Consider the following 59,567-nt stretch of genomic DNA (forward strand, 5'->3'; position numbering starts at 1 on the left):
ATTGCTTCAAAGAGAAGGAATGCTTAGGAATATATTTATTTATTTATTTATTTTAAAGATTTTATTTATTTATTTGACAGAGAGAAATCGCAAGTAGACGGAGAGGCAGGCAGAGAGAGAGGAAGGGAAGCAGGCTCCCTGCTGAGCAGAGAGCCCGATGTGGGACTCGATCCCATGACCCTGAGATCATGACCTGAGCCGAAGGCAGCGGCTTAACCCACTGAGCCACCCAGGTGCCCCAGGAATATATTTATTAAACTTGTATAGGATCAAATGCAGAAAACTACAAATTTTGGTGAAAGGAATCAAAGATCTACATAAATAAATAAAGAGACACACTGTGTTCATGGATTGGAAGACTTCAAACAGAAATAATGTCAATTCTCCCTGTAAGTGGTCTTTAAGTTTAACACTATTTATAGCATAGGTTAGGTTTTCTAAACACATAAACACACATGAATCAATTGGACCTCATCAAAATTTAAAAATCTAGCTCTGTGAATCAAGAATGAAAAGACAACCTACAGACTGGAAGGAAAATATTTGCAAACTACGTGTTTGACAAAGGACTCATATGTAGAATATATAATGAACTCACAAAACTTAATAATAAAAAACAAATGGCTCCATTAGAAAATGACCAAAGACATCTCACTAAAGAGGAAATACAGATAGAAAATAAACACATAAAGAGATTTTTGCCATCATTAGCCATCAGGGAAATACAAATAAAAACCACAATGAAAGATCACTCCGTCAGAATGGCAAAAATGAAAACAAAAACAACAAACAAACAGTGATAATACCCAGTGCTGACGAAGTTGCAGAGAAACTGGATATATTCATAAATTGCTGATGGCAAAATAAAATGTTACAGCCACTCTGGAAAAATAGTTCGGCAGAGTTGGAAAACCAAACATGTCCTTACTATACAACCCAACAATTGAATTTTGGAGGATTTATCCAGATAAAAATTTTTGTTTCCATGAAAACCTATAAACAAATACTCATGGTAATTTTATCCATAATGGCAAAAACTGGAAACAACCCTGATGGCCTTCATGAGTGAATGACACACAAACTATGAAGCAACTATACCAAAGAACACTACTTGGCAATAAAAAGAAATGAACTATAGGGGCGCCTGCATGGTTCAGTCAGTTGGGCACCAGACTCTTGGTTTTGGCTCAGATCATGTTCTCAAGGGTCATGAGATGGAGCCCCCAGACGGGCTCTGCATTCAGCCGAGAGTCTGCCTGAGATTCTCTCCGCCTGCCCTCCCTCTGTGCATGTGCACACTCTCTCTCTCCCTCTCAAATAAATAAATAAATCCTTAAGCTATAGCTTTTTGTTAAAAAAATAAGAAATGAACTATATGCTATATCTATACCCATGGTAGAATTGCATAGAGCAATTCTACACACACACACACACACAAACACACACACATTCAAACAAGTAAACCAGGGGAAACAAGACAGACAGAAACAAAACAGATAGATGTATTAAATCCTGATTTTGATACTGTACCACTTTTGAGAGATGTTATGACTATGTGAAAGTAGGAAAAAGTATGTGGGATCTCTCTGTACTTTTTCTCACAACCGCATGTAAATCTATGATTATCTCAAAATAAAACTAAAAATTCAATTGCAGTTCTATATACTAACAATGAACATGTGGAAACTGAAATTAAACACATAGTACTACAGTCACTCCAAAGTGAAATAGATACCACTCTAGCAGAATATGTACACATGGCTTAGTGAGTACTGATTGTAGTGGTGATTACAGAAATCCCGACATGGGATGAAATGGATGGAGATACACACACACACACACACACACACACACACACACACATTGATGAGGTTTCTGAAAATGGTGAAGGCTGAATGAGGCCTATAGTCTACCTAACAGTAATGTATCAATGCCAGTTTCCTGGTTTTGATATTATACTGCATCTATAGAAAATGTAACCATTGAGGAAGCTGGGCGCAAGGTTCTTTTGTACTATTTTTGCAACTTCCTGTGAGTCCATAATTATTTCAAAATAAAATGTTAAAAATAAATGAGATGAGGCCAAGGAAGGGTTTCAGAAATGATTAGAAGGCACAAGCGATGCATATGAATGAGGCTGGATTCAGTCTGGAACAAAGGGTTTCTATTTGGCTTAAACCTGTTTTACTGTGGCCCCTTCTTTTTCAAATGATTAATTTTTTTTCGTGGCACTACACAAATATAGATATACAAATGGATATACATACATATATACAGAGAGTAAAAAGTGCATCTTCCTTTCTATTGACTTAATCAGAGGTAAACAATGTTGAGTAATTTGATACATCTGCCCTGGCATTTTATATGCATTCACACCCACGCATGGTTATGTTGTGGATAAAGTCATGATGCCACACAAAAACATAATGTTTATGACATTCTCTTTTGGGGTGCCTGGGTGGTTCAGTCCGTTAAGCATAGGACTCTTGATATTGGCTCAGATCATGATGTCAGGGTTCAGGGACCCAGGCCCGCATGGGTCTCTCTGCTGAGCGGGGAGTCTGCTTCTCCCTCTCCCTCTGCTTCTCCCCTGCTCAGTGCTCTCTAAAATAAATAAATGGGGGCGCCTGGGTGGCTCAGGTCATGATCCCAGAGTCCTGCGATCGAGTCCTGGGATGGAGCCCTGCATTGGGCTCTCTGCTCAGCAGGGAGCCTGCTTCTCCTCCTCTCTCTCTGCCTACTTGTGATCTCTGTCTGTCAAATAAATAAACAAAATCTTAAAATAAAATAAAATAAATAAATGAACCTTAAAAAAAAGAAATTATCTTTTTTCTCCATGACCATGTAGGCATGACCACTGTTCAGCCAGTGTATATAACTCGTTGTGTTCCTGTTACAGAGATGCCACACATGTTCAAGTGTGATGATGATAGGCATTTTGAGAGAGCCTGAATACTCAGGCCAGCCCTCCTTGTTGAAAACAGGGATGAGGTCATGATGAATCTACTTTTTGCAGACAGCTTTTAAAAAGTCATGACTATAATGAAGCTTGATCATTTCAATAGTCTTGAAAAGTGGTCGATTTGTGGTTGGATTTGGTTTAGCATAAAGATAAGATGAAACCATGAAAGGGCTTTTAAACCCACCAGCAAGGAAAACAGCCCCGAACAAGGGCAAATGAAAACAGGAAGAGACCTTGTGCCGTGTCCAGGGCAAACATACACTTAAGAGGAGTATTTAGAAATCACTGTGGGGTGAAAGGTAAAGACAATGAGGGTAACGAGTCAATTCACCAAAAAAGAAATACACATGACTAGCAAATACAGGAAAAAGAAAAAAACGCGCCCAGGCTTTGGTGAAACTTCAGTGCCGCTGAATTAGCAGAGAAACGCGGATTAAAGAAAGGTACAATGGGTTGCCTGGCCGGGTTTTGTGCGGAGACAGCGGGGAAGGGGGATACAGTAAACATGCGGGGCCTTCCCAGTAAGCCATCTGCACCTTAAGAGCATGGTGGTCCAAACACTCCGTCCCCCCCAGCCCCGGGTCCGCTCAAGGACACGCCCCAAAAGCGATCCCCGGGGATACCACCTTCCAACCCCTTCCTGCCCTCGAGCTCTGCCCTTGGGCGCCCAGGAGGAGGCGGGGCTCGCTGGCGGGGAGGTCCTGTGGGCGGTCCCGGGCCGGCGGCGGCCGCTCCGCGGGGCCCGGGAGGGGGCGTGGCCACACGAGGGGCGGGGTTACGCTGGCGGCGGCCGCCCCGGCAGCCGGCGAGGGGCGGGGCTCGCCCTAGGCTGCTCCGGAGGGGCGGCGGCGGAGGCGTGGAGGCGGCCGCGGAGGCTGCATCCCGGACCCAGCCAGGGAAGGAGTGACGGGGGCGGGGCGGGAGGGCACCGGCGGCCGGCGGGGCGCCTCAGGCCTCGCGTCCACCTGTCCGGCCGCACGCTCTCCCCTGGGTCGGCGGGGCCTGCGCCGGCCCGGACCCATGGCGGCGTCGGCGGCTCTGTCGGCGGCGGCGGCGGCGGCGGCCCTGTCGGGCCTGGCGGTGCGGCTGTCGCGCTCGGCGGCGGCCCGCGGCTCGTACGGCGCCTTCTGCAAGGGGCTGACGCGCACGCTGATCACCTTCTTCGACCTGGCCTGGCGGCTGCGCATGAACTTCCCCTACTTCTACGTGGTGGCCTCGGTGATGCTCAACGTCCGCCTGCAGGTGCGGATCGAGTGAGCGGGCGCCGCCGCAGCCCCCGCCGGAGGGTCCCGCGCACCGGGCCGCGCCGGGCAGGGGCGCCGGCATGGAGGACGGCCGGCGGGACGCGGCGGGGGCAGGAGGCGGGGCGGCCCGGGCCCCCGGGCCCTAGACTTCCGCGGGGGGGCGCCGGCCACCCGGCCGCCCAGCCACCCGGCCGGACCCCGGCCACGACCGGCCGCCCGCCCGCGGCGTGGCCGGTGACCTATTGCACAGAAACTCTGCAAACGGGCCCTTACTGTCGGGCTCGAGGGGAAAAAACCAAACAAACCAAAAAACGATTCGAGGGCTGCCGACCTGTTGCCTCACGTTGGCCAGAGCCCGGGAAGCCGCAAGGAAAAATTCTGCAGCAGGGACTTGACTGGCCCCGATCCACAAGGTAGGAGGCCAGAGGCTGGACCCGCGGGCTGGCGGCGGCGCTTGCCATGACGTCTCGGTGGCAGGGGGCAATGTGGACGGGACCCCAGGAAGCCAGCCCCTGAGCTGCCCAGGCGGGAGGCCACAGGCGCCCCATACTCTCTGGTCCTCATTCCCGGAGGGGTGGGGTGGGGGCGGCGAGGGCATCTCGGAGCGTCAGCCCATCCCGCCCTGCTCTCCCCAGAGGCCCTGGTGCTGCCACCTGAACCCCAGGGAATGGAGAGGAATGGGCTGGGGGAGGCGCCGGGGAAGGCTCCAGAAGGAAAAGATGTTGCCACCTTTCAGCCCCTTGGGGAGCCAGACAGGGAGGGGGGTTGTGTTCTTGGCCAAAGCCCTGGTGGGTGCCTCTTCTAAACCCTCAGGCCCCTGGGGTCTGGGCAGCTGCCTCTAGCCCTGTGTTGGGGGCCTGCTCCTTCTGTGCCTGGGGCTCCCCTCCCGTCCTGGGGGCGTCCTCTGGCGCTGGGCACTTGGCCATTTGGAGACCCAGAGGAGTGGGAAGGCCGCTCGACCCTATCCCTGCCGCCACCCTCCCACCGGCCCCTAGGTCTGCCCCTAGGTCTGCCCTCCTGGTGCCACTGAAGGCCGCATCCAGCAGTCCTTGTGCGCCCAGAGGAGCCAGGGAAATGGGGGTCTCCTTGAGCCCAGGGCAGCTCGCAGGCTGGGGAGCGGAGAGCGGGTGGAGCAGCGGCTTGCGAGGAGGCAGCCCTTGGGGAAAGGCGCCCCACACTCTGTGGGACCACTGTGGAGTCTCCATCTCTCTGTCTTTCAGGAACCAGTGTTTGTAGGTGGTGACCCACCCCTTCCGTGGCCTTGTCGAGAGACTGCAATCCCTGCCCAGAGGCGGCCCCTGGGCCCAGTGCTGCCTGGGGAGCTGCTGGGCAAAGGGCCTAGCCCGGGAGGAGAGAAAGGACCTTCCAGGCAGAGGCACCGGCTGCTGGGGTAGCCGGTGGTCCCGTTCTGGCATGGGGAAAGACGTGACCCTGTCACCTCAGCGCTGCATCTCCTAGCAACGACACTTTGAGGGCGTTCTGCGCTCCCCACCTGATGATTGGAAGAGCTGGCTCTGGGACTGGGAGAGATGTGTCCTTGTCCTACAGATACAAAGGAGTGGGGCTGAATCTGCGCCCCGTCTTTGAGAAAATCTGGCTCTGTGGGGGAGGGGAGTTCAAGGCCCCCCTGGGGGACGTAGGGGGAGAGAACGAGGTCCAGGGTAGGGAATGTGGGGAACCGGCTCTTCTTGGGGTGGTGTGGGAGGCCCCAGGGAAGACCGTCAGAGCTGAGATGGACACAGGGGAGAGTCCTAGAATGCCTTGCAGAGCGGAGGGCTCCACCCACAGAGCCTGGCCTCCCCTGCCACCCCACCCCAGGCTGGACCAAGAGCTCCTCGGCAGCTGGGTGGCACGGGCCTCTCGGTTTGGGTGGCAGAGTGGGGGTGGGGTGGTGGCAGGGCCCCTGGGCACAGGCTGGAACCAGGAGGGTGAAGGGATAAACCTGAGATGGGTCCCCGGGCTCGTCACCCCCCAGTCTGGGATCGGGCCAGAGAACGTCCTCTGGATGGGCTTGGATTGGCCCTGAGGCCCCAGATGTGCGGCTCCTTGGCCCACCGGGATGGCCAGCCATGGCCTCAAGGGGGCCAGGAAAGACCCCGGTCCCCCAGCCACTCTGTCCCCAGTTGCTCTCGGTCCCCAGGCTCCAAATTCCTGGGACTGAAAACCGAAGCAGTCTGTCCAGCCCCAGGGACAGAGTGGCCCTGTGTCACCCTTCTGCCCTCCTTAGTCGCCCTCTAGAGGACGGGTCCTGAGCGAAGAGCTCTGCCTGCCTCACCCCGGGGACCGAGGCCCAATGAGGCCACCATGTGTGCCCTGCAGCTTCCCACAGACAGGGTGTGATGGCTCTCACCTCGTGCCAAGGGTTCTGCGGTCCCGGGTCCCGGTGGCACCTCCTGTACCCCAATCCTCTCCACCCAGCACCACGTCTGGGAGCCTGCCGGCCTGCCGACTCCATCCACAGATGGGACAGCGTGCGAGAGCCCCGTGGGGCCTACCTAGGGCTGATCCACAGATGTGCCCCTTGCAAGGCCCCGTCTCACCCTCAGGGTGACTCGCTCCCCGGCTGGGGCTGCCTGGGGCCTGGGAATCCTCTTCCTCACAGAGAGAGGGGGAAGCCTCAGGGCCCTGCCCTGAGACCCCTGCCCTGTGGGGCACCCCAGCCCATGCCAGCCTGCCCCGGGGGCCCAGGAAGTCTCAGCAGGGCCCCTGAGGGACTGGTCAGGGGCTGCACTTCTTCGGCCTGTGGTCCTGCCCCTGCTTTTCGGACAGGATTGGCCTTAAGTAGGGTTTGGTCTTGAGTACTTATCGAGCTGCACCCCCCACCCCCGCCCGCACTGGGCCCTGGCTGCCTGACAGGCTCTCCATGCACTTTATTTATTTGCAGTCTGTGTTCCAGACAGCAGAGCTTCTGCAAAATCCGAGACACAGGCTGAAGAAGATGACTGTCCCTTTCCTGTGTGTGATTCACTGTCCTGGTCAGCACGGGCTGCTCAGAGAAATGCTCGCGTTCCTGCTGTTGTCAAATCTTGTCCCTCTAAGTTAAAAAGATACACCCCTCCCTGAGTTCAATAAAATCCAGTCAAATTGGAGGCCTCCTCTCCTGGTGTGGGGTCCCCTGGGGGGTTGGGAGCAGGGGAGGGAGAGCCAGGGAGGGCTGCAGGGTGGAGGCCTGCCCAGTGATGCTGGGGGACCGCCTGCAGGCCAGGGGCCCCAGAGGAGAAGGCTGCTGCACGGGCCTGGCCAGACGGTGGCGATTTGTCTCGTTCTCAACCTTTATTTGAATAACCGGAGACCTAGGTGTTCTCTCTGTTTCAGAGCCCGGCCTCAGAAAGTGCTTACTACAGTGGAAGCTTGAGTGTGGGCTTGGGGTGATGGGGTGAAGGAAGCTCCTTGCACATCATTTTGGGTCACCCGGGGTCCGTCTGCCATAGCAGGTGGGGAGGTGCCCCTGGCCTCCCTGCTGGCGAGGTGGGCGCCCAGTTTTGGAAAAGATAAAACCTTGGGGACCAGAAGCCTGCTGCCCTTCCCCCCGGCTGAGACCCGAACTGTGCCTTCAGAGCCCCAGCCTAGTGAGTCCCCAGAGAAGCCTGGCCATGGGGAGGGTCCCCGGGGGGCCCAGGGGCTGAGGAAGGGAAGCCCCCCGACCCATCCCCATGGGGGAGGGCTCCTGAGGGTGCAGAGTCATGGTCCCCGGAGGTTCACAGCCTGGGGTAAGGGCCTTGGGGGTGCTCTGCCCGCTGGGAACTAGTAGGGGCCAAAGCACCCTGACAAAGCAGAGCCTTCGGACACCTGCCACCACAGAAGGGACTGACCCCAGTCCCTGCCAGCACCCTGAGCTTCCCTCTGCTTAGTCCAGACCGTTCTGTTCAGTCCCTGTTGGTCCCAAACCCAGTCCAGGCGCCACCAAGAGAGGAGGGTCAGACCAGAGCTCGGGGTCCCAGGCACGTTGGGGAGGGAGGACCACCCTTCCATGCTGCGGAGGAAGGCAGGCAGCTTCCGCTCTGGCTCAGGGTGGCCTTCTGAGCCGAGCTCTTCCTCGGTCTGCTGCGTGGCCACGTGTACTCTCGTGTTGCCAGTAGGGAGACCTCAGGGTGGCCGTGGGCCTTCAGGGAGCCGGTGGCTGCTCAACATCTGTTCGGGCCTCATGCAGAGCAGCCTCGTGTGTATGAGGAGAGAAAAGCAAGCGGAGGGAACAGGCAGGTGTGGAGAGCCTGCCCAGTCCTCGGGGCCCTGCTGGGGGCTTTCTTCCCTGATTCTCGCCCATCATCCCCACGGCCACGTCTGGAGGAGGTCATGGCGAAGCTGTGGTCCCAGGATGACCCAGGAGCATGACCTGAGCAACTGGAGGCTCCTCACCTCCTGCCCTGTCCTTGGAGCGGACTTTCCACCCCTCGCCCCCCATGAGGAGCGGTTCCCACCCAGGTCGCAGCCCTGAGAGAGTGTGGTGTGGCTGAGCCCACCTGGACAGCACGTGGGACTGACCCCAGTGAGGGCCTCGTGAAGACCCCTGACCCCGGCAGGTGGGTGCGTGGACACGTCCTCACACGAACGCCGACAAGACAGGCTCATGGGTTAGTTTCCTGGCGCAGTGCACCTGCCTCCCGGCTGTCTGCAGCGCTTGGCCTCCTTGTTCTCTTGTGTCCTCCTCCCCAGTGCTCCCTGCTGTGGCTGCTGCACTTGGGGCCGGGACAGGTCGTCCCCCTGGTGCACAGGCTTTCCCACAATCCACAGCCCCTCTTTGTCCTGTTCCATGTGTGGCTTTTTGGTTTGCTTGGCTGCAAATGGGAAATGCCTTTGCTTCCGCCACTCCTCCAAGGTTCCGTGGCCCCCTGTTACTGGAGAAACTCGAGTTCAGAGTTTAGAAGATCTTATTCCCATGTCTGTCACCAACCATGAGAGGACAGGGTCTGTGTGGTTCTCATGTGGAGCACAGGGGTCGTCCCAGGATCCCCTCTGTCTCCACCTGTCCGTGTTTGCAGCTGGCTTCCCCCATGGGGAGCACTCCCGAGGTATCTTCGGTCTCTGGGCTGCTGCCCACCGTTGTGCTGAGGACCCTCTGTGGGCAGCCTTTGTGGGAGACTCCCGTTTGCTCCTCTCTGGGGTCCCAGCTTCCACGGGCCTCCTTCCCACCCTTTCTGGGCAGGTTTGCAGCCCCCATCCCATCTCCCCTCCGTGCGCTGCCCCCGCCACTCCACCTCGGAGGAAGGGGAGAGAAGAGGGCTAAGCAGCAGTGCTCCACGGCCCAGTCCCCTAGACTCGGCCTCCTCTGCGGCCCTCACATTCTGGGGCAGAGGAGTTGCCGGCAGATTCAGGCACCAGGAAGGCTGTTGCTGGGGGGGATGACACCGACCACAGAGCGGACTCTTTTCTGCTCTGGGCCTGCCGTGTGCTCATCCTGAGGAAGATGGTGGAGGCCCACAGCAGGCAATGGCTGCTGGGCCTCGGGGTCTGGGTGACTCTACTTGGTGCCCCCTCACCCCTGGGCATGTGTCCCCTGCTCCCGGCTGTAACGGGGACATGATGACACTGCCACCTCCCTGCAGGGTTTTCTGAGGGCCGTGTGGCAATAATGCTTGGACGGCCCTGAGTCCGGTGCTTGGCAGAGACACGGGCTCGGCTCATCGGATCCATGTGTCAGGGTAGGACTGCCGTCTACCCCAGCAAAACTTCTCGGTGTTCGTGGGTGCCCCTGACATAGTGATGCCTGCCCTGGTGTCCCCTGAGTCGGCCCCCTTCAGTTCCCAACTCTGGGGCAGGATTTCAGGATACAAAGCGCAGCCCCTTCCATGTGGCCCCAAGCCTGCTTCCAGCAACTGACCTAGGACTTGACCACTTGGCGTCAAAGACACGTGTGTTTGGGAAACAAAGTCAAATGCACCCTCCAATCAGGGAGACCCAGCATGTGGGGACTCAGGAAGGAGTCTGCTGGAAATGCTGGGGACATGCAGGGGAGGGGAAGCCCTCCCCCCACAGGCTTTTCTGCCAGCATTGTCAGCACTGGGGTGGGACAGGAAAATCAGAGGCTTAGGGGAATGCAGACCCAGCTGTCGGGGACTGGGGCACACGCCTCCCCCATAACCACGAGATGGAGCCACCCTTGTAGTCGGGACCGGGTTAGGGGAGCCCCTCTGGAGAAGATCCTTGAGTGGGCGCAGAAGGACGGAGATAGTCCGTGGCAGGGCACCGAGCTGCCTTAGGCTGTCGCCCTCTGAGGGTCCACCTTCCCGTGGAGGAAGGCCACAGCCCTGGTCCCAAGGCCGAGCAAGGTCCCAAGGTCACCAGCACCCGCGTGGCCCGCCACACGAAACAAAGCAGAAGGCCTGCCTCTCTCACAGTCTCTGCCTTGTGCATGTTCTGTGGTCACAGCAGCCTGTCAGGGCCCGTGTCCTGCTTCTGTGCCTCAGCCTCTGTACCCACAAGGATCACTGCTGCCGTCGCAGGGCCCCCAAGCTCCAGACCTCTAAGCCTGCCTCCTGTAGGGCCCGCCCCTGCCACCATCCAGGCAGTGGGGAGGCAGCAGACTGGCTCTTGTGGCCACTGAGAGGTGGAGGGCAAGGAGGGTCTGTCTCCTCCGCTCCTGCTGAGACAGCCAATATGCTGGCCGTAGAGAAATGGGCTGGGGCCGGTGCCCCTGTGTGCGCTTGAGGGGGCCGGGGGGCTCCTCGGTGGGGGCCTTGGGAAGATGAGAGCCTGTCCTGGAAGGCTTTTGAGCCAGGCTGCGGCCCTAGAACATGCTGGTGGCTCTTCACCCCCAACCATGCGATTCTCTTTTCTCAGCCACTGGGACCACATGCTGTGTGAATGGAAAGTGGAGAGACCAGGCAAGGCTGGGTCCAAACACCCTGGAGATACCGGGACCAAGTGGGATTTCTCCCGGAATGCAACGTTGATTTCATCTTAAAGTCAATTCACGGTTTACTCCATATTAATATAAGAAGGGGGAAAACCTGACCCTTACAGTAGGTGCCGGAAGATTTGACAAAATCCAACACCCGTCCACGAGCATCATTTTCAGCGAAATTGGTATATAGAAAGGCATTTTCTCAGCCCAGTAAGGAGGGTCTACCCAATCTTACCGTGCGCATAGCACTTAATGGTGAGAGAATGAATATTTTCTCTGCCCTCGGGAACAATGCAGGCTGTGCCCTTTTGCCATTTCTATTCTACATTATAGGGGAGATCCTAGCCAGTGCACTAAGTTCCTCATTCCCCCCCCCCCCCACCACCACCACCAAATACAAGCATTCTGATTGGAAAGGAAAAGTGATATCAGGGCTTCTTAAAGAGATGACCGAGGTGATTCCAACGTTTGCACATAAATGCAGAGGGCTGAGGAGAGCCAAACAATTTGGAAAGTGAACCGAGTTTCGGGATTTTCAGTACCTGATTTCAAGACTCACAGCCTTCATCCAGGCCTTGTGCTACTGCGGAAAGATCGAGATCAGTGGACAGAACCGAGAGCTCAGAATATGCTCGGAACTGCGCGGAGGACGGGCTTTTGACAGAAGCACCCAGGCAGTCCAATAGAGACACGATCCTATTTTCAAGAAAGTCCTGGCATCCCTGGAAAAACACGCCCGTAAAAATGCAACTTGACCCTAAGCTCACATCACAGAGAGCACTTACCTCAAAGCCGTGCCGTGCGTGTCAGAGAGGAAACCACCCGTTATGCCCCTGCAGGGACTGCGGTGCTCAGCTGAACTGCGGGGCGGCTTCTCCCTGACGTCAAATTTCAGAAAAAGTCAGGCCCGATCACCCCGGGCATCACAGTGAACCGGCTAAAGCAGATGCCCTGCAGGCTCCCCTTGAGACCCACATCCCCGACCTCCTTTAGTCGCCCCAAGACCTCCTTCCCTTCCCCTTATCCAAACCTGCTCTGCGGGGCTGGGCCCCTGCCCGCCGACCCGCCCCGTCCAGGCTTTCTGCTGTAGTTCAAGGGAGTCGCCAGCAGGTGGCGGCGCTCTCGTAGCACAAGCCAGACCGGGGCCCGGAGCAAAGAGCTGGTCATCCCGCTTGGGCAGCATTCGCTTCCTGTAAATGGGTAAAACACGAGGTTGATACTTGTAGGTTTTCGAGTTACCCGAGACGCAAGATCTCGAGCGAAGAAGACCCAGGAAGGACCATGTGCTTCCGATGACATGCATGCTACCACCGTGATTTTCCGACCCAGCGTGGGGAGCCGGGGCCCCCGGTGTCCCCAGGTCTGTTCAGAACTCCATTAGCACCCGGAGACGGCCAGTCCCGTCTAGAAAGGAGGCGCCTTGCGGTTCCAGCCGGCTTGGGAGGGGAGAGCCGCCGGGCTGGAACCCCGGCTCTTCGGGCTATGAGGCGGGTGCCAGGCCCCTCGTTCGTACTCTCCGCCCTTCACGTTCTTCCTGGGCACACGGATTGGTAATTCCGAGGTCCTGTGAGCAATCGGGGAAGTCAGGCAGGTCAGGGAGTCAGCCCTGGGCACGGAGCCCGGCGCGTGGGAGCGGTCTTGGGGAAGGAGGACTGGTCTCTATTGGCTAGGAGCCTTCCTCGTAGCCGGTCATACAGGCTGCTCCTTCTCCGGGAAGCCGAAAGGAAGCCCAGTGTCGGTGTCAAGGCCATGGACTCCGTCGCTGGGTCCAGCAGCGGGACAGCTTCCCAGTGGCCGTGGGAAGAGCCCGGCGGCTCCCTGAGCCCCAGCTTCGTGGCCGGCGAGAGGAGCACGGGCCACATCCTCCAGGCAGGCTGTCTCGGGGTCCGGATGTCGCCATGCTGCGGGGGTGCCGGGCGCAGGGGACGGGCCGCGGAGGTCACAGCCGCTGGGGCGCCCTGCACACCGGGAGCACCGTCCCTAGCGCTCTGGTCCCTCGATCTTTCAATCTGGCTTTCCTTGGCGGTGTCCGCACCTCGGCTGGCCCCTCTCCTCGGCCAGCCCTGCGCTGCGGGGTGGAGGACTGGGAGGGACAACAGGGATGGAAAAGGAGAGAAGGAGAACCTGAAGCAGAGGGCATTCCCTCTGTCCACACGGGTCCCCCTTTGGGAAAGACAGCCGCCTGTGACTCTGATGGCTGTCCTGCAGCTCCCGTCTGCAGGGAGGGCCCCGAAGCTCCCAGGTCTCCTCTGGGCCCGGCCTTGCTGGAAACGTCCTGCGTCCTAGCGTGCCTGACCGCTTGGCCCCCAGCAGCCACAGCAGCAAGACTCTGGGTGCTGTCCGTCTGTCTGTCTCTCTCAGCAGTGCCTCTGGGAGCTCTGAAGCACAAGAGCCTGGCCACATTCCTGCCCCGACTCTGTTCCTTCCTGTGATTTCAACTTTTCTCCTGCCAGGGAGAACCAGGCCTTGCCATGCCTTGAAGTTCTTGTCCCTGCTTCCTGAGAGCTCTCTATGCAGGGCCCACTTACTCCCCACTTCTGTGTCCAGCCCAGCCGGGAGGCGCTCCAGCCCGCCTTGTTTGTTGTGGGGGAAGAATTTGGAATCCCAGCGTTTCAGAAACCAAAGATAATCTGATAATCTTTATGTTTCTTTGCTGCTGATCCTCATTTGATTTGGTTTGGTTTGATCATCATCGCTAATAATATTTATTGGACGCTGAAGAGGAACAAGGCCTTGGCATAGATACCTTCCAGTACTGGATTCCATAGTGTTCTTTTTTTTTTTTTTTTAAAGACTTTATTTATTTATTTGACAGACAAGTAGGCAAAGAGGCAGGCAGAGACAGAGAGAGGAGGAAGCAGGCTCCCCACTGAGCAGAGAGCCCCATACAGGGCTTGATCCCAGGACCCTGGGATCATGACCTGAGCCGAAGACAGAGTCTTCAACCCACTGAGCCACTCAGGCGCCCCCATAGTGTTCTTTATAGACAATGTAGGTGAGAGGCAACAGCTTCAGACATAAGGCACCCAAGAAACAATTAAGTTGTTTTTTTCCTAATCTTTATTATTTTTTAAAGATTTTGTCTATTCATTTGTCAGAGAGAGAGAGAGAGCACAAGCAGGGGAAGCTGCAAGAGGAGGGAGAGAAGAAGCAGGGAGCCCGATGTGGGGCTCGATCCCAGGACTCTGGGATCATGACCTGAGTCAAAAACAGATGCTTAACCAACTGAGCCACCCCAGCCCTTTTGTTTTTAATCTTGAAAGCTTTTTACCCCTCAATCTTTTTTATATTTTTTAAGATTTTATTTATGTATTTGACAGAGAGGTCACAAGAAGGCAGAAAGGCAGGCAGAGAGAGAGGAGAAAGCAGGCTCCCCGCGGAGCAGAGAGCCCGATGCGGGGCTCGATCCGGGGACCCTGGGATCATGACCTGAGCCTAAGGCAGAGGCTTTAACCCATGGAGCCACCCAGGTGTACCACCTCAATCTTTTTTTAAAAAAGATTTATTTGTTTTAGAAAGAGAGACAGAGAGTGAGTAAGAACACGTGAGTCGGTGGTGAGTCGGTGGGGTGCCGAGAGAATCTCAAGCAGAGTCCCTGCTGAGAGCAGTGCCAGACTTGGAGCTCCATCTCACTACCCTGAGATCATGACGTGAGCTGAAATGAAGAGTGCGAGGCTTAACCAACTGAGCCACCCAGCTGTCCCTCCCCTCGATCTTTCAATCTGGCTTTAAGCAAAGCAATAGAGTAAATGAGGTTAAAATTATGCCAGAAAGATGGTCAGAAAGCATAGAGGGGAGGAAATGGGGCAGGCAAGAAAAGGCATTTTACAGGTATCACCTAAAGCATTTCCTGAGTCCAAGTTGCCCTTGTGTCTTGCTGGGGGACAGCGACAGCCTCTAAACTGGAAGCCTTTTCGCTTCTATGCTTGCCCCTCTGTCCTACATACAGTAGCAAGGCTGAATTGTTTTTGTTTGTTTTGTTTTGTTTTGTTTTTGTTTCTTTTTTTAGGGCTGAGTATTTTAAAGACTTTATTTATTTATTTGATGGACAGAGATCACAAGGAGGGAGAGAGGCAGGCAGAGAGAGAGAGGGGGAAGCAGGCTCCCCGCTGAGCAGAGAGCCCGATGCGGGACTCCATCCCAGGATGCTGGGATCATAACCTGAGCTGAAGGCAGAGACTTTAACCCACTGAGCCACCCAGCATCCCAGGGCTGAGTATTTTAAAATGGAAGCTTATAGTGAGCCCTGGGTATTATGTAAGACTGAAGAATCACCAACCTCTACCTCTGAAACCAATGATACACTATATGTTAATTAATTGAATTTAAAGGAAAAAAAAAAACCAAACCAAAACAAAACAAAAAACCAGAAAGCATGTTTCTTCTGCTGCTTTAAGCCCTAGGATTCGGCACTTAGGCCACACAGTAGGTCCCTTCCTTCTGCTGTTCTCTTGTGTTCTGCCAGTGATTCTCCCAGATGTGCCTTGAGAGGAGCTGTCCTTTTTGGAGGGAGAGGCTCACTCTGATCATTTCACGGGACCTCCTTCTCATTTGGACCTCTACCTAATGTGACATCTCAAAGAGGTGTTGCTGACCACCCTGTGCCCCGCCTGCTTCTTGGTTGTCTCTCAACTAGAGAATGTTTACCCCAGGAGGGCAGTGTCCTTGTCTGTCCTGCCCCCCATTTATTCCCAACACTTAGAACCGGGCCTGGCACGTAACAGGTGATTGATAAATATTGGCTTAATGATGATCAAGATAGTCCCACTGGGTTTTCTTTCCCTTTTCCTTAAGCATACGGTGATTCTTCATGTGGTTTTGCGCTGCTTCCTGGTGCCTTTAAGCTCGTAAGTGGAAAAGGGAACCAGATACGAATTCCTGTACTTGAGGAACTGTGATTAAGTGCTTCTGCAGTTCTAAACTTTAGCTTGGTTCAAGTCTACTTACCTCCAGGCTGTGAGTTTGGATAATAAATGGGAAAGCTCTTCTGAACTGTGCAGCCCTATCCTAGACCACAAGAGTGGACTGATGAGGAAGTGGAAGTCCAGAAAAACTAGGTGGTAGTAAGTGAGCAGAGATTTGTGTAGGTACCCAAGCTATAAAGCACAAGTCCTAAACAATGTGTAAATGGATTGATTTTAGACAGATAAAATACCATCTCAAGGGACGTTTGGGTGCCTCAGTTGGTGAAGCATCTGCCTTTGGCTCAGGTCATGATCCCAGGGTTCTGGGATCGAGCCCTGCATCGGGCTTCCTGCTCAGCGGAAGCCATCTTCCCCATCTCCCTCTGCACTGCTCCCCCCAACTCGTGCTCCCTCTACCACATTCTCCCTATCTAAAATAAATTAATAGAAGTCTTTAAAAGAAAGTTAAAAATCAACACCAATTAGACATTTTCAGAAGAGGGAAGAGATATTGAACAGCAATAGGAGACTTCATTTTAAAGGCACTTTTTTCCTTTTCAAAAATTTTCTCATCTATTTCTCAAGTTGTTTGGCCTTGAGAATTTTACGTGAGCTCATAGCACCCTTGTCGACATGGTTTTCGGACCACAATACTCGCACTGCCTTTCAACATACAATAGCATTGCTTAGAATCTATTGTCTTCTGCTTTTTTTAAAACCTGGGATAGAATTTTCTGAAATTCTACTCATATAATTATCCCAATTATATTAAAGCTCAATAGTAACTACAGAATCATGTTATAGTGTAGTGGAAATGTCTTGCCTCTTCTAGGCATTTGGGGCTTTTTGTAGAGACAGCACAGTGTTCCAGCACTATAAGCTCTGGACTTCGGTGCCCTCGGTTGGAAATCCAACTCTCACTTACTAATAGTGACGCTGACCAATTATTCAACTACTTGGGACTCATTTAAATTAGCTCCCCGTTTAATGGCGTGCCTGGCTGGCTCAGTTGGTGGAGCAGGGACTCTTGTTCTTGGGGTTGTGAGTTTGAGTCCCATGATGAGGGGTAGATTGTACTTAAAACTTAAAAAAAAAATCTTTAAGAAAAAGAAACAAATGAGTTCCCCATTTAAAATATGGAGCTAATAAAAATCTATCTTACAAAGTTGTTGGGGAGAGTCAGTGAAAATCATGTATGTATAATACCTTGTGCATAGTAAATGTTCAGAATTTTGCTGATTCTTAGAATCTTAGATCAAGGGGCGCCTGGGTGGCTCAATGGATTAAACATCTGCTTTCAGCTCATGTCAGGATCCCAGGTCCTGGGATCAAGCCGACATAGGGCTCCATGCTCAGAGGGAAGTCTGCTTCTCCCTCTGCCTGCTGTTCCCCCTGCTTGTGCTCTCTTTCTGACAAATAAATAAAATCTTTTAAAAAAGAATCTTAAATCAATAAAATATTGAATATTTTCTCAGATACATCTTATATTTATCATTCAGTAGTTCAAACATATAACTTATTAGAAGCATAGAAAAAACTAAAGGCACAACCAGTTTTCAATGCACGCAGTGAAAATGTACTTAAAAGTTTTGAAGAACATTGTCCCACATACGTGAAAAATCCATTTTACCATGAAATTTGAATTATATGAGGTTGGAAATCTGGAAAAAAGACTATCCCCAGCTTTCACTAATTTTAATTTAATTTAATTTGATTATTTGACAGGGAGTGTGCACAAGTACAAGGTAGGGCAGAGGGAGCAGGAGAAGCAGGCTCCCAGTGGAGCAAGGAGCCGGACTAGGGGCTCGATCCCAGGACCCCAGGATCATGACTCTAGCCAATGGCAGATGCTTAACCGACTGAGCCACCCAGGTGCCCTAACCACTCATTTGTTTAACTTGTCATTATATTCTATTTGAGTCAGAATAATCTTTATTTCAAAATACATCATTTTCATTATATAAAAATATAAAAATCCAGCAAAACCAGAAATATGAATATATTTTCCTGGGCTTTCACATTTGCTGATTTTTTATTTGCAATCTCTCTCTCTCTCTCTTTTTTTTTTTTTTTTTGGAGAGAGAGCGAGTGCACACATGCACAAACAGGGTGAGGGGAGGAGGGGCAGAGGGGGAAGGAAAGGGGGAATCTCTCAAGCAGACTCCCAATCTAGCACAGAGCCCAATGTGGGGCTCGATCTCATGACTCTGAGACCATGACCTGAGTTGAAAGCAAGAGTCAGATGCTCAACTGAGGCACCCCTGCAATCTTTTTCAATATAACTTACAACCTCACCCCTGTTTCCAGTCTTATTATACCAGTGCTAAGTGCAGAAAGATCTGCAATAAATACATTTTTTAAAAAGGCAAAGTTGTGAAAATTGATCTCATTCAACAGGTTCTGTGAGAGTGAAGGTAAGCATCTAGGAGAGAAAAGGAAGTAGGGCATGGCAGTTGGAAGTTTTTATCTGGAGTTCTTTCAGAGATCTTTGTCCATTGATTCATGTTTAAAGATGCATGTGAACTCAATGTTATTGAAATCTCCCTTTTTATCAATAGTCCCTGTACAGCTCATATACTTCCTTGTCTAGAAACCGATCTCCCATTGTCGTCAACAACTCTCTCAGATAATGTTCCTGAGTCATGCCTGTTGTTTCTTCACGAAACCAAGCAAAAGCATTTCAGATGACGTCTTCTGGATCTGTGCCATTCAACTTCTCACCAAACATCATGAGGAGCAAGGTGAAATTTACAGGCCCCCTAGGGCATCCTTCATCATGGCATTGAGGTGTGCGTCAGTTGGATTCTGCCCTAGAGAAGTGAGCATAGCATGCAAATTATCCTTGTTGATGAAACCATCTCTGTTCTGATCAGTCATGCTGAAGACCTTGAATTCCTAAATCTGTGGCTGGTCAAACATGGCAAACACATGGTATGTTGCCTTCTTGGTCTTTGCCTTTTTGCTCCACGTGCTGGCTCTTTCATTCTAGAGATGTGTCCTTTAGAAGCTACAGTTCATGTTGTCTAAAGTCAGTCTCATTACAGCATAAATGAGGATCCAGTCAGCCATCATCGTAGAAATTGTTTCATTCAACAGAGCTGGCCTCCAGATGCCGGACTGGGGCTGCACTGTGCCTGGGTTTTCAGAGTTCCTGTCAGCTGGGTGTGGAATGAGGTTGACAAAATGGTGGTACGTGCTGAGGCTGGGTAGTGGGTACACCAGATTGTTAGACTTTTCTTTTGAATTTGCTGTGTGTTTGAAAATTCCCATAATTGGGGTGCCTGGGTGGCTTGGTCGATAGAGAATCTGCCTTTGGCTCAGGTCTTGATCCTGGGGTCTTGGGATTAAGCCCTGTGTCAGGCTTCACGCTCAGTGGGGAGTCTGCTTCTCCCTCTCCCTCTGGCCCACCTCCTTGTGCTCTCTGTCAGTCAAATGAATAAATAAAATGTTAAAAAAGAGAAATTTTCCAAAATAAAAGTTGGCTAAAGTATCTTCTACCCTAGAAGGGCTGTAATCCAATGGTTTTCAAGCTCTTTTAAAAAATAAACAAAAGGAACCCCTCTTTTTTTCAAACAAGGTGGAAAAAACTTAATATGTAAAACAATATGTAGGTGGAAGCTTAATATGTGAAATACATCCAAGGGATGCCGCTCAGGCTGAAGCTTGGGGGGCTGGCCATGTGGCCATGGGAGTTTGGCCTCTGGCCTTTCACCCACACCAGTCCGTGAGCCACCCGCACCGGGCAGTCCCCTAGGCTTGCTCACTACTCAAGTATGGTCTGGGGACCGGTAGCAACAGCAGCGCCTGGGGGCTGGTGACTCTGAGACCCCATTAGTGAGCTTCCTGGTTTTACAACTGAACTAAAGCAGGCTCATGGGCACAGGCACAGAGCTAGACAACGGGAGCGGATGGGAGAGCCAAGGTGGGGGGAGAGGTTGCCTGACCTTGAGTCCAGGCATGTCTGTACCCTAAGGCAGGTTTCTCCCTGGGTCCCAGAGGCCAGGCACATGCTTTGTTTCTTCAACCAAGCCCCAGCCTTCTGCCTGGCGCCACTAGCAGGACCCTGTCCCGTGTCCTTGCATCTTATTCTATAACTACCTTACCTAGTGCCAAGTTCCTGCAGAACTGGGGTCAAAAATGGCCCCATTATTCCCCCCCTCAACACATTCTTCACACCAGTCCTTGTTAAAAACTGTTTTTGATGAGTCGGGCAGCCTCCTGGGCCAAATCCTTAGAGGCTAGACATTTGGCAATTAGGGTGTTCCCAGGTGGGTTTGAGTTCGAGACTAGGATTCCAGTTTCTGGCAGGTTCTGGGATGAGCAATGTGGGGACTGTGGTCCACTTTCTTGGCCATGCAATCCCCAATTGCTTCTGCCTCCGCCAAAGCCATCTGTCAGGCAAGATCCCTGCCACCGGCAACAGACATTTCAGCCTTGTTCCTTCTAAAGACCATTTTATTTTATTTTATTTTTAAAGATTTTATTTATTGGGGTGCCTGGGTGGCTCAGTGGGTTAAAGCCTCTGCTTTCAGCTCAGGTCATGATCCCAGGTCCTGGTACCCTGGGGCCAGCCGCAGGCCCAGACCTCATACACACCTGAAATGCAAGTCTACCAGAAGAAGGTGAGGAGGGAAGGAAACAAAGACCAGCTCTTCTTTCCTCCTCCTCCTGGGCTTGGTCTGAGTGGCCTCAGGGCTCTTGGAAGCCTCGCAGTGGAAGGGCAGAAAGGGGATTGTGGGTGTGGAGTTGGGAGGAGCCCATGACCCCTTGAAATGACTTGAAGCATTCGGGGCATGATTTGTTGGAAGTGAGTGACTTATGTTAAGCAGCTGTTAGGAATGTTTCCCAGCTCAAGTCCATGCACGTCTCTAACTGTGCAAGAAAGAAAGGGAGCTGGCAAGGTGTGACCGTGAGTGAGGTTCTTTCTGTACCGTTCACCATCTGGATGAGAGGTCTCATGGGCAGCATTCCCAAATGCCAGATGCATATCTCTGTCCCAGTCCTTTTGCTGGTGTGATGACGTGGCTTATTAGTAGCGTGGCTGCTGATCAGCACAAGCCTCCATCCGTCCAGTGAGGTCTTAAGAATTTGGACTATTCCTATCAGTCTGGAATGGCAGCGTGAGGACCTTCATGAGCCTGCTCCTCCAAAAAGCCACAAACACACTGGCAGCAATGGTCAAAGTCAACATGTTCAGGACTCCGGATGCTCGCCCAAGGCTTGCAACAACCTGAGGAGCTTTGATTCGAGAAAAAGTGCTGAACCACAGCAAGCACAGAGGGTTAGTGTCTTTTTAACTTGGACTATTCCTGTCCCCTTTTCCCCAGCTTCAAGGGAGTCTTCAAATCTAGCCTTATAATCTCTCTAACTATAAAAACCAGGCACCTAGAAAATAAGCCAAAAAAAAAGCCAAAATGGAAAGCAGTCCAAATATCCTTCTGTTAATAGTGATGATGTGATTGGGGATTGAGATTTGAGCAACCTTTGCTTTTCACTTTATAGCATTTCTATCCTATTAAATTGTTAGAAGAGTATTACTTTTTGTTGTTGTTAAATAAACTCTACCCCAACATGGGGCTTGAACTCACGATCCCGAGATCAAGAATCGAATGCTCTACTGACTGAGCCAGCCAGGCGCCTCACAAGAGTGTTAAATTAAAAATAAATAGTAAAACAAAAGAGCAAATGGGGGTGGAGTTCCTGAAAATGGTCTAGTGATTAAAGAATGGTAGATAGAAACTGCATAGAACTATTTATGACTGTTTCTAGTTGAAGACCTGTATAAAACAACCATGTCCTTTTTATTTGATATGCCATCTTTTACATTTTGTCTTAGTGAGATTCCAAAAAAAAAAAAAAAGAAAAAGAAAAGAAAAGAATAGAAAAGTTTGTAACAGCTTTTATAAACTCACAATTTGACCTTTGGTTCCTGACTCTACTTCCCCTATAAGATTCTAAGTTTGTCCAGTGTGAATTCTCCTCCCATGGTGGTTTTCAGGGACATAACTGTAGCAAGGGGAGAAACAACCAGGGCACGGGGTTATCAGGCAGCCTGGCTCTACTACTGTTTGCAGAAATCACTATTTCAATTCATCTTTCAAACTAACAGCTAAGGGCCCCTGGGTGGCTCAGTGGGTTAAGTGTCTGCCTTCGGCTCAGGTCATGATCTCAGGGTCCTGGGATCCAGCCCCACATCGGGCTCTCTGCTCAGCAGGGAGTCTGCTTCCCCTTCTCTTTCTGCCTACTTGTGATCTCTCTCTCCCTGTCAAATAAATAAATAAAATCTTAAAAAAAATTACTAACAGCTAACCAGAAGCCATCATAAGCAGATTTCTGTGCCCACTGTGATAGGCCAATCTGGAGGCTGAAACTATTTTTGATTGAGAATAACGCATCGAGGGCCCAAGAGGTACATTAGCGAGGGCTTTGGGTAGCCACCTGCTGTGATAATATCCCCACAATTATTTCGAAGGCTATCTGTATGAATGAGCTGAAGAAAAAAACCTGCCAGGAATAAAATCCCCCGCCTCCCACTCCAGACACAACAGTTATTCATGTTTTGTTTGAGACCAGGAAGTAACCTGCAGGGTTCAAATTCTCCCATAATTATTGGAAAGTATCTCTGCTTAAGACCAGGAAGTAACCACTGTGATCAAATCCCCCACAGTGACCTGTTGACCATGGATAGGCTTTGGATCTTCTTTGATGGCCCTAAAGCTGTAGATGCAGTTTGGGGCTAATGTGAATTGGGAGAGGGTCCACTGCTTTCATCAGTTTCCTGAAGTGGCTCATGGCCAAAAGAAATATAAGGTCCATTGATCTGAGGGTTTGCTGGATTGAAAGTAGGAAGTACCAGACCGATGAAAGGCATTCCTTTCCCCCCACCTCCTCCCGAGATTCTTCAAAGACCTTGTTGAGTCTGGGATAATCCTTGTACCTGAAGATTTTTGGCAACTTCATCATTTTAAATAAAAGTTATTGAAGAGATAGCCTGCGTGAGGAGAACACTCAGATCCTCCTCTGTCCCTTTGAAAGCACAAACCAAATATCCCATGTGAAAGGAACCTTTCCTGGACCAGGAGGCAAAGAGACATCTTTATCGCCACAGCTGGGAATTTCAGAGCACAGAGGTTATACAACCCTTGTTACTTTGTACTAACGTACGACCCTGGCCCAAATTCTGTTTAGGATTCCTTCCTCCTGGAAGCTCCCAAAGTTAAGTTTTCTTTGCCCTGCCCGTGCCTCATAGATTTATTGTTTCTTTCTCTAAAAAGGATGAAAACTTCCTGCCTTGGTCATTTCTTTAGGTCTTAATTTCATTACTGGTCCTCCGTGCACATTAATAAAACTTTTTTTTTTTTTTTTTTTGTCTCCTGTTGATCTGTCTCATGTCAATTTAATTCTTATTCCAGCTGGAAGAACTTGAAGAGTAGGGAAAGAATTTTTCCTTCCCTACAAATGAAGCCCTGGGAGAGGAGCTGGTGGGAGGAAAACATGATAAGGCAGAAGGGTGCTTCCAAGCTCCTGACCTGGAAAGGATCTTCAGGGAGAAGGATCTGTCCTAGCTTTGAAAGTAACCCCAGTCTTAGGCTGTGGAGCCTAAGAGGAGAGGGAAGCTCGGTGTTTCTGGATGTGTGGCCCAGGCAATAAGTAACCGCTATGTTAGGAACCATCATAGATCCTGTTGCTATTGGATTCAGGGGAATTGCCTCTGGAGTCGGCAAAGATAGGACCAAGCGCCAGGGCTGAGGGAGAGACGCTACCCAGCCTGGAGTGAAATGGGCTGGAACAATGCAGAAGCATAACATACAGGGAGCACTGACTGGCATCCCAAGTTCATGGCTCACTAACTGTGTGCACTTTGCCCTTAGCCCTTTGAGATCCCATTTCCTTCTCTGCAGACTGTGAGTTTGGGACTAATGACACTCCCGAGCATATATCTTTCAGAGTTTCAGGTTTAAAACCTTTGTTTATGTTTCCAAAAGTCAGCTAATTTGTGCAAGTAAGATGGAACTAAGCTGGTCATCTATATAGTGTATCTACCTGGGGCCCTGAGATGCCTCCTGCCACATGACAGTAGAGTAGATTTTGATGTCTCAGATCATTATGATTGAATGAAATGCTGGAGAGGAAAGGACTGGAAGTGGCATGATGCTCAGAGCTGCAACTGGAAAATTGCTGCCCTCAGAGGAGAAGTAGATGCATTAATTTCTCTGGTAAAGGCAGTAGAATTGACCTGAAGGAAATTGGGTGAAGATCCTGTTTGGAGGTGCAAATTTATCACATGAATCAAATAAACCTTTGGGGGACAATTCTTTTAAAACAAAATTTATTTATTTACTTATTTGAGAGATAGAGATAGAGAGAGAGAGCACACAGAGGGAGGAGCAGAGGGAGAGAATCTTCAAGCAGACTCCCTGCTGAGTGCAGAGCCCAACACGGGGCTCTAGCTCCTGCTCCTGAGATCATGACCTGAGCTGAAAACAAGAGTCGGATGTTCAACTGACTGAGCCGCCCAGGCGCTCCTCGGGAGACCATTCTTAGTCTAGGTGGAGGATCATCACCATAGAGGCTCACCTGTATCTTCAAAGCTGAAGGATGTGTTCATGGAGCATCAAACTTCAGAAATGGTTGATGACATATCCAGGAACAGTCTCGCATCTTCTTGTAGGGAAGCCAATTGTTTGAACCCTCTTGGGAAGCAGTTTTCAAATATTTAGTAAAAGCCATGAAGCTGCTTGTAACATCTGACCTAGTGATTTCCATTTTGGAGATTCTATCCTAAGGAAATGGCCCAGATGATTGAAAATTCATCATAAACGGATTGTCATCCCTCTGACACCGATCTCACCAGAATATGGAAAAATGATTCATAAAGTATGCAAAACAACTGATGTACTATAGTACAACCCCTCCCCTCCAGGCCCCGCAGCTGCCCAGCATCCACACATGCTCTTCTTTCTGTTCGTTTACTTGCAAAAATGAACCCTGTGTCACTATCATATTCACTGTGCCAAAGGCACTCACCCTTTTCTCAAAGGAGACAACCCAAAGTCTCATCCTTCTTTTTTATCAAGTTTCAAGTGCAATACCTCCAGGTGATGGTCTTTGCTTTTGTTCATTTCTAGATGTAGTACTTTTTTAAAAAATATTTTATTGATGTATTTATTTGAGAGAGAAAGAGAGAAAATGAGAGAGAGAGGGCAAGAGAGGGGAGAGATCAGAGGGAGAAGGAGATTCCCCACCAAGCAAGGAGCCTGATGTGGGACTTGATCCAAGGACTCCAGGATCATGACCAGAGCCGAAGGCAGTTGCTTAACCAACTGAGCCGCCCAGGTGCCCCCAGATGTGGCACTTCTTAATTCATAATTTCGCCTGCAGTTTAAAGGAGAGCGTGACCCACTCCCAATAGTCCCAATACAAGATGAGAGTAAGATAACAGAATATCTGTAATACCATGTCCATTTAGAAAAGGAAAGGGAGAGGAGAGCCTGCATGGCTCAGTAGGTTAAGTTTTCGACTCTTGATTTCTGCTCAGGTCATGATCTCAGGGTCCTGGCGGCATTGAGCCCCACATCAGACTCCGTGCTCGATGGAGAATCTGCTTGTCCCTCTTCCTCTTCTCCTCCCCTCACCCGTGCTCTCCTTCTCTCTGAAATAAATAAATAAATAATTTGAAAAAAGAAAAGGAAGGGGAGAAATCACTCATGGTGGTCCTCAAAATGCCGCATATCTCTCCACACTCTGCTGGAGAGGAGAAAGCAGGGACTCCCCATTCTGATGAAAGAGTGAGTTGCTTGAGCCACATTTCTGCTGCCCCTGGTTTCTGCTCTCTGTGAAGATAAACCTTGTCCCTCCTTGTCCTGCCCACATCTGAATAAGGTACAGGGAAGGAGTCCTCTTCTGGGGGTGTGGCAGCCTCCTTCCTGATGGTAGGGTAAGTATATGGTGGGGTAAGCCTTCAGATCTTTGATTCTGAGTCTGGAAATTTCTCCAGCAAGATGACCCCTTTATCAAATTAGGAGGTGGGGGATCTCTTTGCTTCTGGTCAATGTTATAGACTAATGATTAAAGAAGACAGTTACCAAACAATAGATTTCAGGGTGTGTGGCTTTTCAGTCCTTGTTGCTAAGACCAATCCCCTGGCTTTGAGCTTAATGACCTTTGATTTCTGCTATAGGATAATTCAAAACAATAACCTGGGATGGAGAGGGTTTATGGGGATAATTGATATCCTTTCCAGGCAAGGAATGTCCAGCCTGAGTTGCATAGAAAAGGCCTGGAGGATCAGGCTTGGCTCCTCTTAGGTTTCTGCCTTAACTGGTTCTACCTTCACCTTGGGGCAGATAACTGGACTTTGTCCACGTTGCACTGTTGTCTGATTCAACCATCTTGGAATTAGGATGCAGGGGTCCTATTAGGACAGCTGTATTTTCATCTTTGTCTGTCTTAAGATGGATCAACCTCATCATCCAAAACTTGTCTCTTCCTTATAGTACCTCTTTGAATGCCACAAGGAGCAACCAAAAGGATACCTGTATTGAAGTAATATAACCAGGTTCTCCATTTTCTAACACAAGACAGAGAGCTTTTCTCTGTCCTCCACCCAACTTTTCTTTAGTCAATTCTACATTATTCAGGCTGGCCCTTACCAGACCACACTTATAGGAACCAATTTCTGTATGGGATTCTTCCACTAGTCTATGATGGAAGAATGGAATCATTGTGTTCTTGTGATAAGTTCAACTGAATGTGTGTCAAGTAATGTTGGATTGTGAGATGGCGGTGGATGAGTGAAAATTTTCCATACTTCAATTTTAGTTTTTCTGATGTCTGCTAGTGCTTATGCCCCAAATATTTAGGTGGTTTGAAAGTGTTAGTGCCCTCTAGCCAGTGACTACCAGGAGCACATCTGTAGTTGAACAAGTTGGGTTTATTACTCTTTACAGGTGAGGAAAAACGAACACAGTGGAGGAAACCATAAGGTCTTTCGGTAACAGCAGTGTGATGGGATTCTTCCAAGTAGGTAAGACTAAAGGGTAAGAGGGAGGCAGAAATTGAGCAAGAAAGCAATAGAAGGATTGGAGTTTATCCAGGCATCCAACCTAGATAAGAAGTCATATCACAGAAAGATAATTTTGAGATCACTGGGAAGGAGGACAGTGGTCAACAGCATTCAATAATAGGGAGATGACCAGAAAGAAAAGGACTGAATTGTGTCAAGACCAATATTGACTGAGTAATAGGGGTAGAATCCAGATTGCAATAGTTGAGGAGTGGATAGGAGAGCAAGATTTGGAGACAGCAAATACAGATGATTCTTTTGACAAGCATGACCATGAAGGAAGAAGAAAGAATAATAGAGAGTGCCAGAGTCAAGATGTTGATTATGTTGGTATTGTTTTAATGGGAAAGACTTGGGTTTGTTTAAATGCTGGTGAGAAACATTAAAGGGTGGAGAAGAGATTGAAAATAGAGGGTAAAGGGTGGAAATGGAAGAGAGGAATCAGAAAAGAATTCAATCAGTCAGTCAACAAGTGTTTGAGGGGCTACCATATTCTCCACATTATATAGATCCTGAAAATGCAGTGGTAATCAAGACCCAGAGCACAGATGGATGGACTGGACTCAGATGAAGCAACCCATCTTCTGCTGTGACAAAGAGAGAGGAGACAAGGATGGCTGATGAAGTGGGGGAGTTTTTAGGGCCAGGAAGGTAGAGAGCTGAGGGGGTTCTTGCCCAACAATGTCCATTTTCCCTGTGGAGTCGGAAGGAAAGTCCTTTAGATACAACTGAGGTTTAAAATTAGAGAAGGTTTCAAATAGTTCTTGTGGGGCATGGAAAAATGTGATGGTTAGTTTATGTTTTGACCTGGCTAGGTCACTATACCAGGATATTTGGCCAAACACTAGTCTAGATGTTGCTATGAAGTTTTTTTTTTTTTCCCCAGATGATATTAGTGTTTAAATCAGTGGACTTTGAGTAAAGGATATTACTTGACATAATATGGGTGAGCCTCATCAGTCAAAGACCTTAAGAGCAAAAGACCAAGGTGCCCTCGGGAGGAGGGAATTCTGCCAATGGACTGTCTTTGAACTCAAGTTGCATCATCAAATTTTCTCTGGGTCTCCAGCATGCTGGCTGACCCTGTCAAATTTCAGCTTGTCCAGCTTGTCAGCCTCCACAGTCATGTGAGTTAATTCCTTACAATCATTCTTTCTCAATAGATGGATAGATAGATAATAGAAATATATCCTATTGGTTATGTTTCTCTGGAGAACTCTGACAGAATCTGGAGAACTCTGACAGAATCTAGATAACATAAAGAGATCTAGAGAGAGAGATTGAGTCTGCTGACTTAGGATACAGAGAAGAATTGAGGGATGGCATCAAGGACTGAGTTGAGGTCGGAGACCATGAATCTGTAGTCCATCCATCAATGTGGTTGCAGGATTTTCTCTTGCAGTGTTCAGCAGCCCTAGATAAGGAGGCAGAAAGAAGGCAGAGGTATTTGGATTGATATGGGATCAGAGTTTTGGAGAAATGGAATAGAAATACAAGGTGGTTAGGATAGGGAGTCATCAAATGATGTATTGTACATTTAGTCTAGATTGGGAAAGAATTAAAGACAGAAAGGGGTTAATTGAGTAGGAGAGAATGGAAGAATCAGGGGCCTTAAATTTGGTGAGATTTTTAAAAAGGCAAACCCAAAAAACCAACCAACCAACCACCCACCCACCCAACCACCCAACCAAAACAACAACAAACAGTGTGTTATGGGCTAAATTGTGTACCTTCCAAAAAAGAGATGCTGAAGTCCTTATCTCCAGGGCTTCAGAATGTGAACTTATTTGGAAATAGGATCTTTTACAGAAGTAATCCAGTTCAAACAAGGTCATTAGTGTGAACTTTAATCCAACAGGACTTTCTGTGTCCTTATAAATGGGGAAATTTGATACAGAGACAGACATGCATAGAGGCAAGACAACATAAAGATGCAGGAAGAATGCCATGTGAAGCCAGAGGATTGGAGTGAGGCACCTATAATCCAAGCAACACCAAAGATTGCTGGCAACCCACTGGAAGCCACTAAGAGGCAAGGAAGGAATCCCTTAGAGCTTTCAGAGGGAGCACAACCCTGCTAACACTTTAATTTCAGACTTCTGGCATCCAGAGGTGTAAGGCAATAAATTCCTGTTATTTTAAGCCACCCAGTTGGTGGTGCTTGTTACAGAAGCCCTAGGAAACTTACACTACGTATGTGGAGAGTAAGGGAGTCAAAGAGCCTGAAGGATAGGAGTTGATTAAAGAGTAGATTCTAATTGGGTCCAGACCCCTGAGGAAGTTAGGTAATCTTGGGGGTGTATACAGAATAATCAGTTCCCCCAGAGTTTCTGAAAGCCCCAGATTTGTAGGGGCTGATGCTGAGTAACTAGGGGGCTTCATTGGAGCCATGGGACTCTTTCCTCTGTCATCCCAAATCTTGCTGGTAGTCCCAGGCACCCCAGAGCAAACCAGGGGTTCAGAATGTAGGACCTCCCCAAGGAAACCATTTTGAGATCAAATGAGCACTGCCTTGCTTTCATCAAACATCGCTATGAGGCCATTTTGTGCGTAGCTGTAATGGCAAACAGACTTGCGGTTCACCATAGGGTGACTTCCTTTGGCCGTCACTAGGCAACAAATCAGGATAGATCCATCTGTAGCCAATTACATGCTCTCCAGAGCAACACACTTTCTTTAGGAAGCAAACCTAAAAGTCCTAGATTATCAAAACCGCAGTAGAAATCCTTTATTTTGCTAAAAACACTTTGACCTTTTAAAATTGCTTCAAAATGAAGTCAAAACTTCATGCTGTGCATTGGGTTCTAAGTTGTAGTTAAGGTAGTCATTATTGTTCGAGAAATGTCTGGTTTTGTTTTATAAAGCTAAGGTGGCAGGTGACCCATTTCATTGACCTACTTTCAGTTTAAACAGAAATTGTCAACTAAAACCCACCTCATGTCAGTTGCAGGGATCTGTCTTTCAATGTTGATGTGTAAAGGAAAAATACTACTTTAGGTTTCTTCATAATTAACAAAGAATGCCTATTGGACATTGGCTCCAAAGATGATTAGGACACAGGTCTTGGCCTCAATGGAATGTGCTACAACCTAGTTGGGGAGACAGTATGTGTAGGTAGAAAGATAAAAATATCCAGTACCATGGGGGAATATTTCACTCAACCCTCATGACAATCTTATGAGGGAGACACTATTACTGTGGCCATTTTACAGATGAGGAAATCAAGGCACAGACAGGTAAAATAAATAGCCTAAGGCAACATGGTTATCAAATGGTACCTCCAGAATTTGAGTCTAGATAGTTTGGCTTCAGAGTCCATACTTTTAAGACAAAACTCGAAAAAAAATGAATGACTCTTTGAATGACAGCCTAGGTATTCCAAGACTTGAGCTAGGACAATCAAGAGAGAAAAGGTTTTTGAACATAATTTCACATTCCAGTCCCTAGTTAATAATATAGATAGCTTTCTCAAAGTACACTAGGTTATCATAGCCAGTCAGCCAATACCAATCAATTATTATAAAACTACCCCAGACACAGGTGAGTGTGAGGAAGGCTCTTGGTCATCCATACATCAGTGCGGACTCTTCTCTTTGGTTTCTCACCTTCATCATTTTTTCTGACTCCACTGTGATGGTCTGCCATCTGACCAGTTGAGAAAACACAATGACTAATAAAGGACATACAACCTTACATTTGCATTTAAGGAACACAAGCTCATATGTGTAAGCATTATTGTGTATTACCCTGTTTGTATCTATGGTATTAATCTTTATCAAAAACCCAAGGGTAGGGCCACCTGGGTGGCTCAGTGGGTTAAGCCTCTGCCTTTGGCTCAGGTCATGATCCCAGGGTCCTGGGATCGAGCCCTGAATCGGGCTCTCTGCTCAGCGGGGAGCCTGCTTCCTCCTCTCTCTCTGCCTCCCTCTCTGCCTACTTGTGATTTCTGTCTGTCAAATAAATAAATAAAATATTAAAAAGAAAACCAAGGGTAGGGGTGCCTGGGTGGGTCAGTGGGTTAAAGGCTCTGCCTTCTGCTCAGGTCATGATCCCAGAGTCCTGAGATCTGCCCCACATCGGGCTCTCTGCTCAGCGGGGAGCCTGCTTCCTCCTCTCTCTCTCTCTGCCTGCCTCTCTGCCTACTTGTGATCTCTTTCTGTCAAATAAATAAATTTTAAAAATCTAAAAAAAAAAAAAAAAAACAACCCAAGGGTCTCCCTACTCCTCCATCTTAACTCCCACAAAGCCTATGGAATTAGTATTATTATTACCCTATTTGGCAGCTGAGGAAACTGGAGTACATATTTTTTAAAGATTTATTTTTTTACTTCAGAGAGGGGTGGAGGGACAGAGGAGGAGGGAGAGAGAGAATCTCCGCCAGACATCTGGCTAATCACAGAGCTTGATGGGGGGAGGCTCAATCTCATGGCCCTGAGATCATGACCTGAGCTGAAACCAAGAGTCAGATGCTTAAGGGACTGAGCCCCCCAGGTGCCCCGAAACTGAGGTACATATTAATTAAAGGGCACAGAGCTAGCGAGTGGTGGTGGGGACGAGGTCTGACCGACTGTGGTTTGTTTTCTTTTTTCAAGAATTTTTTTTTTTTTTTTTTTTAGAGAGAGCAAGTGGGGTGTGGGGGATGTGGGGGGAGGAGGGAGCAGAGGAAGAGGGAGTGAATCTTAAGCAGGCTCCATGCCCAGTGCAGAGCCCAATGTGGGGCTGGATCCCAGGACCCTGAGATCATAACCTGAGCTGAAATCAAGAGTCAGACGTTGAACCGACTGAGCCATCCAGGTGCTCCTATGGTCGATTCTCTTAAAATCTGTACCCTAATGAATTCCATGCAATACTGAAAGAGAAAATTATGTCTGTGTGTCAACTGACTATGCTGTTTTATATTCCTGTTAATGTTTATATGTCTCTTCTGGATACATCTCCTCAGCTTATTTGGAATGTCATTGGTCTAGGATTCCCCATCATTATCCCATGCAGAGAAACCAGAGTTTCTCTATTTCTCTATTGTATGGCAAATTTCTCTAATTTGAGCTAACTCATTAAATTTACCCACTCTTCCTGTTTAGGGATGCCTGTGTGTACGTGTGTGCATATGTGTGGGTCTTGCATGCATGCACACGTGTGAGTGTTTATTAAGCAGTAATTCAACTCAGGGGATCTATTCAATGAAGGACCTTAGCTATAGCAGTCTTGCATTTCTAGATACTTCTGCTGTGAGAGAGCCATTACACACACGTGCACACATGAGCGTGACTTGCATTGGGTCAAGTCAGCAAAATCATCCTTACCTTAAGGCCAACTGGAAGGTGGTTCTGAGAGCCCCATGTGCTGGAACTCACGTAAGGGGCATGCTGAGAGAGAGAATAAGTCCCTGATGTAGAAAAAGAAGTTACTGGAGGCTCACAAACTGAGACTGGAAAGTTAAGAGGGACCACTCAATCGTCCTGCTCTATGGTGCCTTTTCTCAGGAAAGCAACCCTGATGTGCATTTTGCCTTGATTTGCTCTGGATTTCAAACATAGACTGCAAGGATCAGAGAAGGCATTGAGAAGTAGTTTTCCCAGGCTCCTGTTAATGACGACTTAGAATGTTCTATCCACTGTCTATTTTCCAGGCTCTCCACTGCCAACCTAGCTTAAGCTGTCCTGTTCTCTCACCTGAATGATCACTTGCTGGCCTGGGTAACCACTGTGGTTCCCAGATTCAGTCCATCCTATGAACCGAATACAAAAGTAATGGTCCTTCAAAGTCACACATGACACTCACATCCCTGGGCTGAACTCTTCAGTGGCTCCCTGGATTTCCAATACAAGAAAGTGTAAACTTATCTGTTAGCCTATCAAGACCCTCTCCCATCAGGCCTCACCCCCGCCGCCCCCATGCCCTCATTTCCTGCCACTCCTAACACACTTCCGCTCTAGTCAAGCCTGTCCTATCAGTTCCCCATAAATCTAGCAAGCTCATTCATTCACAGATTGTTGTATTACAATGAAATACTGTATTTGTTTCATTCAAACAATGTATTGCAGATGTCTTCTGTGCCAGGATCTTGATGAGGTCCTAGATCCCAAAAGTGAGCAAGACAGTCCCTTGCCACTGAGTAAAGGTCAGAGAGATGAAAAGGCAAGCACAATGAGTAATATGGTGAAAGAGGCCAAGGTTGCTGCGGGAGCGCAGCAGAGAGGCACCTAAGCCAGACTCGGGGCAGCCAGGAAGGATCCTAGAAAAAGCAGTGTCGTAATCCCGAGACATGAAGGATGAGTAAGAGCGAGGCAGGCCAGGAACTGTTTGGGTCTTTTGCTTTGCGCATGCGCCACGCACTCTCCTGGGCACAGAAGAGGCGCTCACGAGTGGTTCTTACTTGACCCTTCTGCCTCTCCACCTGCTACGACGTAACAGATTCATTTTGGCTGAAGGATAATGCTTTCGTCATGCTGCAGTAACAAGGCCAAAATCCCAGTGGTGGACTACAGTAGCATTTAATTTCTTGCTCACACAAAGTCCACTTCGAGGCCAGCTGCCGCGCCGGGGCAACGGTGACTCAGTGGTCACTGTCGCTCTGATTCTGTGCTTCCACAATCACTGTGGTAGGGTGGAGGGAAAGGGCAGGGTCTCACACAGCCTATTCTGCACCCTAGGCATGAAAGTGGTCACTTCATTTCACAATGCATTGGCCAGAATAAGTCACCTGGCCAAGGTGGCCGCAAGGGGCAAGCCACCCAGCAGCCAAGGGGTGCAGCGAAGTGGACTCCTCTGGCGTGCTGGGAAGAAGGGGACCAGTTAGACTAACGCCAGCTGGGTGAGTGCTCGACTTCTAAGCAGATACTACTTAGGAGTATGGCATGCTGAGTGGGTCTGTGGGTTATTGTGTCCAGAGAGCCAGGCGCTCCAAAGTTTGGGCTTTAATGGTTTTGTTACAGTTGTTGTTTTTCCTGCCTGGAAATTATGCCATCATCCGTGCTTGGGGTTACGCCAACAATGCTAAATCATCAGGCAAAGTGATTACACTGCCTGAGGCACAGTATTAACGATGCTTTTGTCACCATTTGGAAAATGGGATCGGTAGGTGGAGTAAAGCAAGACAAGCGGCCAGGTTTGCAGACCCGCTCTGCTCTCTAAGTTGTTGTAACCTCCTAAAGATTTTCTTCCTCGTGTCTTTTGATGGCTGAGTGGGCTGTTTCCTTGAATTGGGCTAGTGTGTATCCTGAGTCACACCTATTACCCATTTAGGTCTCTAGTTCCTCCCTACAAACTCTGTGAGTTGATATATACCAGACATATGTCTCAGTGCGTGTTCCCAGAGTGGGCATCTGACATGCCAGGCCCCCGGAAACAGCCATGAGAACTTTCTGGAGATATTTGCAGGTTATACAGAGGAACGATAGGAGCCCAGTTAACTTCATCAATAGTGATGTTTCCTAATTCACCCTAAATAGGGATGTTTGGTATATATCGAATATTGGAAAAATAAGATATCTTTTTTTTTTTTTTTTTGGTCCTTTGTAGTAGGAAAGGTTTAAAACTTTGATAGTATTGAAGAGGATGGGGACAAACCAACACCCTCCCGCTGAAAGTGAAAATTGGTATAACATTTTCAAAAGGCAGTTGGATAGCGTGTATAAAAGGATAGCTTTTCAGACCCAATGATCCAACATTTTCAGTGCTAAAAATTGAGCACAACTGTGAAGAAATTCACCACAAACTTGCCAAGATTTATGTGCAAGGATGTTCATGGCCGTGTTGTTTGTGACAGGAACCATGGAAACAACCCAGGTGTCTATTCATACAAGAACTGAGAAAAGATACAATGGCGCATTATTGTTACTTTTATTTTTTTAAAGATTTATTTATTTGAGCGGGGAGGAGCAGAGGGAGGGGGAGAGAGAGAATCTCAAGCAGACCCCCTCCCAGTGTGGGGCTCAATGCAGGGCTCAATCTCACCACCCTGAGATCAAGACCTGAGCTGAAATCAAAAGCTGTACGCTTACCCAACTGAGCCACCCAGAGGCCAAAGTGTGCACTATTTTTTGTTTGTTTGTTTAATTAGATGGATCTCCGTAGTATGGGAAAATGTCTGTGCTATATAAATCAGTGAAGAGAGAAAGCTTCAAAATGGCATGAAAGGTTTGTTTGAGAACTGTTTTTTCTTAATAAATGCTATTATGCAGACAAGAAAAAAAATGTCTGGAGGAATAGATACCGACTTCACAGGAGTTAATCTCTCGAGTGCTGGGACAATGGGACACTTTCACTTTCTGTAACACTTGCATAATTCCATAACATTAGAAAATTTTGGAATCAGTAAATGACATTAATTTTTTTCTAATTTAAGAAAAGGGTGTAAAACCTTCCTCCGAGAAAACCTATAATACAATTCTTTGAATAAACCCCCGACTTCTGAGAAAATCCCAGTTCGCTCTATAGCTCAGGGAATAGATTTGACAGCTCTTAACTTGACCAGCCAAGTGTAACAAGAGTGGAGCTTAGCAAACAGCTCCGAGCAATTAAAGCTATAGAAAATTCCCAGGCACCAGAGTTTCTGATGGAACCCTGGCCTTTGCACTGTCGTCTTTGATCTGCTCTCAGGACTTACTGTTCTAAGTGCTTAGTGCTTTGGGGAGGAAAGCACAGTGCTCATCAGACCACACGCTTTAAAACTTTCCGTGACTACCAGTTGCATACAGAATAAATCCAAATCATTTAGCATGGCATTAAAGGCCCTGTGCTATTTCCCAACCCTCGATCCCAACCTAGTCAAAGGGCTTATATAGCAAATGTTTAAGTGTTCAGGCTTTAGATCTTTAGCTAGATCTAGGATTGAATTTTCTGCTTCATATCCATTTCAAGAAACCCTAAGCTATTTGCCTTTCAAAGCTGAGTTCACCTGTCCTTTCTCCAGATCCCTGCATGGTTTTGTCCATATGCCTTCATGGCTCCGACACTTCCTTACAAAGTAGTTTTTTTTATGACCTCCCTAGTAAAAGATGAGCTGCATCTTCATGAATGTCTTCATGAATGTCTGAGCCCCCTACAGCGTGCAGCGCATTCCTTACACCTGCCAGGCTGACAGTAAATATTTGAATATTTGTGGAATTGAATGAATGAACAAATAAATACATTTCCCTTTTAACCAACTCCTCTGCCATTCAACACACTGCTGCTCATCAGAGCCTAAAATCCTTAAATAAAAGAGAATAAAATCCTTCTGCAAGGGGAGAATTTCCAGTTTAAGATGATTTGGCGGCATCGAAAGTGCCGAACTCAGAGTCGGGTAACCTCAGCCTTGTCGCCCCAGATCCTCCATGAATGTAGATATGTGAATTTCAATTTCCTTCACTTTTTGGATCTGTTCGTGTCTTCAAAATGAACATCAGGATAGGATGATTTCCAGAATTGAACATTCCATGTTTTTCATAGTCTGCAAACTTAAGATAACTGGAGCAATGAGATCCTTGGATTGTGGCCACCATCATTTTCTCATCCATTCTAGAATATACTTACAATCACAATAGGGACAGAGGCATTTCCTTAGACATTCTCTCCAAATGCTCTTTCCTTGTTTGGACATAGTGGGATACACCAGGGCCCCACCACCCCAACATTCTGACTGGTATTGACTTGAATGAGGAAACTGGGTAATGCTCTTTAGAAGTGGGAGGAAGAGGAGGACGAGGGGAGGAAATTCGGCTCAAGAACCATGGGATCAGCGAAAGCCCCTAACAGCGGGAAGGAACTCTGTTGTGTTTATTTGGCAACCTCTGATTTCCTTCTGTACAAGTGTTCTGTTTGGGGTAAAGGCATAGTTACGTTCTATAATGACTGTTATAATTCGGCTGTTGAAAAAACTTTAAAACTGGGGTGCCTGGGTGGCTCAGTTGGTCAAGTTGCTGACTCTTGATTTCGGCTCAGGTCATGATCTCATGGTCCTGGGATCAAGCTCCGAGTTGGGCTCCACACTCAGTGGGGGAGAGTGTTTCAGGATTCTCTCTCTCCCCCTCAGCCCCTCCCCCCTGCTCATTCTTTCTTTCTCTCTCTCTCTGCAAAATAAAGAAATGAATCCTAAAAAATTGAAAACCCACAGTTCTATATTTATCAATAGAACACTGTTCCTGCCATCCCAGGTGGGGAACACATGGCTGAAGCCAGAGAACCAAATGGTGCAGCCAAAGTTTAGAGGCCAAGGTGAGAGCAGGTAGGCATAAGGACAAGAGAAATTCCTATCACCTAGGTCAGGTTTCAAAAACCAAGAAAGGATGGGGGCACCTGGGTGGCTCAGCTGGGGTTGAGCATCTGGTTCTTGATTTCAGCTCAGGTTGTGAGATGGAGTCCAGTGTCAGGCTCCATGCTAGGTGTGGAGCCTGCTTCAAGTTCTTGCTCTCCATCTACCTTTTCCGGCTCCCTCTCTAAAGAAACAAAACAAATCAAGAGAAGAGAAAGGGTTGCCGAGCTACTTCGAAGAAAAAACATGTACCTAATTAGTGTTTTATTTTTAACCTTTTAAAAAATTTATTTATTTATTTGAGAGAGAGAGAGAGAGACAGAGCTCACGAGCATGCACTCAGGAGGGAGGGGCAGAGAGAGAGAGAGAGAGAGAGAGAGAGAGAAGGTCTTAAGCAGACTCCCTGCTGAGCTCAGAGTCTGCCCAGGGCTCCAACTCAGGACCCTGAGATCATGACCTGAGCCAAAACCAAGAGTCTGTGCCTAACCAACTGCACCACCCAGGTGCCCCTCGTGTTTTATTTTGATCAACAGGTTTAATGGGTATTGCATTCAAAGTGTGGGTACTTCTGAAGCTGCAATAATTTTTTTTAAAGATTTTATTTATTTACTTGAGAGAGAGTGACAGAGAGCATGAGCAGGGGGTGGGGAGGAGACAAGCAGACTCTCCATTGAGCAGGGAGTCTGACACGGGGCTTAATGCTGGGACGCCAGGATCCTGACCTGAGCTGAAGCTACATGCTTAACTGACTGAGCCACCTGGGCTCCCCTGTAATATTTTTTTTTTATAAAAATTTAAACTTGCTGTAGAAGTCTGGTTCTAGCTGCAAGGGAAGATTGTTGCAGCAGAGGGTGCAAATTACAAGAGCAAAGATGAAATTTGGAGAGGGAAACTAACAGGTGGAAAAAATGCTTCCTAGTTATGAGGAACAACTACTTTAACTGGTGAACCAAGGATATTAGTGCATTGAAAGAAATGTAGAAGACAGCATGAGAGAAAGATTCCATCTGCGCATGGGCAGCATAGTCTAAGGGAGAGACAAACTGAATCTTATATATATTAAGTGGAATAAACAGATTCCAACCTCTCTACACAATATGATCCATTGCCTTTTTTATGGAGGTATAATTTACATAACATCATATTAGTTTCAGTGTACCACTGTCTTTAATTGTAGTGCATACACATAGAAAAATGAATAGCAAGGGCACCTGGCTGACTCAGCCAGAAGAGTGTGTGGCTCTTGATCTTGGGGTTGTGAGTTCAAGCCCCACGTTGGGTGTAGAGATGACTTAAAGAAATAAACTTGAAATAAAGAAACAAAAACACATGCATGGCGGAAAATACACAAAATATGTTCATAGTGGTTATGATGGAATTCTAGGCAGTAAGAAATTTAAGTTTTCTTTATAATTTTCTGTATCTTCTCACTTCTCTATGGAACTTGCAGAACTTTTACAATGCAAAACAAAATTAATGCCAAGGCCTGCTGCGTGAACAGGGAAAAAGACAGGCGTAGGGTCTGTGGATCCTTGAAGCCCATCTTACCAGCCAACACCCACAGATTCCCAAGAGTAAGATATAATCCCAAAGATGCCCCAGGAAAGAGCCTACTTAGTGCTCAGTCTCTACGCAGTTAAATACTCTGGTAAACCAGCTTGCACGAGTGAGGTTTAGGGACACCTCTTGCCCCTTGAGCTTAAAGGAATTTAGGCTGGGGATAGACTTGCCTTTTTCTCCTTGGCATGCTCCCTGAGAGAGGTCAAGGGTGCCTGCTCATAATAGGAGGTGACCCTGGTCTATCTTGCCATAAGAGCCACATGAGATGCAGAGGTTAAGGGAGAATGTGGACAGAACTTGCATCACATGGGGGAGCTGGCTTTTGTCCTCTTCTAACTAAAATCAGCTTGCTGTTTCCAGAAAAGAAGCGCCAACCCCTAGTAGGGGAGGGGAATGGCAGAAGCAGGGGCTGTCACGCTTTGGTGACCATTCCCGTACACACACAGCACACACTCTCACACTCTCTCACACACCCCAAAACAATGCATTCGGCAGCAATACCTTATAATCGGGGCTGACTTCCTAGGCACATGACTCATACAGTAACATAGGGCTCTGAGCTCAGGAAGACTCCCACACTTTGGTTTAATGTTCTGCTGTTGCCATGTTGACATCGCTAATAATTTTATTTTTGAGCTTGTGTTTTGCAAGTGAAGTGGGGTGGAATGGTGGAGCTTGCCCGCGAGCAGGTACAATTCGGGCGGTATGCATGTCTGCTGCCATTTCTGTTCTTTTCCTCCCTCCCTTCCTTCCTTCCTTTCCAGACTTTTATTTATTTATTTGACAGAGAGAGACACAGCGAAAGAGGGAACACAAGCAGGGGGAGTGGGAGAGGGAGAAGCAGGCTTTTTGCTAAGCAGGGAGCCCGATGTGGGGCTCGATCCCAGGACCGCAGGATCCTGACCTGAGCTGAAGGCAGATGCTTAATGAAGAGCCACCCAGGCGCTCCATAGTAAAGCAGTAGTTTAACCCCTTTTGAGCAGAGTAGACCTTCAAGTATTTTTTAAAAGACTTTATTTTTAAGTAATCTACTCCCAGCATGGGGCTCCAACTTACAACACCCTCATAACCCCCCAACCCTCCCCTAATCAAGAGTCATGTGCTTTACCGACCAAACCAGCTAGGTGCCCTGACCTTCAGGTAAGTTTGTATGTATTTTTAAATATTTTATTTATTTATTTGAGAGAGAGAGAGAGAGACAGATAGCAACAAAGAGTACAAGTGGGGGTGAGAGGGAGAAGCAGGTTGTCCATGACATCTCTGACTTTTAAAAAATATTTTATTTATTTTATTTGAAAGAGAGAGAGAGAGAGTACAAGCAGGGGGGGAAGTAGAGGGAAAGGGAGAAGCTGGATGTGGGGCTCTAACCCAGGACCCTGGGATCATGACCTGAGTCGAAGGCAGATGCTTAATGTCTGAGCCACCCAGGAGCCCCTCTGTGGCCATTTCTTGCTGCCCATTTGCATACAGTGTTGCTGATGCTCCATGAACACAGAACTCCGGTGGGCCCACGAAGCAGCATGGTGGGGGGTAGTTCAGCAAGACCGGGGGCCAGGGTGAGGTCAGCATGTGGCATCTACAGCTGAGTAAGGTGGGGGGTGGGGTGGGGGACCATTGGTGGTGACAAACCAGAGTCCATGCTTTCCTTTTGAGCCAGAGCTTATTTCCAGTGCAGAAAGAAGGTAGGGGAATTCTGGGAACAGGAAGACCAAGGAACCCTAGCACGTCCTGGTGGGTTGCTTTCCTGCATTAGCGGACCACTTATGCTGAAAATAATGACACGGAAGGCAAAGATAAACCCACCCTTTCCCTTTCCTCCATCCTTGCTCACCAGTAAACTGAAGGTAGAGACAGTCTGTGGAATGAATGTGTATCAAGAGGGGAAATATTTTGTCCTTGGGATGAGAATAGCAAATCATGATGTTGTACACATAAAACTAATATCGTGTTCTATGTCAGTTATACCTCAATAACAAAAAAAGAATAACAGAACATTTAGAACATGAAATCAAAACAGTTGAATCAGTTTCGGGTGGTGTACTCACTATTCTGGTAAGAACCAGTACTTAGTATAAATGCAAGTATGAACTACAAAATATGAATTGTGTAATTTTGGTGATTCTGCAGGTTAGTTAAATGTTTTTATGTTTGCATTTTATTTTTTATTTTTAAAAATATTTTATTTATTTGACAGAATGAGAGAAAGAGGGAGAGAGAGAGAGAGCACAAGCAAGGGGAAGGGCAGGCAGAGGGAGAGGGAGAAGCAGGCTCCCAGCTGAGCACAGAGCCCAGTGAGGGGCTCCACCTCAGGGCCCTGGGATCACGACCTGAGCCAAAGGCAGTCACTTAACCGACTGACCCACCCAGGTGCTCCCTTAACATTTGCATTTTGAAACTGCATTGCAGAACATAAAAAGGTCTAGTGAAATTCATGGTAAGAATTTTCAATTTTATTTTCTTTTCCTTAGGATAACAAACGGATAAATAGCAAATGAAAAAGAAATGCTGTGACAAGTCATGCCAGACAGTGCAGAAGAAAGGAAAAGCTGAGTGCCTTAAGTGCTGCTCATGATCTACGAAATCGATTTCATGACTCCAAAAGCATTGTGATGGGCAGTTGGAAGAACACTGTCCTAGAAATTAGAGGGTCTGGTTCCCATTCCCCCAAACATTTTTCTCCTTAAGGGCTTAACAGCCAGGCTTGGGGTCAATCAGAGGTGGTATTGCCCTTTCCCCTCCCTGGGGCTGAGGATCTGAGATATCAGAAAAGTCCCGCCAGCACCTTCACAAGAAGTGCTTGATTAATTATTGCCATGGCTTCTTGAACCGATGAGATGGGTAATTTGGTCCCTTAAGGCCTTATACTTATGTCTCTTTGATCTTACCCCAGAAGTCTCTGCAATCCATCAAACTAATGCTTCAATTAAGTTTACCCAAAGCTAATCTAGGTACTAGGTCAAGAAGTCACCCTCGATTGTATTTCCCACCTAAAATCCTGCATGACTCTGTTATCTCAGTAAGATCATTAGACGTGATTGTACAACGAGTGCCGGAGGAAACTACATTTCTAACAGAACTAATACTTCGGTGGTTTGGAGCATATGCATAGGAGTCAAGTAGACACAGATACTAATCCCAGTCCTGCTCCTCTCTTGGGCATGTGGCGAGCTTTCTGAGTTTTGATGACCTCATCTGTAAAATGGGAATATTAATACTGACCTCACAGTGTTGATGTGAGGGGAGCTAGTTAATGTGGTGTGTGGGGGGGTGCCAAATAGCACTTAGTAAATGATAGCTCTTGTCAACTGTATTTCTAACAGAGAAATGTCAGTACAGTTATGGAAAGTCCTTACATAACTTTCATCTTGAATTGTTCAGTCCCACCAAAAGGGCCTTTATGGGGTGCCTGTTCTGTGGTTCTCAGTGGAGGGAGGGGGACTTTGCCCCACTAGGTGATATTTGGCAATGTCTGGAGACATCTTTGGTTGTCACAAGTGTGGGGGAGGTGTTCCTGACATCGAGTGGGTAGAAGCCGGGGATGCTGGTAAACATCCCACCACACACGGTCTGCCCCTCCCCCACCCTAACACACAACAAGGAATGGCCCAAGGCCAAATGTCAGTAGAGCCAAGGTTGAGAAATCTGTGGCATCTATGGGAGAGTGCTCAGCTCCCTCCAAAACTGGATTGCTCCAACCTCTTACCTTCCAAAGTTCCCAGAACCATCAGAACCCATGGCCCCTGGTGCAGTAGCAAAGGAGAATACCCATCATTATCTGAAAAAGTTATTGAAATGCTCATCTTTTTTCCAACTTCATGTCTATATGAGTCCTGATTCTCTTTGCATGTTGTAACCAAAACAACATATGGCAACCGATTGAACACAGAAGCCGACATGAGAATCAAGCCGTCTTTTATTATCCCAGACACTAAAGAGAATTTTGAAAATGCAAAACAATGCCATTTTTCTCACGAATTCATTTTGTTTTGGAAAACCTAAGGTTTCTAAAAAAATTCACCCCCTATCTGAATAGCCATCACATCTGCGGATCTTCTTCCTGCGAGGAAAGAGATTCTAAATAAGAATCTAGCTGGCTTTTATCATCTGTTTCCTAGGGATAGGCACAATCTAAGTGAAAATACGTGGATTCCTGGAAAATGTGTCCCTGAAGTGAAAATAAAAAAGGAAGTGCATTTCTGTGGACAAGGTTGGAAGATTGTAAGGTTGGGAACTGATCAATCGAAGGGTAAATACGTATGAATGATGGAAATTTGAGGTAGAAAATGGGGAGATAAACAAGAGAAAAGTGAATCAGAGGTATGCCTTGCTCTGTAACGAAACTCTAATGAAACTCAGAGTGACAGTAAGCTGCTGGGCAACTATTCAAATGTCCATGAACAGGAGGATGGAGAAAATGTGGGATGTTTTCTTGCAACGGAATGCTACTCAGCCATGGAAAGGAATGGTCTGTGGTTACACACAACACAGTCTCAACAACGGTTTGAGTGAAAAAAACCAGGCACCGAAGAATATACACAGTGTGTACATTTTTCAAAGGCCATAAAACTGGGCATGTAGGATCTGTGCCTTTAATTGAACTAAATTTTGCCTCAATGAGAAAAGTAAATTCACAAACCAATGGTTCAACCGTGGTTTGAAAGAATCTGTTTGTCACTGATCTCTCCTGAGACGCTCTTCTTTCCAACTGCAGTGGTTGGAGTAAGACTGTCACCGCCTGTGGTCTGTTCTGGTGCATCTGAGACAATCCCCCTCTCCCGGAGTATGTCTAGCCCTACATGTATGTGCCCCTGCATCCTAACACGGAGCTTCATGTGATGTCTCACTTGCATAGTACAGAGAGGAGTGGAATAGGGAAAAACACTCCTTCCTCCAGCAAAAACACCCCAACCATCTACTTCTCCCCACCTCCACTACTCCACCCAGAGCATGCTGGGAACCTCCCGTGGGGACTCCTTGCTTCCAGTCCTGCCATTCACAGCAGCTTCGTCAACCAGTTCATACCATTCCCTCGCTCGAACCTTCCAATGGCTTCCCACCATACTCCGGAAGACGCCTGAGCCCTTCCCTCTCTCCTACAGAACCCTACATGAACTCTTCTTGCCTTCCTCATCAGTCACTCTGCCCTCCTGGCTTGCTTTCATTTCAAAAGCACCAGGTTCTTTCCTGACTCTGGACAATCACCCAAGGCCATTTCTTCTGCCTGGAAAGCTCATCTTGGTCCCTCTCCAATGGACTAACACACCTTTTGCAAATCTGCTACATTGCAACCTTCTCAGAGAGGCCTTTTCTGATTCCCCAGCCTGTTCAAGTCTCTTGTTACTTATTATTAGAGCACATCATCTTCTTTTCTTTCATGGAACTTCTCATGGTTTATGGTTACATATTTAGTAGTGTATCCATATGCTTAATGCATATATTTCCTACTAGAATGCTGTTTCTCCAGAGCCCAGTGTATTCACCAATAAATATTTGGTGAAAAAATGATTCTTCCCATCCTGCTAATAGCCACTTTGAAAGAGTCTTCTGCTGGAGTACTTTGGAGGCTGCTGGGAAGACTGGCCTAATGAGACACATAAGGGAGCAATCGTAGAAGTACTCTGCACAAGATTAGAAGAGCAGTAGAGCAACAGAGAAGGGCATCTTTTGTTTCAATGATGCCTCCAGGTGATTTGGAGGCAGATGGTCCTAAAATGAGACTCATACTTAGTTGATGCTACAAATACTTCACTAGCACTGAGTGCTGGGGAAACCACTGACTGAGAACAGGACAAATAGCCCCTGCCTCCCGGAGTTCACATTCAAGTGGAGTGAATGACATAAAATGCATAGTACAATGTCAAGGCTGTGGTAGTAATCCAGGGGTTGAGCTAACAGTGGCTCTTCCGACACCATCTCCACCCCCAACATTGGCAACCTAGTAACAGCTGAGAAATCCCACCCTGGCCTGATCACGTTGCTTCTCTCTGCTGTCTTCCTATGTTAGGCTACATCCTGACCAGGTTACTGCCTTTCCTGTTTTTACTGTGTTTCCCAGCCATGGCTGCACAGTGGGATTGTTTAGGGAGCCTTTAGAAATACTGATACGCTGGCTTCCCCTCCACCAAATACTCAGTTTTAATTGTTCTGGTGAGTGGTCAGGACAGGCAGATATTTTCAGTTCCCAAGGTGATTCTAATGTGTAGTTATAAGGTTGAGATACTGCATTAGAAAGATACAGCAAGGGTGGGTGTCTGTGATTTGTTATAAGATTTTATTTATTTATTTGAGAGAAAGAGTTAGAGAGAGAGAGAGAGAGAGAGAGAAGAAGAAGAAGGAGGAGGAGGAGGAGGAGGAGGAGGAGGAGGAAGAAGAGCAGAGGGAGAGGGAGAAGCAGATTCCTGCTGAGTGAGGAGCCCCAAGTGGGGCTCAATTCCAGGACCCTGAGATCAGGACCCGAGTCAAAGGTGGATGCTTAACTGACTCAGCCACCCAGGTTCCCTGAAATCTGTGATTTTTAAAAAAATATCTTATTTGTTTTATTTGAGATAGAGAGAAAACAAGCAGGGGGAGTGGGAGAGAAAGAAGCAGACTCCCCACTGAGCAGGGAGCCCCATGTGGGGCTCAGTCCCAGGACCCCGGGATCATGACCTGAGCTGAAGGCAGACACTTAACTGAGCCACCCAAATGGGCCTGGACGTCTGTGATTTTTAACAAGCCCCTACCCTTGGCTGAACAGGTCAACCCTAGATGGAGGTTCTCTTCTGTGGTCCTCTCAGTGCCTGATTCTGCTGGAGGGCTTGTTGAATGCACACTCCTAAATTCTACACCCACAATCTGAGATGAGGCCCACAAACCTGTCTTACCACAGCATAGAGAACCTCCAGCACTGTGTTGAATGGTAGTGGAAAGAGCAGATGTACTTGCCTTGATCCTGATCTTATGGGGTTGGGGGGAACATTCATTCTTTTCCCACAAAGCATGATGTTAGCTGGAGGTTTTCTGCAGGTGTTCTTTAACATGTTGTGGAAGTTTTTGAATAGTTTTAAAATTTTTATTGATTGATTGATTGATTGAGGAAGAGGGTGGGAGAAAGGCAGAGGGAGAGAGAGAATCCTAAGCAGGCTCCATGCCCAGTGCAGAGTCCAACATAGGGCTGGATCTCACAACCCTGAGATCATGACCTGAGCTTAAATCAAGAGTCAGACACTAAGCCGACTGAGCTACCCAGGCGCCCCTAATAGTTTTTTAAAAATCATAAATAGCTATTGGATTTTGTCAGATTTTATTTTCTGCATCAAGTGATAGAATCATGTGACTTTTCTTCTTGAGCCAAATTATACTTGTGGATTATATTGATTCATTTTTTAAAAACTACTGAACCAGGGGCACCTGGGTGGCTCCATGGGTTAAGCCTCTGCCTTCAGCTCAGGTCATGATCCCAGGGTCCTGGGATTGAGCCCCACATCGGGCTCCCTGCTTCCCCCTCCTTTTTTCTGCCTGCCTCTGCCTACTTGTGATCTCTCTCTCTCTATGTCAAATAAATAAATAAAAGTCTTAAAAAATTAAAAAAAATAAAGTGTGCAATTCTGAGGTTTAAAGAAAAACAAAACTACTGAACCAGCCTTCCATCTCCGGAGCAAAACTCATTTGGTTATGGGATAGAATTGTTATATTGCTGGATTCTAGTTGCTAATATTTTCTTGAATATTTTTGCATCTCAGTTTATAAGGGATGTTGGTCTATAGTTTCAGTTTTAGTTTGTTTGTTTTTGCAGTGTCTTTGCTTGGTTTTGTTACTGGAGTAAAACTGACCTCATAAAATGATTTGAAAAGTGTTCCCCTCTCCTGTAAGGTATGGAGGATTATTCAGGTTAATCGATTGTTCAGTGTTTGGTAAGATCTTTAATGAAACCATCTGGGCCAGGAGATGTCTTTTTAGGGGGATTTAAAGTTACAAATTCAATTTCCTTCATTGTTGTAGTACTATTCGATATTATTTATTTAATAATTGGGTGAGTTTTGGTAGTTTGTGCTTTTCAAGGAGTTGGTCCATTTTATCTAGCTTCTCTGTGTGTAGGGTTGTCTGTAGTATTTTCTTATTATCCTTTCAGTGGTTACAGAGTCTAGTGATGTTCTCCATTTCATGCCTTGTGTCTTCCCTCTTTCCTTTCTTTCTCAGTCTTGCTAGAGGTTTGTTAATTTTATATGCTTTTTCAGAGAATCAGCTTCTTCTTCTTTTTTTTTTTTTTAAGATTTTACTTATTTATTTGATGGCGCCTGGGTGGCTCAGTGGGTTAAGCCTTTGCCTTCAGCTCTGGTCATGATCTCAGGGTCCTGGGATCGAGCCCCATGTAGGGCTCTCTGCTCAGCAGGGATCCTGCTTCCCCCTCTCTCTGCCTGCCTCTCTGCCTACTTGTGATCTCTCTCTCTGTCAAATAAATAAATAAAAATCTCTAAAAATGTTTATTTATTTATTTGAGAGAGAGCAGGAGCACAATCAGGGGGAGGGGCAGAGGGAGAGGGAGAAGTAGGCTCCCTTATGGGCAGTGAGCCCGATGAGGGACTTGATCCCAGGACCCTGGGATCATGACTTGAGCCAAAGGCAGATGCTTCACTGACTGAGCCACCCAGGCATCCTGGGAGAACCAACTTCTTGTTTCATTGCTTTTATGTGATTTTTTTCTCACTTTCAATTTTATTGAGTTCTGCTTTTTTTTATTTTCCTCGCTTTGGATTTATTTTGCTTTTCTTCTTCTGGGTTCTTTATTATTTTAGATTTATTTATTTAGTTGAGAGAGAGAGAGAGAATGAGAGTGCGAGTGGGGGGAGGGGCAGAGGAAGAAGGAGTGAATCCTCAAGTAGACCCCTGCTGAGCGTCGAGCCCTATGTGGGGTTCAAGTCCTTGACCCCGAGATCCTGACCTGCGCTGAAATCAAGAGTCGGTTGCCTGACTGAGCCAACCAGGTGACCCTTCTTTGAGTTCTTCAAGTGGGGACTTAGATTATTGATTTGATTCTTTTCTTTTCTAACATAAACATTTAGTGCCATAAATCTGCCCTTTAACATTCCTGTAGCTGGGTGTCAGAAATTATATGTTGGATTTTCATTTTCATGCAGTTCAAGGCATTTTAAAATTTTCCTTGAAACTTCTTCTTTGATCTCTGGATTATTTAGAAGTGTGTCCTGTAGTTTCCAAGTGTTTCAAAGTGTTCCTGTTAGCTTTCTCTTCCTAGTTTCTAGTTTGGTTCCACTGTGGTCAGAGAACCAACTGTGTGCTTCCAATTCTTTTAAATTTGTTGAAGTTTGCTGTTATGGCCCCGAGTCTGGTCTATCTTGGGATCACGTGTCACAGGGGCCTGAAAAGAATGTGCATTCTTCTGTTGTTGGAAGGAGTATTCTGTAAATCTTGATTAGATCCGTTTGGCTTCTGGTTTGGTTCTTCTCTGTCTTTACTGATTTTCTGCCTGATTGTTCTGACTCTTTGCTAGGCCTTTTCCACTCCACTCTGTCTGTGACAGCCTCTTGAAGGTGGGGTCTAGGTTCTATGCCATGACTTCAGTGGCATGGCTGGGTTGAGGCCATTGTACTTTCTGTGGGGTTTGGCTGGAATAGAGTGCTTACTGTCTAAAAGGTTCCTTTTTGTTAAGATTTTGTTTATTTATTTGAGATAGAGAGAATGCACACAAGCAGGGGGGAAGTGCAGAGGGAGAGGCAAGCTCCCCACTGAGCAGGCGCCGGATGTGGGACTCGATCCCAGGACCCTGAGATCATGACCTGAGCTGAAGGCAGATGCTTAATGACTGAGCGATCCAGGTGTCCCAGTCTAAAAGGTTTCTGTCTTGCTAGGTTGTCCCTCTCCTTGGCCTTGGGCTAGAGAGAGCTTGGAGGCTTTTCTGTCTGTGTCTTTTGGCATTTGGGATTGCTACCTTCTCCAGCATCCAGTGTAGACAGGATTCACTGCTGTTGAGTTCCATGCATCCCAAGTTTTCTCCTCCACTTGTTTTTTTTTTTTTTTTTTTCTTCACCTTTCAGTGTCTTCTCGGGTTTTTTAAATTTTTCAGTAAGTAACGTCAAGACTTTTCAGCTGTACTTCATGGGAGGAGTAGGGGAAAGCACATCTATTCGATCCTTCTGGAAACAGAGGTCTGCAGATCCATTTTGAAATTCAGAATTTGGGGGATTTGAAGATGGCAATGTGAGGCACAGTGGTTCTCACACTTGAGAGTGCATCGGAATTGCCTGGAGAGCTTGTTAAAACACAGCTCGCTAGGCACACCCTCCAGATACCCAGATTGATTAAATGTGGGTTGGGGCTTAGAAATGTGCCTTTCTGACAAGTCTGAAGGCTCCCCAGACCTTACTCATAGTAGCCCCAAAGTGGAATTAACCCATACGTGCCTCACCTGAAGAATGCATCATCAAAATTCGTTATACCCATACCACAGAACAACATTCAGCCATGGAAAGGAATGAAGTACCAGTCCATGCTATAACACAGGTGAACCTTAAACATGTAAAGTGAAAGAAGACAGATACAAGAGGCCACCCACATATTATGATTCTGTTTCTGTGTAATATCTGAAATAGGCAAATCCATAGAGCCAGAACTTAAACTAGTGGTCGTCAGGGCTGGTAGGATGGGGAAGAAATGGGGAGTGGCTGCTAATGGCCATGGGCTTTCCTTTTGGGGCTGATAAAATATTCTGGAATTAGACAGTGGTGATGGTTGCAGGATTTTGTGAATGTGCTAAACACCACTGAATTGCACTCTTTAAAAGAATGTATTTTAAAGTTTGTGAAGTCTATCTCAATTAAAACAGATTTCTCTTACATGACACCCAATATGTTCCAACGCCTGTAACAATGCCTCACGCAATGTTACAAATGTGGACAGGAGCCACAGGAATTTGTAAACGTCTGGGTACAGTGTTTATATTTATTTCTGTAAGTCACAAACGTAGTGCCCTAAATTTGTCTGATTAGAAGACTCACCTGAGAGCATGTTAAAAATATAGAGTTCTAGGAGTCCCTGGTTGGTCCAGTGGGTGGAACACGTGACGCTTGATCTCAGGGTTGTGAGTTTGAGCCCCATGTTGCATGTAGAAATTATTCTAAAAAATGTATAAAAAAAGTTAAAAAATACAGAGAGTTCCAGACCCTTTTGGTGAGGATCTCTGGGTTATAATCAGATTCAGATCTGGGGCAGTGCCTGAATATCTGGAGTGATTTTGATGTTCAGCAAGGTTGGCAAACACTCTCTCTCTCTCTCCTTTTTTTAAAAAATAAACTTTCCTTTTTTATTAAATTTTTAAAAATTGAAGTACAGTTGACACAGAACGTTTACATGTGTCCCAGGTGTACGACATAGTGATTTGACAAGTCTGGACATTGTGCTGTGCTCACCACAATGAACAAAACACCATCTTAAGTGAAGTGAAGCCACTGAAGGTTTATTCTCTTTTAATTGAGAATTGTTATTTTCTGAAATGTCTTATTGTTTCAGTATCTTATTAGAATACGGTTAATTTAATCCAAATTTTGATTTACCGCTGGTTTGCCAAAGAGCTCTTCAGTGCCCTTATATGTGAGCTATGTTAAACAACGGGAAATGGGCTGTGTATTTGTAAAGCCCATTTGATGCTGAGTCTAATTATGTCTCTGTAGTTGGTTCCCACAGTTAGCAGATGTGAATTGATGTCAACTGTAGATTCCAACTGCTAGCTCATTGTTTCCGTGTCTTGTTCCTTTTTTCTTTTATCCATGCATAGAACATTTCTAACATTTACATCATTTATGCAGTGTTTCTCAAAATGGAAAATATCTTTCCTGACAGTATTAAATGCAATTTTTAACTATAATGGAAAAAAATTAAAGTTCTCCAGACTTGCCTACTTTCCAGAAAGAAATTCTGTTAATGCCATTTTATTTTTTTAATTATTTTTTAAAGGATGTGGGTTTTTTTTAAAGATTTTATTTATTTTTTTGACAGAGATCACAAGTAGGCAGAGAGGCAGGCTGAGAGAGAGGAGGAAGCAGGCTCCCCGCTGAGCAGAGAGCCCGAGGCGGGGCTCGATCCCAGGACACTGGGATCATGACCTGAGCCGAAGGCAGAGGCTTTAACCCACTGAGCCACCCAGGCGCCCCTGTTAATGCCATTTTATATACTTCCAGACACTTTATGCATATATACAAAAATGGAATTATACTATGCCTTCTGTCTTTTTCACTTGGTGAACATCTCACGACAGTGCTTTCGAGTGCTACCTTGTCTATATTAGTGGCTATATGGTACAAAAATTAGACAAGATTAATAGTACCTTGTTTGGGCTAGAGTGTTATGTGGGTGAAAATTGGTCAAGCCCCATTAAAAGGTCCATCTTACATTGCCTATCAATATTTAAATTGTCCACACCCTAGGATCCAGCAGTCACATTTCCAGGACTCCAACCACTTCTATCAAAATGGCACAAGTGCATCAAGACATTTGCACAACAGTACTCCTTGTGGCACTACTTGGTAGCAAAATGTAGAAACAATCAGATGTTTTTTGATAGGGAAATGGTTAAATAAGTGATGGTGTAATATATGTATAACTCTTTTTTTTTTTTTAAAGATTTTATTTATTTATTTGCCAGAGAAAGAGAGATAGAGTACAAGCAGAGGGAAAAGTAGTCTCCCCACAGTGCAGGGAGACTGACATGTGACCTGATGCCAGGACCCTGAGATCATGACCTGAGCCAAAGGCAGATGTTCAACTGACTGAGCCACCCAGATCCCCCTGCTTTGTAACTCTTAAAATGAATGAATTAGATCTGTATGTGCTATCATGGAAGGATAACCAGGAAGCAATGTTAGGTAAAAAAGCAAAATGGCAAAAAGAAAAAAAAAGCAAAATTATGGGACATGGTGTGTGTTGTGATCCTAATTTTGTAAAAAAAAAATGTTTCTTGAACATATCTACTGTATATGTGTATATAACATGTGTATATAACATATACATATATGTGTATATAACATGTGTATGTGTGTATATATTTTTACATATCTAGAATAGGCAGAATACACACATACCTAGAATACACACACATACACACACACACACACACACACGCATGTAACCCCTAGAAAAATGTCTGGAATATAACAGCAAATGTTCACAGTAGTTTCCTTTGTTGAGCGATAAGTTCACTTTTTTTGGTATTGTATTGTATTATAACAAATCTGAATTTATTATAGTGAAAAAGCAAAGCATAATTTCTGTAAGTATATGTATATATTCAGAATATATGTCTATTTGGAATATATAAACTGCAGCTGGAATTGTATAATTCCATCTGGAAGCTGTGCTTTTGTGAAAGTTGGCAGTTTTTGAGGAGTTCGAACATGATTCCGGCTTGGCTTTAGTTTCATCTGGGGAGACAAGAACCAAGGGAAAGGACAAATGGCAGAGACACCCTAGAAAGGAAAATCTATAGGACCTAATAATAACTCACTGTATGCAAATGGAGAGAGCTCAGTCACTGAAAGAAGCTGGGGATACTAATTGCCCACATAGAGAACCCAGAGGAGGAATTTTTAAAATTTTATTTTATTTTATTATTATTTTTTTAAAGTAAGCTCCATACTCAACATTAGAATCTTGAGATTAAGAGTTATGTGCTCTACCAACTGAGCCAGCCAGGTGCCCTACTAGGTGAGTAATTTTGAAGGGGAAAGCATCTAGGTAGATGTGTCAGTTATCTGTTGAAGCAAAATAAGTTCTTCCAAAATTTAGTGGCTTAACTTAACAATAATCATGTATCATCTGTATGGTTTCTGTGAGTGGGAAATTCAGACGAGGCATAGTAAGGGAAACTTGTTTCTACCTCATGATGTTTGCGCCCTCAGCTGGAAGATCCAGAAGCCAGGAGCTGGAATCATCTGATGGCTTTTCTCACTCATGTGTCTGAAGATCGACGCTGGTGTCGGCTGGGCCCTAGCTGGGACTTTCTGCCAGAATGCCAACGTGTGGCCTCTTTGTGTGGCCTGGCTTCCTCACAACATGGTGACTGAGTTCCAAGAATGAGCATTCTGACAGAATGAGAGAGAGAGAGTGTGTGAGCGTGCGTGTGTGGGAGAGGTCCAGGTGGAAGACATACTGCCTTATGACCTTGTCTTGAACATCTTACAGCACTACTGCATGCCATTGGCCAGTGCAGCCACAAACCCACATCCCTGGATTCAAAGGCAGAGAGCATAGACCTCAGCTCCAGTGGGAAGAATATTAGCCATGTTATAAGAGCACGTGGGTGAGAGCCATACGTGTGGCTATCTTTGGAAAACACAATCTCTCACACCTACATCATACCTTGAGGTGAATTAGACTATTAATGTCTCAATGGATTATTACTTTCAGAGAGATCTGTATTTAACTACGGACCCCAGTAGTCCCCCATGCCTTGACCTAAATAAATAAGTCACTAAATGTGGGAAGGCTTCCTCATTAAATGTGGGAGGCATGATTGAGGAAGAGTGATTGAGTCTAATAGAAAAGGCTTAATATAAAAATAAAAAAGACTCACAGGTCTTGAACATGGCACAGAAGGTTCTCTATGATCTGGCCCTTGCCCAATTCTTGGGTTTAATATTCCAATTATTCCTAGACTCACCCCCTAAATACAAGGCATGCCAAATTTCTAGAAGTTCATCAAACATACTATCTTGGGTTGGGTTCCCCAGAAGCAGAGCCTGAGTGAAACAAGGATCGGGGTGATTATAATTTACTGTGGGAAAGATCTCAGAAGAAAGAGAATGAGGGAAACACCATGGAGCGGGGAATGGCGCTAAGCAAGGATGTGGTTTCATTTGGAGTCTGGCTCTGGCTAGATCCCAGATCACTGTGAAGTGCGAATGACACCACGAGGTGATCCCATTCTAAGGCAAGGGGACCGTGTCCGTCTGTCATTGGCTGCAGGTTGGAGGAGGGGAGGTGGGAAGGCTGCCCACGTGGCATGGTGCCTAACCTCCGGGCCAACGTGGCTCTCACCCCTCAGGGTAATTTTCCAGAGAAGGGAGAGAGGCTGAGAGCCTTTAGCAGCCCATGGTCACAGCAGCTGTGGGATGGGTGCACCGGCCACGTCAAGGGCCATCATGCCCATTAATCTGTTTCAAGACCTCAGACCCTGGCTCGTACTAGTCCTTTTATTTATTTATTTATTTATTTATTTATTTGACAGAGAGAAATCACAAGTAGATGGAGAGGCAGGCAGAGAGAGAGAGAGGGAAGCAGGCCTCCCGCTGAGCAAAGAGCCCGATGCGGGACTCGATCCCAGGACCCTGAGATCACGACCCGAGCCAAAGGCAGTGGCTCAACCCACTGAGCCACCCAGGGGCCCCCATACTAGTCCTTTATCCTGGGATACAACTGCCTCTTTTTTGCATAACGAATATCACCTCCTCCAGGAGGTTTTCCGTGGTAACTGGCTGGCCACCCCCTACCCTTCCATGCTCGCAGAGAATCTTATGCTACTCTCCCCGTAGCTTAGCATTTACCACGTTGTGCTGAAAGTGTCTGCTTGTGTGACCAGCCTCGCCCACGGAGTAGCCACTTACCAAGACAGGAACCATGTCCTGTTCATCTTTTTGCCCCAGGCAGAGTGCCCTGCAGAGTGCCCCGCAGAGCCGGCCTCAATAAGTATCTGGTGAACTAAGCACCAGGTAAGTGAATTCCGAAGGGGGTAGCGCAGCTCTGCTGTCAAGAGTTCTTCCGTCCCCAGTAGTAGGAGGGAAAATGGGAAATCTAGTTAATATATTTGTGAAAAATTAAGTGATTTAAGACAAAGTGGTGTAGGACTTCTCCCTCCATCTAAGCACAAATACTGTCCTACTACTGGTGCATTTTGAGGAATATGTTCTAACATGGTTTAGATATTATTGATTTAAAAAAAATTGTGGGAGGCATCTGGGTGGCTCAGTCAGTTAAGTGTCTGCCTTCGGCCCAGGTCATGATCCTGGGGTCCTGGGATCGAACCCCCATGTTGTGCTCCCTGCTCAGCAGCGGGGGAGTCAACTTCTCCCTCTCCCTCTGCCTGTTGCTCCCCACGCTCGTGCTGTCTCTCTCTCACTCACTCTCTCCCAAATAAATAAATAAAATCTTTTAAAAAAGTGTTATGATGAGAAGGGAAAAATGATGACATCTCTACTTTAGCAGGAAAAGAGGCAGTTTCTTTAAGTGGATATGGCTGGTGTAAGCCGTTGAAGAATTTGTTACAGCCTTAATTCCCGCCCCCCCAGAGGTCAAAAAGAAACTAAAGGTATGCCAGTAGTATTGGCTCCTTAGATGCCAAGGGCCCAAATGGAGGGATAAGGAGGGAAATGAACCTGAGTAATGTCTATAAGGTAAAAGCTCCCTGGGACTCAGTGGCTTGGGGGATATGAGGAAGGGCAGAGGGGGAGGTCTCCGCATTGCTGGGGGCAGGGGTGGGGGGGTGGGGCTGGCTTCCCTGCTGTTGGGCTTGGGCTCCCCATGGCTGGGGGTGCTCTGGCCTTGCGAGTTTCTGACTGAGGTTCCATACGATGGGGGAATGGGGTGGTGGCCCCAGGGCGGTGAGGTAGAAGGAGGGGAACACCGCAGAAGATCCCAGGACCTCAACCCCAGAGGCTCCTAATGCCCTGACTGGTGACAGGAAGTTACCCAAGTGGCAAAACCCGCTGGGGAGCTTGTCTGGGGGCTGCCCTGGGCCAAATTTCATCACCGGCTATTTTTACTTTTAGCTTCCGCCACCTCTCAGAGTTATCGGGTCTATAAATGTCCGTCCGACTTGCTGCGTCTGAGCCCAGGGCAGAAGGGAGCTGCTGACAAGGACTGTGCCAGGCCCCTGCGCCAGGCCACCCGCTGGCCTGGATTGGCAGAGGCCTGGATCACAAACGCCCCCGGCTTACCTCACTGCCCTCCTGCCATCAGGTTTTTCACAAAGAAGGTTCCCGGAGCCCCGGGGAAATCAGCAGGCAGCAGGAGGCAGATCACAGCAAAGCCACGACCTCATAGGATGGGTTCTCACAGGCCAGGCTTTCGGGGGTGAGCGGCCAGTCTCCAGGCCGGTGGTGCTGCCCGGGGCAGGTGGATGGCTCACACCTTCCTCTCTCCCGCCCTCTGCTCATCCCGTCTCATCCCCTCTTGTCCCTGCAGAGTTGGGAAGGAGCGCTCGGGCTCTGGGCTCCAACAGCTGACCAGCTGAGGGCCTGCGGTTTCCTACCCCGGCACCATGCTTTGAATAGGCCTCCCCTCGCAAGACTGCTGGCCTGAGGTGCTGGCCTGGATTCCATATTTGACCTCATCTGACCCATCCTTCAAGCTGAAGACAGAACGATGATACCCAAATGCAGTCCTTCAGTGGTGCTTCACTGCTCCCAGAATGAAAGTCCGACTCCCCCCGCAGGGTCTACCAGGCTCCACCAGACCCCACGCATTCTGGCTCTTGCTCACGTCTGCAGGCCCATTTCCAGCCACAACTGTCTCCATCCTGCTTTCCCTCCCTCCTTCCCCTTTAATACACAACTCCCCCCCCACACTTTTTTTTTTTCCTACTGGGGCTCTTTTAATGTCACTCGCCATCTTGCTCACCTCACCGTTCCCTGATCACCGTTCCCTGACGAGAACACTCTCCCTAGCCCCCTTGTACCGTGCCTCACCTTCACTCACCCTCCTCCAAGCTACTTTGTTTCTTGAATGTCAGCTTCAAAGTCAGCTTCTCAGGAAGCCTTCTCTGTGTGTCCCCCTGACCTCCCCATGCCCTCTAGAGCGTATGTGCCTTCGCATGGGCCTATGACACCATGCTTTGCCTCTCTCCCAGCACTTCCTAAACACTGCATCCTCTCTTCTGATCATTTTCCCCACTAGAATGTCCTCTGCATGGGCATGGACTCTACCTATTGTTGCTTTGGTTTAACACCTACCTAGAGCTTACCCTGTGCTAAGCCCTTCTAGAAACTCTTTACAGATATTCATTCATTTGCTCCTTGTAACAGTCATACGAAGCACAACTCTTATTACCATTTTCCAGACAACAAAGCTGAGGCAGAGAGAGGTCAAGTAGCTTGCCCAGGGTCACAGAGATAGCCAACGGCAGAGCTGGGATTCGAACCCCCAGATCTAAGCTCTGAGCTCGTGCAATAGACCATTTCCCTTGTTCACCAAGGGATTCATGTTACCTGTCATATAGCACGCATGACCAAGAAATATTTGGAAAAAAGAAAGAATGCATGAGCACCAACAGGGGAAATAGCCAAGTCTTCTGTGGGGCTGTGGGGGGAGGGAAAAGAGGTAGCCTCAGACTGAGACAGCCAGGGAGTTTAGGAGTCTCAAGAGTTTGAAAGCAAGTCGTCCAAGGGGTAAGGAACACGCTGATAGAAGTGGCAGGTGATGAAAGAAATGCTGGCCTGGGAGGGGGAGCTCAGAAAGGCAGGTGACAGATAGCTCCGTAGTGGACAAAGGAAAATATAGAACAGACTGTTAGATCTGGCCAGGAGCTGGCCCCTGGGGACTTTGGGGCAGTTTCCAAAGAGTGCTGGGGAGAGAAAGCAGACTGCATGGTCCAGCCAAGGAGGAAGCGGGAGTGGGAGCAGCCCGACAGATCTTACTCCCCTCTGAGCCATGACCAGCAGAACTCAGGAACGGGGTGTAATCAGGTTAAGCAAGGTCTTTTTGTCAAGATGCCAAGGTGATTAGGGCCCGCTTAAAGGCAAGAGGTAACAAATCTTTGGAAAGTGAGAAGTCAGACCAGCTATCCCCAAAACAAAGGTGGACTGCATCGCCATACCGTTGCCAATGCCAGGAAATATAAACATGGGACAAAGTGTGCTAACAGTTGGTGTGGAGGGAGTGAAGGCCAGGAGGGCAGTGTTTGGAGGAACTTTTATCCGAGAGCTGTCTGGTAACCCCAGACATGAGGTAGAAAGGTCTGGAACGGGGGAGTATGATGAGGCATTAAAGTGAATTGATTTAGAGGCTTCTGGTGAATGAAAAGCAGATAAAGGGCAGAGACGTGAAGAGGGAAGCGGAAATTATTTTCAAGAGCTAGTGAGTTCAAAAACATGAGAAAAGCCAAAAGAAGACAGGATGGTTAGTGCAGGTCATAGGGCTGCCATGAACAAAGCATCCTGTTACCTGGCCAGAGGCCTGGCGGCAAAAATGGGCCTGAGACTGGCAAGTAGGCAGGGAGAGGATTTGACTGAGGGAAGCAGAGAGTGAGCAGTGACTCAAGGAAGAATCATTGCAGAAGGAAGCTCGAGTAGAACCACAGGGAAGCCGCAGGGTTTTTGGTTGGTTGGTTGGTTTTCTGGCAGGGTTGTTGGTTGATTGGTTGGTTGGTTTTCAGGCAGGGTGAGGATCATCAGCTCAAGGGCTTTGCCCAAACCCCAAGGGACAGGGAGCTGTCCTGCTTCAGTGGAGGGTGGCAGGCAGAGGCCGGTAACTCAGGCCTACGAAGACAACAAAAGAAGGGACAGCCAGTAATTTCTTTCAACAACCATTTGCTGAGCCTGTGCTCTGTACCTGTCATTGGTTATAGGCTCTGGCTGCTCCCCAGGACTTGACATTCCAGAAGGAGGCAAAGCCAAGGCACACATTAACCTATAACCTGAGTGGGCTGATGGTCCGGAGAGGAAAAAACGGGAGAAAGGTCTTGTGCGGCGGGATTTAGGGTTGATGTGTGCCAAAGAAATGCAATAAAGGTGTCTACGCAGGCTCAAACATGACACGGCGGTTATTTTCCTCCAGGGAGCAGGAAGAGAGGTTTCATGCTGAGGGCTAATCCACCTGGGGGGATTGTTTGTGAAGAGTTTGTATGTCATTTAAAAAAATATTTTATTTATTTTTTATTATTATGTTCAGTTAGCCAACATATAGTAAGTACATCATTAGTTTCTCATGCCGTGTTCAATGATTCATTATTTGCATATAACACCCAGTGCTCATCACATCACCTGTCCTCCTCAGTATCTGTCACCCGGGTACCCCATCCCCACGCCCACTTTGTATGTCATTTTGTAAGGTAATCTCTTGCCTGATGGTACAAGTAGGGTACACTCATTGTAGAAAAGTTGGGGGGAAAGCAAAAAGATTTTTTTGTGTCATCTCAAAATGCCATTGGTGAGCTGGGACATAGCTCTATCTGTCTATCTACCTACTTATTATATATAATATAATAATATAAATATAAATATAAATAATTATAAATAATATACATTTTTATAATTAAATTTATTTATTATATTTATTACTATAGATAACTGTTTTCATATAGATACAAATGTATAAATAAGGAGTGTGATATGCCCCAATTAATAAATGCTATTTATATATTATATCAGTATATTATAAAATATATTAAAATGTATAATATAAAAGATATTATATATAGGATATAAATATATATATTTATATATACAAATATATTATATATAGGATATAAACTCCTAATAGGAAATCTTTTTATTTTTTTAACTTTTTACATTTTTTTCTTTTTTAAAAATTTAAATTTAAATTCATTCAGATACAGTGTTCAGTGGTTCATCAGTTGCATATAACACTCAGTGCTCATCACATCACATGCCCTCCTTAATGTCCATCACCCAACTACCCTATCCGCCCACCCACCTCCCCCTTCTGTAACCCTCAGTTTGTTTTCCAGAGTCAAGTGTCTCTCATGGTTTGTCTCCGCCTCTGATTTCTTTCCATTCAAGTTTCCCTCCCTTCCCTGTGATCCTCTATGCTATTTCT

General features: G+C 47.2%; 1 protein-coding gene and 1 pseudogene across 1 annotated transcript; one reads left to right on the top strand and one right to left on the bottom strand.

Annotated features, from left to right (window-relative positions):
- The first annotated feature begins 3,763 nt into the window (after nucleotides 1–3,763).
- On the top strand, nucleotides 3,764–7,295 carry SMIM10L2A (small integral membrane protein 10 like 2A). The gene is made up of 2 exons (XM_059158034.1): nucleotides 3,764–4,619; nucleotides 5,427–7,295. The coding sequence occupies exon 1, from the start codon at nucleotides 3,983–3,985 to the stop codon at nucleotides 4,217–4,219; it is 237 nt and encodes a 78-aa protein (XP_059014017.1). The 5' UTR covers nucleotides 3,764–3,982; the 3' UTR covers nucleotides 4,220–4,619; nucleotides 5,427–7,295.
- Nucleotides 7,296–18,429: 11,134 nt separating this feature from the next.
- LOC131821078 (myosin regulatory light chain 12B-like) lies at nucleotides 18,430–19,020 on the bottom strand (annotated as a pseudogene).
- Between the last annotated feature and the right edge of the window lie 40,547 nt (nucleotides 19,021–59,567).

The sequence above is a fragment of the Mustela lutreola genome, chromosome X, assembly GCF_030435805.1.
Source record: "Mustela lutreola isolate mMusLut2 chromosome X, mMusLut2.pri, whole genome shotgun sequence".
Classification (NCBI taxonomy): domain Eukaryota; kingdom Metazoa; phylum Chordata; class Mammalia; order Carnivora; family Mustelidae; genus Mustela; species Mustela lutreola.

Bases quoted from the DNA above. Each gene is read 5' to 3' on its own strand.
- SMIM10L2A (XM_059158034.1), top strand. From the start codon at position 3,983: ATGGCGGCGTCGGCGGCTCTGTCGGCGGCGGCGGCGGCGGCGGCCCTG.